The 72,089-nt window shown below is 39.9% G+C and overlaps 2 protein-coding genes and 1 long non-coding RNA gene across 3 annotated transcripts; 1 reads left to right on the forward strand and 2 right to left on the reverse strand.

The window, feature by feature from the left end:
• Window positions 1-16,123: 16,123 nt before the first annotated feature.
• Window positions 16,124-24,743, reverse strand: LOC148876892 (protein HEAT INTOLERANT 4-like). The gene is made up of 14 exons (XM_088976363.1): window positions 24,419-24,743; window positions 23,858-23,896; window positions 23,673-23,726; window positions 23,413-23,476; window positions 23,014-23,072; window positions 21,994-22,118; window positions 21,815-21,874; window positions 19,301-19,359; window positions 18,881-18,960; window positions 18,581-18,619; window positions 18,198-18,260; window positions 18,068-18,115; window positions 17,832-17,960; window positions 16,124-16,712 (listed from the first exon to the last, which is right to left on the reverse strand). The coding sequence occupies exons 1-14, from the start codon at window positions 24,584-24,586 to the stop codon at window positions 16,665-16,667; spliced, it is 1,035 nt and encodes a 344-aa protein (XP_088832489.1). The 5' UTR covers window positions 24,587-24,743; the 3' UTR covers window positions 16,124-16,664.
• A 35,467-nt stretch (window positions 24,744-60,210) lies between these two features.
• On the forward strand, window positions 60,211-60,648 carry LOC148876893 (ethylene-responsive transcription factor ERF112-like). Its single transcript, XM_088968228.1, has one exon. The coding sequence runs from the start codon at window positions 60,211-60,213 to the stop codon at window positions 60,646-60,648; it is 438 nt and encodes a 145-aa protein (XP_088824354.1).
• A 4,759-nt stretch (window positions 60,649-65,407) lies between these two features.
• LOC148876894 (uncharacterized) lies at window positions 65,408-66,224 on the reverse strand. The gene is made up of 2 exons (XR_016104986.1): window positions 65,917-66,224; window positions 65,408-65,770 (listed from the first exon to the last, which is right to left on the reverse strand). It is a non-coding gene; the product is annotated as an uncharacterized LOC148876894 (long non-coding RNA).
• Between the last annotated feature and the right edge of the window lie 5,865 nt (window positions 66,225-72,089).

The following is a 72,089-nucleotide window of genomic DNA, read 5'->3' on the forward strand; positions in this document are numbered from 1 at the left end:
ATAAAACTAAAGGCCCAATCCTTTTACTAACTTTAATCTCAAATTCGCCCCATGGATGGGTGATCATATCAGCCCACCTCGAAATGGGCTTTTGGCCCATTAAGTGTTCAGTGTCTAATTACTTTCCAATCTGCTGCTCAGTTGGGCTTCTTTGTATGGCGTGGGACCCAAGCATTGATCTACACACCAGCCACATGGGTTCGGCCTAACCTTTAATACAAGGCCCAGTCGAATTCACTGAAAAAGTCAATGAACCCCTTGAGTCCATCATATGGACCCTATGGGCCCAACACTTACATTAAGTGGTCCCTGGGTCAAACCATCTTATAAAAACCCAAGGACTGTGGCCAGGTGCAAGATTAGTCCATCAGGTATTATCCTCAATGGTTTTACACTTAACCTCTCAGCCCTTAATGATCAAGCACTGCCCGACAAGAGAGGACCTCTCCCTCGACTGCAAGGAACAGTGCCGCACTCTCCTCTCACATGGATCCCGGGAATTAAAACCATTTGCAAACAATTCGAAACCGAACATATATATATATATAAATATATTAATTTTGCAAAACAAAATTCCAACGATTGAAATCAACTGCCGGCAGTTTGGTTTCCATCAGAGAGAGTGCATTCCCGATCATTACCCTTTGTCCGACAAAGTGGCTGATTCTGTCACTATGATCACCCACTCAGATGAATTCTCAAACTGCCCCAACATACCCAGGTTTTGATCCCCGCTAAGGATCTCACTGATTGGCATATCAAAGGCAGCCTGATCCAACACCTAGTGAAATGTCATAATCGAGTCTAGGGGTCAGGTGTAACTTTCCAGTTTTGCCCATCTATCTCCAAGGTTCAAGGCAATACTGGAAATCTGGTCCGGTTCAAGGATTCAAGTAATCCCATACTGCATGTGCCTCGGGTCTTACCCTGATGGCTGAGACAAGCCATCCCAACACTTGGTGGCACACCAGTATCAGCCTTGGCAGGATAAATCTCCCCAGACTTATCCAACGGCTGTGAACATTTAAAACTAACATGAGTCTCTATAAATGTCCAGTTTTAGGGTTTTACACAGAATTAAACCAAACAACATGAATCAAATATGCACTTTATTTATTTCCACTAAATAACAAAAGTACATCAAATCAGATTGAAGCTAAGGGCATACAAAAACTGTCTAACAGCTCCCACTTGCACTTAGGTCCAATCTGGTACAAGCCGGAGTCCCATACTTTCCACGTGTTTCTCAAACACCTTCTGTGTCAGTGGCTTATCAATGGGTTTACCACATTCTCCGCTGATGCTACCTCTTGCTATCATCCTCCCGTAGGTCCAGTGTCGTCATACAACAATGGAATGGGTGATGTGCTGAATTCCAAATTCATGAATGAACACATTCATTCATAAGGCAGCATCACTTACGGCAATGCGCTCGGCTTGGGTTGTGGACTATTAATTTGCAACTTAGGACCCCTGTTTGCTGACACTCAGGAAACAACACACGATCCTATCGTGAAAATATACCCAGATTCAGACTTTCTATCATCTGGATCCGACTGGAAATTGGCATCGGTATACCCTAGAACTTGCAGTGAACTACCATCGAATACCAGACAAAACTCTTTTGTCCTTCGAAGGTATTTGAGTATGTTCTTCACAGCAGTCCAATGCTCATGCCCTGGGTTTGCCTGGAATCTGCTTACTACACTCACCGCCTGAGCAATGTCAGGGCGAGTGCACAGCATGGCATACATGATGCTCCCTACGGCTGAGGCATAGGAAACGTCTCTCATGCTCTCAATCTCCTCAGAAGTCTTGGGAGACATCTTCTTGGAGAGAGTGACTCCGTGCCTGAAATGAACGTTTCCTTTCTTGGAGTTCTCCATGCTGTACCTCTTGACAATTTTGTCAATATAAGCAGCCTGGGATAATCCAATTATCCGCTTCGATCTATCTCTATAGAGTCGAAGACCCAGTATGTATGAAACTTCTCCAAGATCTTTCATGGAGAACTGCTGTGATAGTCATACCTTGACCGAAATCAACATTCCTACATCATTCCCAATGAGTAGGATATCGTCCATTTACAACACCAAAAAGGTAATCTTATCCCCACTGGACTTCCTGTAAACACATGGCTCATCCGGATTCTGCTCAAAATCAAACATTTTGACTGCAGAATCAAAATGGATGTTCCAACTCCTAGAAGCCTGCTTAAGTCCATATATGGATCTATTAAGTTTACATACCATGTGTTCCTGACCAGCAGCAATGAAGCCTTGCGGCTACTGCATGTAGATATCTTCACTAAGATCTCCATTCAGGAACGCGGTTTTGACATCCATTTGCCAAATCTCATAGTCATGGTACGCTGCTACAGCTAACAGGATCCTAATGGATTTAAGCATGGCCACGGGCGAAAAGGTTTCCTCATAGTCGATGCCTTCTTTCTGAGTATACCCTTTCGCCACCAAGCGAGCTTTAAAGGTCTCAATCCTGCCATCGGGGCCCTTCTTCCTCTTGTAGATCCATTTGCAACCAATTGCTTTTACCCCGGGGGGCGGATCCACTAGAGTCCAGACTCCATTGGTCTCCATTGAGTCCATTTCAGCTCTCATGGCCTCCACCCACTTCTGGGAGTCTATGTTTAACATAGCTTCTGCGTAAGTCACGGGATCCTCTTCACTAGTCAAGGTTTCCACCAGGTAACTATCCTGGTCATAACCATATCGGACTGGTGGTCTGGATACCCGGGTGGTTCTTCTAGGTTGGTAATTACCTAGAATTTGTGGGACATCACCCACTGCTCCTGAGCTCTCCTCATCAAGAACTATTTCCTGATGATGGGTGTCCAGGATGTAATCGGATTCTAAGAACTGGGCGTTTCGACTGCAGAACACTTTCTGCTCACTCGGATCATAGAATAGATAACCCACCGAATCCTTTGGGTAGCCTATAAACAGGCAACGACTGGTCTTAGATTCCAACTTGTCCGCACTTGTTCTTTTAACATGTGCAGGACAACCCCAAATCTTCAAGTGTCTTACACTTGGCTTCCTTCCGGTCCAAAGTTCATATGGAGTTTTAAGAACTGATTTGGTTGGAACCCGATTCAGCACGTAGATAACAGTCTCTAATGCGTATCCCCAAAAGGATGTGGGTAATTGTGAGCGTACGAGAAGTGACCGGACCATGTCCAACAAGGTCCTATTCATCCTCTCTGAAACACCGTTGAGTTGAGGTGTAGCAGGAGGAGCTAATTGTGACACTATCCCATTGGCCTTTAAGTAGTCCCTGAATTCGTCAGAGAGATACTCGCCCACCTCGATCTGATCGAAGGGCCTTAATTTCTCTCCCTAACTGCTTCTCGACTTCCTGTCTGAACTCTTTGAACTTTTCAAATGATTCAGACTTATGTCTCATTAGGTACACGTAACCATATCGTGAAAAATCATCTGTAAAGGTGATGAAGTACACGTGTTGATTCCGTGTCCTAACACTCAGGGGACCGCATACATCAGTATGTATTAGGTCAAGTGTGCCTTCAGATCTTTCAGGCTTACCGTCAAATGGCCGCTTAGAACATCTTACCTTGAAGGCAAGGTTCACAAGTGGGAAGATTTTCTACAGTTAGAAAATCCAAAGGACCATCCTTTACCAACCTTGTGATTCGGTCAATACCGATATGGCCAAGTTTGTAATGCCAGAGGCACGTGGGACTTACTGTATCACGATTCCTTTTTTTGGGATTTTCGACCGACATAATTTCGGTTAAGTTAGTTTCCAGAGAAGGATGTAGAACATAGAGACCGTTCTTTTGTTCCCCGCATGCGATGAATTTATTATTCCGTTTAACAGTAATCACATTACTAAAATAAACAGTATATCCATCAGCACACAGTTTTGAAACAGAAATTAAATTTCTTCTCAAGTTCTGTACATAAAGACAATCTTTAAGTACAAGTATTCCTTCTTTAAAAACTAATTCTACGGTTCCTATTGCCGCTGCTGCAACACTTGCAGTTGTTCCCAAGAATAACGTCACTTCACCTTCACTCAACCTTCTGCTAACTTTGAACCCCTGCAGTAAGTTACACGCATGAGTTGAAGCCCCGGAGTCAACACACCAGGACACAGAAGTAACTAACAAGTTAGTTTCTATGACACAAGTTTCGATGTTACCTTTCTTAGATTCTAGGTAGGCAGGACAATTCCTCTTCCAGTGGCCAGTCTGCTTGCAGAAGTGACAGACATCAGATGCCTTGTTCTTCTTCTGCTTCTTAGGTTTGGTAGTTTTCTTCTGGGGTTTCTTTGCCTTTCTCTTTTTCTTGCCCGATTTGTTAGCTTCAGCAAGCATAACCACAGGCTCATCCTTCTTGAGTAGATCCTCGATTCTCTGCAACATATTGCTGAGTTCCTGGACGCTGACATTCAGCTTATTCATATTGTAGTTCATTGTGAACGCATTGAAGGAAGAGGGCAAAGAATTGAGGATGGCATCCACTTGCGTGCCAAGATCTAGCCCGGATCCAAGAGCTTCAAGTTCATTAATGTAACCCATCATCCGAAGACAATGGTCATGAACTTTCTGCCCTTTGGTCATCTGCGCGGTCATGAACAATTTCAGGACCTTCTGTCGAGTAGAACGGTTATGCTCTTCATACATTGTTCTTAGACTGTCCAATATGTCCTTGGCAAGTTTGATCTGATCGAACTGCCTCTGTATTGAGTTGTCTAATGAGGCAACGACAAAGCAGCGGGCTAGGGAGTTCTTATCCTCCCACTCTTGGTAGTCCCTCCTCCGGGCCTCAGAAGCCCTATCACCCGGACGCTCCGGTGCAGGATTTTTCACCACCTTGTCTAACTTTTCGGAAGTTAGGACCAGTATAAGATTTCTGTACCAGTCGGCATAGTTTGGGCCCTTTGGCTTGTTATCGTCTAGAAGTTTTGCAAATTGACCGTTTGCCATTTTCTGATAAAATAGCAAAATCATTAGTCCACAACCTTAGTTTGATTCATGTTACCTACATAGATATGGCTTTTAATCTATGTTCCATTCCCATTTGTTCATCTCTGAGATTTCCCTCCTTTCTCAGTGACGGAGACGACGAAATGTCTCTGGAAATGTGGGAAATCACATGGGGTGCGTGAAGCCAACTGTTTCAGCTGCATAACCTCACCACCTTTCTGTGACGGATCATATCCACTCATCAAATGAGTTTCCCTTTGGCCTCTGTCAGACAAGGTTCAGAGCCGTTTTCAGGTAAACCTTTCTGTCCAGTGAGTGCTTACCCATCATATTCAGGTTACGCCAAGGTACCGTGAGAGAGTTCCCATTTTCTGGTGAAGCCCCTCCCACATCGGTCTATGACGCCCCTATCATCTTATGAAACACTCTAATAGATCCAACAGCAAATGGATAGCCCAATTTTATGGTGCGTTTCCTCATTACTGAAGGACCCATCATTGTGCTAATGACGGAATGCCTTTAGAGAGTCCATCATATGGGTCTCCCTATCACATGCATTCATATTTGCTGGAGGGAACAAAAACGCCATAGTTTTAATTTAGGTCAAACCAGAGTGGCTCCCACTGACTTTCATAAAGTCAGATTTCTGGTGGGCCTTAATCGGCTAGGGGTTCCGTACGCATCCCTTTTCAGGGTTGTGGGGGCCCACCAAACAAAGAGGGGTCATCCAATGACCTTGAAGGACACCATGGCAATGATGTGCATTCAGCCATGGTGTGCGCAAGAGCCATTAACGAGTCTTCATGGGCCAAGTACTTATGGCCCATGGTCGCAGCACATCAAACATCCAAACATCACATGTAAAGGAGGAATTGATCCAATCAATTAACTGCTGTAAAGCCCATTGAACAGCCCATTTAAAATCTAAGTCATTAACAATTAATGACTACTAGGTGTATGGGCTGAATCGCAGATAGCAGTTCAGCCCATACAGCTTATCTCACAGTAATGGGCCTTTTGCAGTTTTAACCCTTTAAAACTGGGCTTTACAGGTGGGTCGAATTAATCCCTGTAATTGAACATCAGATTTGGAACAGCAAGTGTGAGAAATACAGACTAAAAAACAGTCTTTATCGAACCCCAGATTCGGTCCAAACAGTTTTGGTCCAATCTAGTCCGAGAGGATCCAAAACTGATTTTCAATTCAAGAATTAATTCATGAAAGATCTGAAATTAATAAATTTGATTTCAAACAATCACAAATCAAACTATGGACTGTTCGCACCACCTGCAAAACAGAGGTTAATCACAAGGGTTGCAGTTTCACAAACTGCAAATCGCAGAAAGCGATTTCTCCAACTGCAAGTTTCCAGCGCCGCCTTCTTCTTCCTTCTTCTTTAATCAAGAAAAAAAACAGAAATCCTATTTCTATTAATTACATTCTTGATCAAATCCTATACATTCAGTCTAAAATAAAAAAAAAAAATTATTTACAAACCGAATATAAATAAAAGGAAAGTAAAAGGGTGCGCAGACTATCTGCGCCAAATCTGCACTGTGATCTCCAGGTTCGAACAGTCCATTAAATCAAAAATAAATAAAGAACAATTCTAAATAAATTTTGGATTTAATAAAATTAATTTCAGATCAATCGCCCTTAACAAGAAACAGTTTCTTGAAATAAAGAAAACAATCTGCGCAAATCCTGAAAGAACACCTTCTATCCATCTGCGCAGGGTCAGATCTGATTTTCTTTTGGTTCAAGATTCGAACCTGTGGCTCTGATACCACTGAAAGAATGGTAGGATCCATCTAATGGACGCCATAAAGGTTGCGGAATGGGTGGGCGAATTTCAAAAATTTCCTACCTTCTCTCAACTGGGAATCAAATTCCCTAAATTTAGAATACAGTATTCAAGGATCTTACTTGAACCATAATCAAACCAGATCTGTACCGAAAGATAAATGGGAGGAATATACCTGATCCGGAGAAACAGTATCTCCCAAAGTTGGTGTTCACGCCCAAAGAATGCTCCAAGATCCGTTCCTGCTGAAGATGACACAGCTGTGAATGGAACAGAACCAGCAGGGTGCGTCCTACACACTGGATCCTTCACAAGAATCCTCTGGAAGTACTAAACACTGAATTTTTTTCAGTCTTTCTTGTAAGACTGATGTCAAGAACAGATTTCTTGACTTTCTTCTCTGCAAAGATCTAATCTTGCAAAGGCAGATGGCGGCGACAGGAGGAGATTTCCAAAACAAAAGGCTGAACTGTTTTTCTGTTTTTCTAGAGAGTATGAATCAGATCAGATCTGAATTCGCAGGAGGTATCCTATACCTCTTCAAGGTGGTTCGAAATTTCCTCATTTCTTCTTGATTAAGAAACCTCCTTTTTAGGAGTTATCCCAATCCAAATCAGTATTTGGATAGGGGATAATCTTAATCCTTTTGCAGATAGAGTTAGCTTACTCCTTATCTCATCAGGAGGTTACCAGATTCAAATCTAATTTGAATTTGGTCTCTAAGAGTGGATAAAGCTAAAGGCCCAATCCTTTTACTAACTTTAATCTCAAATTCGCCCCATGGATGGGTGATCATATCAGCCCACCTCGAAATGGGCTTTTGGCCCATTAAGTGTTCAGTGTCTAATTACTTTCCAATCTGCTGCCCAGTTGGGCTTCTTTGTATGGCGTGGGACCCAAGCATTGATCTACACACCAGCCACATGAGTTCGGCCCAGCCTTTAATACAAGGCCCAGTCGAATTCACTGAAAAAGTCAATGAACCCCTTGAGTCCATCATATGGACCCTATGGGCCCAACACTTACATTAAGTGGTCCCTGGGCCAAGCCATCTTATAAAAACCCAGGGACTGTGGCCAGGTGCAAGATTAGTCCATCAGGTATTATCCTCAATGGTTTTTTTACACTTAACCTCTCAGCCCTTAATGATCAAGCACTGCCCGACAAGAGAGGACCTCTCCCTCGGCTGCAAGGAACAGTGCTGCACTCTCCTCTCACATGGATCCCGGGAATTAAAACCATTTGCAAACAATTCGAAACCGAACATATATATATATAAATATATTAATTTTGCAAAACAAAATTTCAACGATTGAAATCAACTGCCGGCAGTTTGGTTTCCATCAGAGAGAGTGCATTCCCGATCATTACCCTTTGTCCGACAAAGTGGCTGATTCTGTCACTATGATCACCCACTCAGATGAATTCTCAAACTGCCCAACATACCCAGGTTTTGATCCCCGTTAAGGATCTCACTGATTGGCATATCAAAGGCAGCCTGATCCAACACCTAGTGAAATGTCATAATCAAGTCTAGGGGTCAGGTGTAACTTTCCAGTTTTGCCCATCTATCTCCAAGGTCCAGGGCAATACTAGAAATCTGGTCCGGTTCAAGGATTCAAGTAATCCCATACTGCATGTGCCTCGGGTCTTACCCTGATGGCTGAGACAGGCCATCCCAACACTTGGTGGCACACCAGTATCAGCCTTGGCAGGATAAATCTCCCCAGACTTATCCAACGGCTGTGAACATTTAAAACTAACATGAGTCTCTATAAATGTCCAGTTTTAGGGTTTTACATAGAATTAAACCAAACAACATAAATCAAATATGCACTTTATTTATTTCCACTAAATAACAAAAGTACATCAAATCAGATTGAAGTTAAGGGCATACAAAAACTGTCTAACAATACCTACTCACATGAACATGCACGTGTACAAACAAGTAAAGGACAACCCAAGGTTCATGTGGAACATCTTTCCACAACCCAATCTCCGAAAAAACCGTCTCATACAGCTATATTTTACCTGTGGCGGAGTGTCCAGCAGTCGCGGCTTAGAAATGAGAGTTGTAAGAACGAATGCCAAGGAGAAATCCTTGGAAACCACGATATAGTGAAAGAGCCAGAAAAGCCTATTGAGGAGAAGCCAAAAATTTGGGCTTCTTTCTTCCTTCGTTTCAAATAAGTTCTTCTAATGATTTTTCCCAAAAATGTCCATTTAAAATTTTGTATACGGCAAAACTATCCTGAAACCAAGGTTAAAAAAATCAACATGTATTGACTCATATCATATCGGGAGCACCCCAAGAAAGTTGAGTTAAGAACTAAGATTGAGAACTTCTATTAGAGTCTGAGGGATGGGAAGAAAATTGGGTTGGGTCCAATCCAAAGCTGGGTTGAAGGTTGGATTGGGTTAGGGTAAGGATTGGCTTCAATTGCAGCCCTGGTATCATGTGTCTTTTTTGGGAGGCATATTTTGAATTAAATATTTTTCCAACCAAACAAGAAAAAACCAAAACACTGGCTACCAAGCTTGTAAACATCCAACAGCCCGCAAAAAAAAAAAAAAAACACCAAACAGGGCCTTAAATTATGAGAGAACGAGGTTTTCCATCTTGCTAAACTTCCACACTCCACTTTTCAAATTGGAGTCCAATTAAAGATGCAAATGGATCAGTTTGGATTGGAATCACGGAAAGAAGAAGGGAATTCTATTTGATCTACCGCCCAAGAGTGCCCTATTAGAGAAGGGCTGCATAACTTGTTCCCTGACTTCCCCTAAAAACTGCGAGATTTACTTTCCTTTCCGAAGCTGCCAGCACCCAGAAGCGAAAGGAGTTTAGTTTATCTAAGAGTCAAAGTCACCCTCTCCCGGAACAGAACAACATGGAAAGGAAATCATTTCTGATCCGCTTGCTATCTTAAAGAGGAAATCTCTCTTCCCATACTGCCATGACCTGAAAACGCTACTGGGAAGCAAAGTAGGATTCAACAAGTGAAAAGCGGTAGAGTAAGAACGAGATTGAACAACGGCATTCCTGGAGTTTGTATGTTTCGGTTTTCCATGGACCTGAAAGACCATGATTGGAAGGAAATATTTGCTTTCGTCTAAGCCAAGAGTCCGTAACCCACTATATTCGAATCCGATTTGACAATGTTTATGTTGGATCTGATCCGATCCAAAGATCTGATTGGATATGATAAGATTCGATTTGAATTTGAATCCTATCGGAAGTCAGATATTCAGATCTGATCCAATCTAACTTGTTTTATTTAAAAATTTAAAAAAATTAAAAGAAAAATAAAATATACTAATTTAAATAAAGTAAAAGCAAAAATACAAGTATTTTTTAATTATTTTCATCATATATATACATATTTTTTATAAAAATAAATAATATAACAAATTTATAAAAATATATTTATAAATAACATATATTATATATTAATATATAGTATATCAAATCTTTTCGGATCAGATAAGGGATGATCCGAATCCGATCTGATCTCTGATTGAACCCTATTATTCGATCCATCCTAATAGAGATGATTTGAATTCGATCAAATGGATTTAATCAGATCATGATCCATTCCATTTGCACCCCTAAGTCCAATATGGTGGTGGTACTCAGGTCCCTCCTTTCCCACTTCTTCTGGACCCAAATCTTACTAAATGGGGTGAACAAGATTCAAAAGCAACCTAGAGAGAGAGAGCTCAAATACTACATTTGGTGTTCTTGGAGTTAATACTAGAAAGGGCTTCTCACATATGTAGCCAAAAGAGGAGCGTTTGAGCTAAAGGAGGCATGGAAGCTAGAATGTCCACTAGCTCTTCCAAAACATAAATAGTGGCATTCCTTGTTGAAAACGAAAGAAAAAAAAATGAAGGAAAAGTGGATAGGGAAGAAGAAAAAGAAAAGAACATGAGGAAAGGGAAGAAGTGACAAGAGAAAGAAAAAGAACAAGTGAAGCAAGGATAGGTAAGGTGGCTGCAAGGGGATATATGTTTTTTTTGTGAGGAGGGGTGTGGGTTAGTATTGGGGCCTACATAAAGATTTTTAGACATGGATAATCTAGGTATTTTGTGAAAGTTCTAGGGTTAGAATGAATTCGGCTTCAGTCAGGGCAAGGCCCATTAGGACAGCTTTTTTTGCCTTGTACTGAAAACATCTCTGTAATTATGTGTTTTATTTTATGGGGAGATATTTCCAATGCAAGGTTGAAAAAGACCGTTAGAATGGTGTGAGCACAGATTTACCCTGATAGAAGCTGATCTGAGTAGAACACTCGTAGGATTCGGAAAAGTAGGAGTTGCTTTGGTAGAGAATTGCTTTGAAGGGCATGCATGTCTTTTTCTTGCAGGTTTAAGGGTAGAAGTATATAAATATGGGTAAATCGGGGGCAACGTGGGACTTGGAACAAATTCACTATTCAGTGTTATCCAAAGTCTTACATTGCGAAATAGATCAAAGGCCGGCCTTACATTGCGAATTAGATCAAGTTTGGACCTAAAACCAAGCCTATTTTGCCCTACTTTGCTCCTATACAATATTTTTTCATATATTATATACATAGTATAATTTAAAATTTTATAAATAATTAAATTTTTACATTTTGATGCTATTGGTCCAATGCTAAAGCTCAGCCCAGATTACATTTTAGGCTCAAGGTCTGGGTCGAGCAAGGGCTATAAGCCTTATAATAAATAATAAGCCCGGCCCAACCTATGGTCACTCCTAGTGTAGGAATGGAAACAAAGCAGGTTCAGGGTGGGGCACCCCCTCCCCATCATTGGTGGCAGGACGGGGCACCCACTCCATCGGGGACAGGGGAATCCCCTATTTTTCCCTACACCAATACAATCACCTAAAAATGCATTTAATTTAAAGGTATTTTAGAAATGGAATTATGGGAATTTGAGGTATTGATTGGTCAAAACTTTTTTCATATTCCATGTCTTTCTCGCATCATAGATTTTCCCTTGGAAATGTGTGAAGATGATTTATTTATCCCGAGGATTGTTACAAAGGCAAATTTAGTGAGTGAAGCTTTCAACAAATGAGAGTGCCTAAAATGGCAGATTGATCAAAAAGGCCAAATGGAGATTTTGGGTAAAAATTCATGGTGGATATTTAAGATGTTTCAGAATTAATGAAAATGGTTGATATTTATTAAGGTGTATAGAGATCTAATGGTACAAAGTATGGTTTTAAAAAATAACCCGGAAACTGAACCATTCTGGCCACTGGTATCCAGGTCGACAATTCGACCATCTGGTTTGAATGAACCTGTTTTGACAAAAAATTAAAAATAATTAAAAAATAAAAAATGGTCGAAACCATTGAATGGTTCAACCATCTGAATCAACGGATCATTGACTGATTCAACTGTCTTTGTCTAAGGACCAAGTTTGAAATAAAACAGAACCAATTGCCTAGACGTTTGTCAGGCCAAACGATCCAACCATCTGAATCAACGGTTTGAAAACCATGGTACAAAGTGGTCAATGCTTGAAAGAGTACGCTAATCAAATTTCTTACGCGAAATTTAATAAGTTGACATATGTTGGTCTCTTAGGCCTGAGGCCTGACATCAAGATTTGAAGGGTATGTGGGTGGGTGGGTAATTTTAGGATCAAGGGATCTCGACTAATCAAAGTTGCTGAACTGGGAATTTAACATCAACATTGGTGCGTGTGAGATCTTTGGAAATTGAAGCTTACTATGTGGGAAGAAGTATTTCAATGTCCTTAACAAGTGATTGGATCCGATCAGGTGACAAGGGTGTAAAAGATGCGGGTTGCTGGATTAGACTTGCACGATTAACCATAAATTTGGCAAATTCTTGTGCCTAGGTTGGTATTGGGTTGATGGTCGCCGGATTAGAAGATGATTGTGAGGTTTGATCTAATAATAGTGGTGATGGTTCTTCTGCTTGTAAGTAGATTTTGGTTTAGTTTCTGGTCTTTTTGGATCTACTGCAAGCAAAAACTCTATTGTATACGGCATCCAGCTGCACATAATAAATTTTTGCTGTACATTTAAATTAAATTCATAGTGAGATGTTCCAATATGGGATTGGATGCACGTAAATTTTTTGCTTACAGGAGATCCTATGGCGGTTTAATGATATCAGATCGACTAGTTGAGGTACAAGGGTATCCGATTTCATGGGTTTAAGGATTGGGAACATAGACGGGCTAGGCTGATCAAATTTGGTCTTGAAAACATTTCAAACACGGGCTCAATCCAGTAAGGAAACTAAAAGATTTTTACGTAGTAAAGGGAACTCAAGATTGATTTCAGGCATAACGTCCACCACGATATTTGGTTTCAACTCTTCTTATACGCAATCCCATATCAGGCGAATTGATAATTTTTTTTTTATTTTCATAAATTTTATTTTAAAATCGGTTCAAGGAGACCAGTTTAAGACTCCACCCCCTAAACTGGTCAAACCCTCAATACACTCGCTATAAAGACATATCAGAAAGGTCCCAAAACAATATGTATCAACTAACACGGGCCAATACATGTGAATACTTTTAACCTTAGTGATGATAATAGTAATAATACCGATGTTAGATTGGACGATAAAACAAATTGGATACTTGGATCTAGAGTTAGTTCCGCCACAACATCCGAATTTGTTGCTCAGACGAATTGGTTCCCAAATCTCCTGAGTTGGCCCATACTCAATTCGGTTAAACATTCAACTCAGATCGTACGTCAGATGTACAAAATTCCGAAACCACATCCGCCCAGGTTTCGATAAGTCCGGACCCGCTATCCTTACATTCAACTTCCATAGTTCCACCAATGATTCGAATTCAGATGTGCTACCAACAAACGCTCAAAAAACCATCGACTTTTAAAACAGACCACCCATTCAGACCCGCTACCATTTTAGCCATTTTTTATTTTAATTTATTTCGACCACCCATTAAATCCGAATGGCTGAATTGCTGACCCAGTGGCCAAAAGTGGTTCCGATTCTGAATCAGCTTTTAAAACACTCATGTTGGATTATGAATCCCATCTTTCTCCGTTGGTGAATTCCGTTTAAATGAGTGCTCCTAATTCCTAAATAGAGATTCTCTCTTTCCAAACTAAAATTCAAAACTTTTGGAGCTAATTGATTTCCTATGGGCAATCAATAAAGGAAATGTATATAAGTATTATAATAGGATGTCTCTCTGTTTCTTCTCCCCCATAACGTAAATCTCTTATATAAACCATTTTATCTAATTGAAAATAGTTAATGATAGGATATCACATGAGCTGATCCCACCAATCTATATGCCAAGAAATGCTTAAGTACAACAAAAGAGAGTTTACTGATGGCTTTCAAGCAACAATGGAAAGGTATTAGGACCCCTTGTTGCATTTGCGGATGAATATTGTTCTATAATATGGGGTAGATGATACATCACAGATAAGCATCCAAAAGGTTTAAAATGATATCTGGCCATGCAATAAAAACACTGCTAACATAAAGTATGGTTGTAAACCAAAGATCAGTTATGAGGTGCAACTTAAGTAGGCCCAGCCTGAGCCCAAACAGGCCCAACCCAAAATTTTACACAGATTAGGCTTGGATTTTTGGACCTCTGGCTGAGCTCAGGCACAAGAAGTCAGGCTTTTTTATTTTTCAAGCCAAGTTAGCCAAAACCCAGCCCGAGCCTGACCCTGACCCGATTATATACATTTATACATATATGTGCATATATGTAAATATTGCATACATATTTATATATATAACATTTATATAGATATATCACATACATATTTACATACATAAATATATGAATATATATTTGCATAAATACATTTATATATGTGCAATTTTTGAGTGGGTTCATTGACCAATCCAAGCCCGGCCTAAGACCGAACCCAACCCAAGTGCATCAAATTACAGGGAGGGTTGGCTCAGGTTGGAAAAATCAGGCTTGACCTTGAACTCGGGCTGGGCTCAGGCCTTAAGCCCAAACTTTAGGGTCAGGCCTGGGTTCACCATAAACCCAACCCAACCCGCCCGACTTGCACCCCTAGATCAGTTCTGTAAGACATTTGACAGTGCTAAATAAGAAAATTTGTTGACTCGCGTACTCAGCTACTTTAATCTTTGACCTCTGATATTAATATTCTTAATCTTAGTAACCAGAAAATCTTTGGGAACTAGTAACAGCAATACCATTGGACAAGGAATTGAATTCAGATCCAGAAGAAAGCTAGGGACTCTTATTGTTGTGCAATTTCTAATGGTATAGAAGAGAGTTACCAACATTCAATGAAAGCCTTTTAAACTCAAAAGTGGCGATGGCTAATGGCTTACAGGTCAAGTTTCTTTTTTTTTTTTTTTTTTTTTTATGAAACATGCCAAGTTTCTGGAACACCAAAATCCAAACTAGATTCATAAGAATTCAGATATAAAGGAAATCTTATCTAAAAGATTTATATTAGATTCAGAGTGGAACCAGATATTGAATAGAATTAATAAAGTAGTCTATATTATCAAAATATTATATATTATTAGTAAAATGGACTCAACAATGACTTTGATGTTGCATAAGGAAAAGAAAGAGACCAGCCTACTGATAACAATGACAGTACCATGCTCTCTGTGTGCTGAAACAAGCAAATCACCTATTCATACAATGAAGATACACCGATTATGGCTAAAATTCCTTCAAACGTTAAGGATGATTTGCAACTACCATCAAAGATCCCTTCTATGGGGTAGGTGCCTTAAAAGTGCCAACTCCTAAGTAAGAGGTAAAGCAATGTTGAATGAATACAACTCCATGATCAGACATAGGATCTTGGATAGTTCTAATCTAATGGCAGAAAGGGGCAGCCCGAATCCTTATCTAGGAATTACTTGATGAATTAAAACACCAACCTAAAAAATGAATAAAGATCATCTTGACTCCACATAAATCATGGTTTTGTATGCACCCTAATGAAAGAGTAACAGGCATACACTCCATGCTCCTAAAAACTACTCAATATGTGTCAGTTGTATTCACATTTGAAGATAGCCATGCAATAGTAAGAACAAAACAAATATATGCCACCTTCATAACTGGTGTACCATAAAGATATTGATTGATTGGTTTCAGCTTCACCAGAGCTCCAAACAAAGTTGTGGAAGATTAGCTGGCATTACCTGGATGCTTCATTCTCTTCCCAGGTTTAATAAGAACATCACATCCACAATCATCGATATCCTATCTCTATCACACATCAAACTTGACAATCCAAAGACTCGTTTTACAGTACAACATGGAACCTCAGAGATAAAGTTCTCATCGTAAATTGTAATATGAACCCAAGCATAAATGCTTCAGTACAAATATCTAACTTTTTTATACCATTATTATCATCATAAGAACCTCATGTTACACCATTAAATATCAATCAAAACAAGAAAAATTTGAAAGTCTGAGTAAATCTAGTCATGCTTGCACCTCTTTCACATATTTCAGTAACTATAAAGAATGTTATGAAAGAAGAGAAAAAAAAAAAAAAAAAAAACAAGTCTACCTGAGGGGGAGAATTTAGAACAGAAGCTCTTAACACTGGAATTCCAGCATATGAAGACACCAAGAGAACTTCCAGGATTAGAAGCTTCCCAAAATTTCCTACAAAATTATCTGATGGAAAGAGATCAGCTTGCGATTCTCATTAAATGAACTATATCATTTATCACACAACACCTAGCTTGATCACTAGAGCATGTGATCAACCAAAGAAAGGTTGCAACCTAATCTTTCTCAAATATCAAATGCATTTATACTGCTGCTCAGTTTTAGAAAGCAAGCAGGCATCCCTTTACTTGAACCATACTCTGAAGTTGATACCGATCCCTCCTCAACAAACCCCATTAGAGAACCTTGTGAGCCTTGCCATAGTACCTATTTATGAAGGGAGACTGCACCACAATATCCAACAAGCAACATGCTCAAAGATCAACATAACATAAAATACAAAGTTGCCACCAAAATTATTGATCAGAAAGCAAAAAAGTTGCAATAAAAACTACAAATAAATGATAGTCCTTCTACTCACAACAAGATGAGTCAACCTCAAGCTTCCTAATGTGCCCATATAATTTCTGTTCCACTAGAAGGGTGATGGGGAGCAGGGGGCAAAAGTAATTTTTCATGGTAGATCTTACCCTCAGGCCTCAACCTCAAGAAACAGGTAATCACACCAAGAAGCAAACAAGTTGCTTTGCATGTGAGGTAATGCAACCAGGGTTAGGAACACTTGGAAGGAGCAAATAATTTATTCAACAATATAGAATCCATCTACGATCAAGTGCAAAGACTTGAGCTACACAATGATCATCTTCATTGAGGGAACATGGCAAGCTAGACTAAAGAATAGGAATTTAAAATGCCATTGCAGAGCACGAGGGTTGGTCACTTGCTTTTCTCACTCAACACATAGGGTCAGAGTTTAAGGATAACACAGTGACAGCTAAAGTTTTGATAATGGCACCATACAAAGGCACAGCTACCAAGGGGAACAGAAAGGAAATAAAACTTGCATACTTATAGTTCAAAAGTGAATTTCAAAATTCAAATACAAATAAACAAAACATGAGTGGGTGCATTGCATGAATGAAAGAAGACTATGAAGGGCATTATCAAACATGAAATGATCATGCATCGAATAACAATTGAACTGCATTCACGACCTCAAAGGACAAGAACAATGAAACAATCCCTAATGATTCAGCAATCAAATAACGCTACTTTGAAGGAAATTTTAATTGAAAAAAAAAAAAGAAAAGTTAAGGACAGAAAGTCATTTTTCTGAAGGCAATATGAATGCCAATATTTGAGTTACATCCGAATTGCATGGATAGCTTTTCGCAACCAAGAACATTGCAAATAGAAAATGCACTGGCTTCAAACTCATTTTGGGCCTAAATGTGTCTGGAAATGATGAAGGGGCAAAACTTTATAAGCTCTCTCATTTATGAATATTATTCTTCCGTCATTTATTTGAGATATGTGTAATGCAGTTGTTGTCAGGACTTTACCTTTACTTGGGATATGTCAGGTATATCTGGAGTTTGCACAGGATAGAACTTGTAAAAGCGCATGCTTTCAAATGCAGCTTTAGTCTCCTCACTCATTTCTTCCAGGGCCTTCTTCCGGGCTTCCCTTGCCTGAGAAGGAATTAAATGTATCAGGAGTGCTCACATTTAAACATACACCTCCACAACTGTTGATCAAGAAAAGGAATAGTTTGAAGCTATAGATATTTGAGAAATACCTCCCGATTAGCTTTCTTTGCTTCTCTGACTTTCTCCTTAACAAAGTCCTGGGAAAATAAAAGCACGTATTATCTTGGTTAAAGAAGAGAATGTTCAAAGCAGTACATGTTCGCCATTCACTAAAAATACCTTGAATGCATCTTTTTGATCCTCAGATAATTCCTCCTCCTTGATTAAATTATCAGTAAATTCCTGCAGATAGTAAAAACAGTATTTAGGACAACAGACAGTATGTCAGATAAACGTGAAAGGCATAGTGGTCCCTCAAGAAGCACCGCTATACCTTGCACCATTCTAATTATTATGGTAATCAATAAGAAAATATCTTTGTTTACATATGGCAAATATTTGTATCTGAAACTTATGATGAATGCCAAGAAAAGATTTTGAAGTGACAATCTAGATGGTTTTTGACCACTCACCCAAACCCTTTTTGGGTTTTAAGGGTGTGTAGTTAGGTTATAGTAGAAAACACACACAAGCCATAGAAAAAAAAAGGACCCTATTTGTACCTCAAGCTCATCAAGCTCCCAATCAAATTCACAAAAGACCTGCAGGGGAAAAGACCAGAACTAAACATTATTTACTTGATATACTAAAAGCTTTTGATACGCACATACCCCCAAGTCATGTAAGTAGAATCCAATAAATTACTTGATATATTAAAAACAAGCATATTAAGAGAATATCAGGGATAAAGAGAAAGGAAGGAGTGGAAGCAAAGTAGCTATGCATATCATCCAGAAAGAGTGGAATTCTAAATCAACTTTGAAGTTTGAATTTAGTATTTTAGTTTGTACTTACTATCTTACCGGTTTTGGTTCTGCTGGAAAAATGATATTAACTTCTGTACACTGCTCAAATTCGTCCTCCTTCAAGGGCTGATAGAAATCTGTAGAAGGTAAATTTCATAAAACAAGTGCTTGTGAAGTTTAACATGCAGAAGTAGGGCATGAATTTATTGGAAGAATCAATTACATACATTTACTGTATCAAGAAGTGAATATCTAAAACACCAACACAATTATTTCCATTATGAAAAAACAACAAATATCTTAGAGCTAAATTATTGCCCAAGCCATGCAACATAGGAAAACAATAGCAGGAATAAAAAGGTACTGCAATTATATAGTAGCCTGATGCACCTTAGGTAATTCAGATGCTTGACACAACCAAGGAAAAACAACAGAATACCACCATCCAACATTAGGTAGAAGATCAGGAAAACTCACAAGGCAGACAATATTCAAATTTCTTGACACGTTCTAATTTCAGGTGACTTAAAGCAGCCCTGCATCAAAGGGGAAAATTTTCAAATAACCCTAAAAAGGAACAAATCTGATTTACATGTATTATAAAATCACATAGTAATTAAACATCAGTGTACCAAAATCAACAAGGATAGTTGGTAATGAATTAGGAATTGTTAGTAAGTTGCCACACAAGGCAATGCCCAGAGATTGATTGATCAACCAAAACTAAAATGCATCTTCTTACCATTTTAAGATAAAATATGTTTCCTAATACCATACAGATTAAGGTAATCAGGTCAGTATCAGAATTAGAAGTTTATTGATTACTTTAAGGAAACATAGATCTTACATATCGAGATATCATAAACTTCTTATTGAAAATATACAAAGTTTATCGAATTGAACCTCAATGTTCCTTCATAAGATGCATGGATTATATTAAAAATGAAACAGACTATGTACATTACATATAGGCATCCCTTGGAGAAGAAGAACTACCACTTGAAACAAATAAAACTTAAGAAAAACTATTCAAAGCCAAACACCATATCAATGGTGTTACATGCTAATCTGGACCACATTGATCAATAGCCTTGTCAAGGTCCCCTTTTTCACTTTGAAATGCTCATGAATAGGTGTTTGCCACTGACTAATTAATTTGACGCTTGTGTTTCCCTAACACTTAAAATAAAACGTATTCAGGTTTTGATGATAGCACTTTAAGACTCATCTCTACTATCTACATAACAAACCCCCATTACAAATTAATAACTTGAATACTACAAAACAACAAAGATCCAAAACCCCATATAATCAGGTAGACCAATAATAGGAATAAACATCAAAAAATGGCATAGGCCAAAACTTCATTTTGTAAGTAAAATAAATTTTATAAAAAGAAAAAGAGTACAAGAACAGTAATAAGAAATCAACCAAAAGGAAAAGAATGAAACAAAACAAAACCAACTCCAAACATTCAAACACTTCGAAAAGAAACTTCCTCCGAAAGACCCCCAAAACCAGACAAAACCAACCCAGCCCCCAGCGCCTAAAACACTCAGCCCAAGAAAACCATCAAGCAGTTGCAACAAAAACACTATACTCCAAAAAACACCACACCAATCAAGACTTGCCTGTTCAATATCTCAAGTAACTTAAACAGTTACCTTTTTACTCCTTTCAAAACCACTTTCTGTTTTCATCACCATTTTGCTAGGCCTACCTCAACTAAACCCCCCTCTTAAGTCTCAGCCTAGCAAAAATTCTTGAAACCTGAATATTTCAATGGTTCTTCTGCTTTCTGAAGCCTCTTTTGGTATAGACCAAAACATTGGACATGTTCAACAGTCAGAGTCTAAAACCTTGGTTGGCATGATAACAGAACATATAGTACAAGGTCATTATCATATGTTTTTTCTGACATTTAATGTTGATACTTGATACAGATGAGTAACAGGATTTCAGACAAGAGTCCTAAATTAATGAATTTCCTATTCAAGATAGGTCCGGCTTGGGACTCGGTGGATCTGTACAAGACAAGCTAAAATGACTATGAGACACCAAAAGGGAGATCTTAACAAATATTTCACTGTCAAGAAATTTCTTCAAGGAGTAAAACCATTTTGCTGCCATTGTAGTACAATATTGCAGAGAGTGAAGGTGATGTACCCTTTGTCTTTTCCTGACAAGTTAAAAAGAAACCAAGAGATTTCCACATGAATCCATTAGAAGCAACTAGGTAAAAGATTTCTTTTCTTTTCTTTTCTTTGTTGGTAGGGGGAAATACTGAATCTGCTCATGATGCAACCAAGCACTTTGTACTCTCTAATCTTTTTCTTCTTTTTTTCATTAAAATTCAGAACAGTTCAAAAAAGAGGCAAAGGACTTCACATATAGATCTTTTCATTCTAGCAGGAGATCATCTCTACTTAGTAGGGAAAAGTGACATGGATGGCAATTGTTGGTCACTAGAACCAAGAAATAAAAGCAAGGTACAAAATTTACTTCCACAAGTAGGCAGAATACAGAACACTTCAAACAAATTCAATAGTTATACACATGTAAGAATATCACAAATTCACAATAGATAGTTGGCCAAGTGCATAATGAACACTGGTATCTAAAATGTACCAGAAACAACTAACTACCTTGAACTGCAAACTCTTGGACATATTAACAATTTATCATCATGATCTATATAGAAAATTAGCATCTAGTTTAGTTAGCAAGATGAAAAATCAATAATTAGACTCTTATATAAATGTTCCACATAAATCTTGCAAGCACAGGATCGGTTGATACATCTAGTAAGTAAAATATAGAAACAAAATCAAGAAGACTGAAGATAAGTATAAGTGGCTAAGCTAGAGAACCAAACAATCATGAAATTTAGTCCAAGTTCAATGCCTCACAACCATATTCCTTAGTTTGATAAAATCTTCAATTGGTATAGCATGAGAAGACTTAAAGAACAACAAAATAATGCACCAGTACCTTCTCTGAGTGCAGCTTAAAATAAAAATCTGAGACTTCAATCTGTCCACTTGGCTATCCCTGTAAAATAACATGACATCATTGATGTTGGATTCACATCAATCAAGGAACATCCCCAAATCACTTCCATAAGAAACAAATAATCCAGAAAATCACTAAAGTAAATGAGAGAACAAAACCTATTTTCTAAAGGGATGTATGGGACCCAATCCATTTTCATTTTCTTCATTGGCACTATTTCCTCAGCTTCCCTTTGGACTGAATTAATGCCAATCTTATCGGAAGGTGGGAAAGGAGAAACAACCTGTTCAAAAGTTGGGGGAAAAAGTAAATAAGGAGCAAGAGGAACTAAAAATCACTAACACAAGCAATAATGCTTATAGATATATAGAATAATATTAGTTAAACACAAATGGCAAAAAAATGCCAATTCACAATAGTACCACAAATGCACTTATTTAGGAAATCAAGGTTATATAGTCTCAAATACAAATGTCCACGTCATAGAACTTGCAGTCAAACATAGATTCAGCTATCTATTAGCACACATGAACACAGATACAGACTGATTTAGCAATGTGTAGCATATACCTATACTGCAACTAACATATATAAATATATGATCTTTTCCAGCTTTAAATAACAATTTCAATGTTGTATAGGAAAAGGAAAAGGAACAAAAATTCCTTCACAACACACAAATTGTTATTTTAAAGAAAATACACACCAGATCTATAGCTTTTCTATTTCTTCAATTCCAGTTGCAAGTATATCTCCATTTAAGTTTGCATAGATTTGGTGAAACTGTACACATGACATTGCCAGGCTTCCAAGTGGGACTGGGTGTATAGCTTTAACACAAGTTCAAATTCAGTATATGCATACAATTCCAAGTAATGGATTCTTCCCAATAAAACAACTTTGAATTAGGGAAGGTTCTTCCAGAAAGCCAATAGCCAGCTTGGTTGGCCAGGACTAAAAGAAAGGCATATGATCATGCATCAAAGTTCATAGTCCATTGTTCAATTGCAGCCTGGACAAGTCTTGGCTTTCATTGTAGGCTTGATTTGGTGGAAGAACATGTAATCTAGTAAAGGAACTTAACCGGACACCAGGCTACTGAAGAAATTTCCATGCAATCAAGACCACTTGGATTAACTAGAGCCAAGAAAAAAGAAATGGAGCTTAAACCAACTTACTGCCACAACAGTGGGGATACAGACTACTTTCCCTTCACCCTTGAAGAATACCATTTGAGCTGGGGGGGAAAAAAGAAAAGATATACATGCCTATGTCAATACTTTGAAGTTTAAAGATCAAAAAATGCATTAAGCGAAGATATACATGAAACCAAGCATGGTGAAAAAAGGTTAAAAAATGAAAGAAGAGGAAGAGGTAATGAAATTAAGAAGTTGGATATCAACTGACAAAAACTGGAGAAAAGACATAAATCAAATGTAACCTTTTAGGTGCTACCCATGCTAACCATCTCTCAGGTGAATATTGGAAACAAGTTGACACTGTATCCAAGTTTGATGAATGGCAAACAGAATCTTTAGCAATGAGAATAAAAAAATAAAGTTATCTCAACCACTTACGTTCTGTAGCACCAAAAAGGTAGACTTTCTTCTCATAAAGATATCCTCCCTCTTCAAAGGCATTCTGGTCACAAAAATGACAACCCATCACTATATATGCTTTGTAGTTTTATTTTCTTCCGTTGATACCCAAGGAGTATGAAATACATCATTTCATGCTATCAACATAGTTTACCAAACAATATAAAAAAAAAAAAAAGGATATCAAGTTAGATTGCATAACATCCAAAAATATGCATAAATACTGCAAGATAACTCACTTCTAAATTTGAAAATTCCCATTTGTACTGATTAAGCAAGTCCAATTGATCCCACTGCAATTAACACATCAATTTTTGTGATAAGTGCGCAGGATAACACTATAACAGTGCAAATTGCCAATTTTCCTTTAGCATCCTACTATCATTGATAAAATTTAAATAAAAATGGAAAGATCAAGCCATACCTCCGTGCCAACTGGGAATGCAGCTTGCCATAGATCTTCCTACAAAACGGAGACCAACATTTGGGTCAACAGAAGAGAAAGCCATCAAGATCTCGAACTGTTCTCTCTTTTGTAGTGAAATGTTTACTTTCATCAATAGTATTTGATAGTCTTAAAGCAGCTTCGAGCTCAACATACAAAAGAAGTAGATAAGAAGTAGAATTACCACTTTGACGCTTTGAATCAAAGAGTGATGATTTGTATAAGACCTCTAAAACATTTTACAAACAAATTCGTTCCCAATAGGGAGAAAGAAAACTACGTTACAATCCTTATATGGACTTCACAAATAAGAAACTGAAAGATCGAAGTCAACAATAACCTAAAGAACTCAAATCAAGCTCGGCATATCTCACTAGAACTTCAGAAATAATCATTTTAATACGGAAAATAGCATAACCATCCAGAAATTGAAAGCTAAAAGCTATAAAAAAAACCCTAAAGAAACCAAATCAAATCAAACCGAATCAAAGAAATACACAAATAGACAGAATCGAAAATCGAAGAAGCAAGATGAGTCACCAGATTTCGCTTCTCGGGGAAGAATTCGGGCTCCTCTTTTTGCTTCGGTGCAGCAGGAGCTTTGACTCGCTTCCCTCTGCTCGATGCTTTGGTTGAATCCTTGGGGAGCTCTTCGGGAGATTTGCTGTCTTCCTTCTGGCTCGCCTTTCTCTTCGAACCTTTCCTCATCGTCTAGATTGAGGCAAAGACAGACAGCAGAACAGACGCGAGGAGAGAGAAATGGACTTGCGGCGTGAAGAGAACGCGGTCGGACCGAATTCGAAGGAAAATAGAGAGAGAGAAAGAGAAAGCTGGGCTGGGCGATGGGTAGAGGTTACTGGAAGAGAGATGTAGAGAGAAGCGTGGGTATTTATAGTGTCTAGGGAGGTTTTGAAATATTTCAAATTTAGCGAGGGTTCAAAAAAACAACGTACGGACGATCCCGGGTTAAAATTTTCTGGGAGATTCCGTTGGAACAGGGTCTACCGTCGAGGCTGTACACCCCGTGAGAGAGCCTCTAATTTATAATTTTTGATGAAGCAAGTAGGGCATCTGCTTATCGCTTAACGTGACCTTCAGACCGTTTAGGAGGGCTTGTGCGTTTGGGATGCGTCGCGTTATCTGAGCTGTGGTGGGTTGAGCTCGTGTGTTCCGGATAAGTAATTCAGAGCTATTGTGTTCCGGAAAGATTATATTAACTTTCAGGATTACGTTTTCCATGTGGGTCCAGCTCGAAACATCAGAACTAGGGGTGCAAATGGATCGGATCCGACATCCGATCTTATTTGATCGAATATATACATTATTTATTTATTATATATTTATAACATATAAATATAAATATATACATTATTTATTTATTCTTATTTGATCTGATATATATTATATTTTTATAAATATAAATATATACATTATTTATTTATTTATAAATATATTTTTATATTATTTTTATAAATTTGTTATATTATTTATTTTTTTACAAAAAAAAAATGTATATATATGAAGAAATCAATTAAAAAATATTTGTATCTTTTTTGTTTTTTTACTTGATTTATATTGGTATATTTTATTTTTCTTTTAATAGTTTATTAATTTTTAAAGAAAACAAGTCGGATCGAATCAGATCCGACTTACCAATAGGATTTGAATTCAAATCGAATCATATCAGATTCGATTGGATCAGATCAAGCATGAATACTATCGAATCATATTCGAATATACCCTAATTTAAATCCGATCCTATCCGTTTGCATCCCTAATCAAAAGTCATATCTCAAAAAGCAATGTTTTCGAACCACCGTTGACCTAGATGGTTAGACCTAGGCAATCAAATCATCTTCAATGTTTTTTGGCCATTTTTATTTTAATTATTCTTTTATTTTATTTTTTTTAGTTGGAACGAGACACCCATCCGAACATGATGATCAAGCCATCAACCTAAAAATCAATGGCTAGAATGGTTCAAGTCCATTTTTAAAACCTTGCTCAAAAGCCCTCTCAATTTGGCATTATCCATGTGGGAAGGCTTTGAGCTTACATGAACTTAGAAATCCAAAAAGCCTTTAAGTCACGTTTGGTAAAAAAGTTAGAAAACTGAAATCGGCCATGGAATCGACCCTATAGTTTTTGCCTAGTCAATCTAAGGGAGGATGCCCACACTCATAACAACAATGAGGTACCGACTTAAATCTGCCATGTGTCAAAGGAAAAAAACAAAAAAAAAAGAGGGTAAAATACAAAAAACTTCCCTTGAAGTTTTCTAACAATTATAAAAACCTCCTTTATAGTTTCATTTTAACAAATGCCTCATACTAAATTTTGAGAAACTCAACAAAAACCTCACTTCCATCGCTGTCCCAAACGGAAAACGTTAGATTGATGCACCAATTTTTTTCCAAATACCCATTCTATCCTTTTATAAATTATTTTACATACAAAATTATTGAAAGAACCACATTTTAACTCAACAAAAACCTCTTTCAATGATCATTCAATAATTTTACATACAAAATTATTGAAATATGTATTTTTGTTGAGTTAAATTTTTTTGTTGAGTTAAAATGGGATTATTTTAGTAATTTTGTATGTAAAATAATTTATAAAAGGGTATAATGGATATTAGGAAAAAACTAGTGCATCATCTAATGTTTTCCGTTGAGACAGTAACAGAAAGGAGGTTTTTGTTGAATTTCTCAAAAGTTCAGGGGAGGTATTTGTCAAAATGAAACTATAAGAAAGATTTTTATGATTGCCAGAAACTTTAGGAGAGGTTTTTTGTATTTTACCCAAAAAAAAAAGACATGATCCATCATTAAATGGGCCTATTGTAAGGGTGCCATGGGCCAAGCCTGGCCAATCTTAGCACATATCATAATTTGGGCTATAGCCCAGGCCCGAGCCCACACGAGTTCAGCAACTCATGCTAGGATTTTGAGCCTGACTGTAATACTGGATGTATACATAATATTTTGTATTATATCACATATAACATATAAAGTATTATTATAATTATACATAAAGTATTATTTATAATATATTATATGTGGGGTATTACTTATATATACTATAATATGATTTAAAAGCATGTAAATATGATATAAATATGTGTTGGGTTGGGCCGAGCCAGGCTTCTAAGCTGGGTTAGAAATGATCACCCTTAGTTTCAGATTAAACAATATTAGCACTATCGGGGTTTTTTAATTTTTTAATTTATACTATAAGATTAAACAAAATAAAATAGATAAAGAACCATATGATTTATTTGCATCACCAAATATATGCTAATTGGAAAAAGTTATCCCAATGTCAAATGCCAAATAACAAATATGAATTTACAAGACCTAGACCTAAAAAAACAAAGAAGTACGTGAAAAAATGGTAAGATCCATCATATGGACGCCAAAAAGATTGTGGAATGGGTGGGCGAATTTAAAAAATTTATTGCCATTCTTCTAACTAAGAATCATATTCCCTAAATTTAGAATACAGTATTCAAGAATCTAACTTGAACCAAAACCAAACCAGTTCTAAACCAAAAGAGAAGGGAAAGGATATACCTGATTCGGAGAAGGAGTATCTCCCAACGTTAGTGTTCACACCGAAAGAAATTCCCAAGAACTGCTCCCACTGAAGATGACACAGCGATGATGGAGCAGAACCAGCAGTGTTCGTCCCACGAACCAGGTTCTTCTGAAGAACTCGATGGAAGCAGAAAGCACCACACAAAATCAATAACTTTTCTTGATCTTCCTTCACAAAGAACTTGAACTGGCAGTAGATGGCGGCAGTTACTGGAGGAGAAAGCTAGAGAAGAAGATGGCAAACTGCTTTTTTTCTTCTCTAGGTTTTTTTAGATCCTATCTCAAGAGTGCAATGTAATTTGCGAAAATCCCTTGGGGTTCGAATTCTTGTTATTCGAATTAGGGTTTTCTCCTCATTTTCTTAGTGATTAAGAAACCTCATAATCTTATTAGGAGTTATCCTAATCCAAATCTGTATTTGGATAAGGAGTCTTCTTAATTCTATCTGTAGATTAGATCAACCCACTCTTGATCTTATCAGGAGATTATTGGATTTTTGTTACAGGGCCCAATGAACCCCCTGAGCCCATCACATGGACTCTATGGGCCCAACACTTACACTAAGTGGTACCTAGGTCAATCCATCTTATAAAAACCCAGAGACTGTGGGCAGATGCATGATTAGCCCATCAGGTATAACCCTAAATGGACTTACATTCAACATCTCAGCCCATAATGATCAAACATTACCCGACAAGAGAGGACCTCTCCCTCGGCTGCAAGGAACAATGTTGCACTCTCTGCTCACATAGATCCTAGGAATTAAAACCATTTGCAAACATTTTGAAACCATACATATCTATATATCTTATATATAAATTTTGCAAAACAAAATTCCAACGATTTAAATCAATTACAGGCAGTTTGGTTTTCATCAGAGAGAGTGCATCCCCGATCATTACCTTTGTTCGACAAAGGAGCTGATCATGCCACTATGATCACCCACTTGGATGAATTCTTAGACTGTCCCAACATACCCAGGTTTTGACCCCACTAAGGATCTCACTGACTGGCATATCAAAGGCATCCCAATCCAACACCTAGTACAGTATCATAATCGAGTCTAGGGGTCAGGTGTAACTTTCTAGTTTTGCCCATTAATCTCCAAGGTCTAGGGAAATACTGGAAATCTTGTCCAGTTCAAAGGTTGAATTAATCCTACACTGCATGTGCTTTGGGTCTCACACTAGCAGTTAAGACAGGCCACCCCAACACTTGGTAGCACACCAGTGTCAGTCTTGACAGGATAAATCTCCCCAGACTTATCCAACGACTGTGAACATTCTAAACTAACACAAGTCTTATTAAATATCTAGTTTAAGGGTCTTACACAAAAACATGACACACAACATGAATCAAAATGCATTTTATTCATTTACACTAAATTTCAAAAGTACATCAAAACCGGTTGGAGAATGACCCGATCCGACCCAACCTGGAAAAAACTAGGTTGGGTTGGGTCATGGGTCAACCTGCTAACCCGATTATCAAGTCTAATTGGGACTATTTATTCATTGTGAGAAGTTTCCACTCTTTAATTTTTTCTATTTAGTCTTTACTCTTTATTGTTTACTCTTTAAATTGTTAAATGTTCAATTTATTTATTTTATATTTGGATTTTAAGGTTAATTCCTTTGATTTTGGCATTTTTCATGTAGTTTTTCTTTATTTTTTTTTAATTTCAGTTATTTTTTGGGATGACCCGAATGGACCCATGGGTTAACCCTAATCCGAATAGTTAGGGTTAGGGTCTAACATTTGATAACCCAACCCGAAAATCATCCCGACCCGAAATCAACTCGAAGTGTCTTGACCCAACCCCGAACCTAACCCACCCAACCTAATTGCCAGGTCTAGGCCCAATGCAGATTTCTGATTTCCACCACAAAGTTATAAACATTCAAAATGTCAAAAACCCCCACTCTATACACCAGTGCCCGCCCGTGAATTGGCATCAATTCTGAGTTGGCACCCACCCTAACTCTACTTTGGGCCTAAAAATTCTGACCCTGGGTTGAACCATCGTTCTCCAGAAAAAATACAACACAAAAAGTAACTAATGATAAGGAGAAAATTAAGCATGCAGTTGTCCATGAGTCCACAATTAATTAAGTCAAATTTAAGACAACCAATAGCTTTAAGACATCTTATGGGGTCTAATTCACCAATATGTATGGTTTTATTTTCCAAAACATAACTATTTCATATTGGCCAATACCCCCTTCTACTGCATTTGTTTTTATTAAATCATATAAAATAAGAAAATTTTCAAGGAATTTTATAAAAATCCTTTACAATCTTTTTTGCTTCTTTCTCATGTTTTTATATTGTAAAAATAGTAAATACAGAGGTAGAATGGAACTTATCTATAATTGCTTTCTAAACCGAAGTTGCAATGGTGTGAAGTTGTTGCAAGAACTTGAAACTGTGAATTGCTAGAAGATGAAAGGTTGAGTCGTGCCACTTGGTCACTCTCCTTAAAACAGTATTTACCCCATACGGTGCAACTGGGTGATCGCAAACCAATCGCCAAGATAAAATAGCCCACAGGCCACTAATAGGTGTGCACCCGCTTACTAGACCTTCGTGAACCACTGAAGATTGATGCTTAGATTTCTTAGAGAAAAGACTATAAAAAATGGTGTGTGTGTAAAGACTAGGTCGGCCAGCACTCTTCTTATAGAGTGCTCTCAGACCCGAATGGACACAGGTGTGTCTTTTCAGATAGGAGCCTCTTCAGAACAGTGCATTTGTTCGAAGAGGCACAAGGAGGAAGAAGAGACACGAAAAAGAAAATAATTTATTTGAAAATTAAATTTGAATTTGAAGAGACACATTTTAAAATTGAAAAGGTGAAATTTGGATAAAAACAAAATGATTCAATGCATCACACGTGCATGTACATGTGCGCGTGTGAAAAGCACACCCAACCCCCCCTCACATGCATAGAATATCTATAGTCATCTCCTCCTATGGGTCAAACTTCATATATAATAATATATAAATATAATAATAATACATATAATAAATTATTTGTTATTATATAATTAAAAATAGTATATATAATATAATCTTAACTAGGTTTCCAAGCCTCGCGAGATAAGCTTCATTAGACTAAACTCATATTGATTAGAAAACGAGCCTATATATTGGGCTTGAGCTTGACTCGAAACTTGATTCAAATCAAACTTTTCACAAGCTGAGCTCAAATAGCTCATGAAAAGCTTAGTTCATGTCCTCCCCTAGTTGAAGCCCTACTCTATTCAATCAAAAGTTTTTTTTTTTTTTTATACTCATTGGTAAATAAACCATGAATCAAGTTAAAAAAGTATCTAATTCTACAAGTTAAAACTCTAATAAAATGAAATATGCATTGCAAATCATGTATTATAAATATCTCAAGGATATTGAAATGTAGTAGCTAAGGGTTGTTTACACAATTAAACAATATTAGCTTTATTTAAGCAGAATGGAATGATGAAATGAGATTCATTTAGCCAATCCCATATAGTTGGAAAAAAGGCTTAGATTATGATAATGGTAATGGTGATGATAATCTCAAATAAAATTATAAAGACACATTCTTTGTGTCCTCACATTACATAAATTTGAAATATATTGCATTCCAACATGGAGCCATTTCTCTAGTAACTAATGATGCAAGTTCAATGGCATGTATTGTCAACTAGGCTTCAACTTAAATGTTTAAGCTGTTAGGTAAGATGTCTAAAAATGGTATTTATTCTCTAACATGTCCTTTTACACTAAAACCCATTAAGCTTGAAATGTGGATAAGCACAAGCTCATTCATACCTTTTTCTGAATTTTAATTAATTATAATGGTGATAGTGAGTATACCAAATCAATTGATCAAATAAATTCCAATACCATGTCAAATAAGTGTTCAACTTAAAAACTTAAGCTATTTGGTAAAGTACCTGAATAGATATCTATTCTCCAACAAAGTAAAAAATCTCCCTTTGAAGAAGTGGAAAAACTTCTCTTACAAACAAGGTAATATTTTCCAATACATTCCATCCAAATCCAATATAGTGTCATCATTTTACTTTGCTATTTTTTCTTCATGCTAGTTTTTTTACAACACATGACCTTATTAGCATGGTTAGTTGTTACTATTATCTTATGGCAATAGACTCCATTACTTTATTTGAGTAGTAAACAAAGTGCCTAAATCATCATCACTCCCACTCAAAACCAATCCAAAGGTGAATCTACCTCTTATAATGATTCTTCTAAGTCTATATTTGATTTGATAAAACATAAGAGAGAAACAAAAGGTTGAGACAAAGTTTTTAATAAAATTTGTGAAATTCCTTAAAAAATGTCTCATAGATTTTTGTTTCTATCTTATTTCCTATAAAATCAAACACAACCTAAAAGGAAGAAAAATAATGAAACTTTGAGAAACTTATCATATGAACAAATAATAGAGAATGGAAAAATGTAAATGCCACCAATAGTAACATTAGGCTATGTTTCTTTGATATAAATCAAGCGAGAAGCAGAAAATTGTGGAAAAACTCTTACGTTGTGTTTGGTTTGAAGGAAAAAGTAGGGAAACCTTTACAAAACTTGTATAGGTTTCCCTACCTTTCCCTACCTTTTCCTTCAAACCAAACACAAACTTAAGAATTTCCAATTACATTTAAGAAAGTGCCAGAGTTTACAGTATAAAGTTTATTTAACAATGGGTATTGTTATAACCATATAAAACTACCTAATTAGAGTTTGAACTAATTATAAGTGGCCCTCTTGCGATCAAGACTGCATTATGGTCGTAGGACAATCCAGTTAGTCAAGTGCAAATACATCAATCCTCGAACGAAAAAAAGAAAACGTCACATCAACTAATGCTTAGTTTAAAACATTGGTATGTTTGTATTTCATTGCAATTTAGATTTCCTACCCACATGATACTATAGATTTATATTGGGAATATCTCCCCATTAATTGTTACATGCAAATACGGTAGTTGTTCTCAATGTACAACTATAGTAAGGTGTAGATAGGAGATTTGAACTGATTTCATTAGGGGTCATATGTGACTATTGTTGCAAAAAAAAATCGTTTCTCATTGGGATCTTAGGGAAGCTTAGAATATCTTTGTTCATTTAGTTTGTGTCAAGTGTTCCATTACATGCATAGCCCTATATGCATAGATATTTACTCAAAGACTAAATGCAAGTGTATGGCAACTTGGCAAATGCAACACACAAAAAAGCACAATAGATCTCAACTCATTCAAAATCCAAAGAAGGAAATTTAAATTTGTGCAATAGGATAACCTTAGATAACTCCAAGACATAATTCATGCACATATGTCCTCTCTCTCTCTCTTCTTAACTTATCTATACTATATATAGAAGTGTGGATGTAGAGTGGAAATTTTCTTGCACTAAAATTATACTTTTTTTTGTTTAAGAAAGGGTATAAAAGTCATTTTATTATACTTTTAATGGTAGCTTTAATGGTTACTAAAACACCAACATTTGTGTATTTAGTCCATCTCTAATTGTAAGGGTTGAAAATGTAACTTCAATTATTACTTTCCACCTCATTTAATCTCCTCTCATTAAGTCTTATACTTAAGATTTTAACTTCCATTTTTCTCTTATTAAATCATATATTTAAGTTATTTTTCACTAGTATATGCTATCAATTAGGTATATGTTAGTATAGTAACAATATAAACCCATATATTTTAAAAATGGCTCAAAAACAAAATAATTCTTTATCAAAATGGTGGCTAAGCAATTCAACCATCCAACTTATGAAGTCATAGTTAGGTAATAAAGTTTTTAAAATAGAAGTAAATACATAAAATTGCAAAAATATAGAAAAAATTGGACACATTTATAATATTTTTATTAATCAAATAAAAAACAAGTGTAATAAACAAGGATTATTTTTATTGATAATGAAAATGAAATACATAATTTAGAACTGATAAAACATGAAATTAATTTACTGTTTAGAAAAGAACAATAGTTCAAGTTTTGGATCAAATTTGTTAACATTTAATGTTATAAATAAATAATAAAGATTAATAAAATATAAAAATACATAAATTCTACAAAAAAAAAATTAATGCACATGTATAATATCATATAATTATCATATTAAACAAAAAGTAAATGTAACATATCAGAATTTGTCTTACACACAAGAATACAAATAAAAAAGAAAAAATTAAACACATTTGTAATTCTATATTACACTATTATTAAAAATATGAATAAGACTATGGAACTTTCTTTTGACTAAAACACTCATTTTTGAATTTAGTCAATATTTAATTGTGAAGTTTAAATTGTAAATTGAACTACTACTTTTCACCTAATTTAGTTCCCTATATTTAAATCTTACATTTCTTTGATAAATCAACAAAAAGAAAAAAGCTACACCGAGAAGATAAAACATTACAAAAAGATGAATCTAAAAAAGTAGGTAGGCCTATCATTGATATTTGAAAGTTTACAACTGAATTTGATTATCACATATTTGGATGATGTGTTTATGTAATCAAATTTGAACTTTGCAATTTGCATCATGTTAATAATAAAAAACAAAAAACAAAATAAAAAATACATATTTTTAGAAATTTTTTGATACATTATTACTATCATTATCATCATCTAGAATTGCCAAGTGCACACTTACTAGTTTCTTTTCATATGTACTTATGTAGTAATTGCTCTTACCACCCTCTACCATCATACAAAATTAGTTTATTCCATGTCAATATTTCTCTCTTAATTTCTATCAAACCAAACACAACTTAAATGGATTCATGACAACAATTTTAAGAAAATACTAATGAGCTTTTTCAATGATTCAAGAAACGAATTCAATTCTAGTGAACCTTTCTAGATGACGAAAAACCAACACCTTATGAATTGATGAATGGGAATAGAGTTAAGGTGTCATATACAAGGGTTTATGGGTATAAATTTGAATAATCTAGTATGTGCAGTAAGTACATTAACAGCTAAATGTGCTAGGTTGCTAGCATTTCATAGCTTTAATGGGCAAATGCCTTAACCCGAATCTTATTTGATTGAGAATTAATTAACTACACTATCTTTTATCTATCTATCTATATAGATACTAAAGTGGAGCTTGTCATATCAAAAATCATCTCCTTGCTCCATTACCCAAACCAAGCAATATTTGAGAGGGGGTGCAAGATTCCCTCTAGAAGCATTAGAGTTGCCACCTAACATGGTTTATCTCCTTTTTTCCTCTCCTTTTTATTAGGAAACTAACTATCCCCCACTTTCTCCTAAATTATCTCTATCTCTCCCTAATTCCTATTTATCTCATAAATTATCTATAGTTCCTATTTATCCTCTCCCCCACTTTTCATTTATATATATCTAAAGAAAGTTTCAATTGAAACATTTAACAATTATTTAAATATTATAATGAAATTATGTTAATAACTTTAAAATATTTATTAAAACATAAAAAAATAATTATAATAGTTTTAATAATATTCATATTATTAGTAATTTTATATTTTTATGAAATTCATAACAAAACTATAATTTTATGGATTATTCAATTAATTTAATAATTAAATAATGTTTTAAAAACAAAAGTAAAACTTATTTAAATAACAAAATATTTAAAATTACTTATATAATAACTTTAAAGAAATAAAATTTAAATAACAAAAAAGATTAATGATTTAATATATATTTTTAAATATTTAACATAACTAAATTTTAAATAGTTAAAATAATGAAATTATGTAAATTAAAAAAAAATCTTAAGAGTAGAATAATAATTATAATATATATTCATAAACTTTGAATTAATAATAATTTTATATTTTACATAACTAATAACGAAATTATGTAATAATAGTGATGGAGGGAGATTTGGCCCGACCCCTTGGCTGCGCGACACGTGGAAGCAGTCGAGAGTGACCTGGCAAGGGCGCTAGGTCGACACGACAGTGTACCTACGACCCGAGCCCCGAGAAAAGGAGCCCCGAGCTCCCCCAAAGGAAAGGATCCCGTGACCCAAGCTCCCCAAGGAGGAGCCCAAGCTCTCCCTTAGATGCCCTGGGCCTCACAAGGAGCACAAAGGGGCAAAAAACCCGAGCTGACCCACCTCGGGGCAGTTCACCGAACTCAAGACTTCACCTCGCACACCACTCCGGCACTTCGGCTCTAGGTTGCCTGACTGAACAACCGTACTTGATGCCAAGGAAGCTCATACGCAGGGGCGGCGTGCTTGACTGATTAGGGGTCCAGCACCTGATAAGGGAGACAGTGGAGGTTATGACACCCGATTTGGCATCTGGCAGAGGAAATGACACTTGATCTGGCGGAGGTGATGATACCCGAACTGGCAGAGGTTTGGGAGTGAGTGTACAGGGTGATTATAAAAGGCCCCCATCTCCCAAAGAAGGAGGTATGTGATTCTTGTGCTTTCTAGTCTTGAAGTCCCTCATTCCCCTTGCCTTCTCAAGAGCACTAACTTGAGTTTCGGAGTGTTCCAACCAGGTTCCTCCTTGGAAGTCTCCAATTTCTTCCTTGTTTCAGGCACCTCCAATTTTGTCAGAGGCGAGATAACCGGCAGCTAGGACCGACCGGATTGCGCATCATCATTTGGCACCGTCAGTGGGAAGACTTCAAAAAAACTCCCCTAACCTTTAACTCTCTTTCTCTCTCAAAGAAACCTTAGCTTCCATGGCTTCCTTCAGCAGCAACAAGCACAACGCCGACTTGAATGTTGTAGGGGAACACCCTCAGCCCGCCACTGTATGTATCGAACAGTTCACCGTCCCCCTCTCAATGGACAGAATCCCTAGCCTCAATACACTGAGTGCGGTGGCACCTGTGAATGTTCCCCTTCCCCACCCCCCCTATTGAGACAACTTTCGCCAAACCAACCGCTGTCCCTCTGGCGACCAACCGGAACCAGCTTGATGACTTGATGCAGTGCATGCGGGCAATGCAAGCCCAAATGCAGCAGTTCTAGCAACATCAACTCCATTAGCGGCAAGTACTGCACCACATTTCTCAGTGTCACTACCAACAGCAGTTCCCTCAACTACCTCTGAACCAACCACAACTCCCACCTCAGCACCCTACTCTGAAGCCGGTCAAGCCTTCCCCTCAAGGCAGGCGCCTTCACCAAGGGGAAGCCTCCCAACTTCAGAACCCCTCTAGGAGTCAGGCCTCATCCCCGGGCAGGAGGGAAAGACTAATTACCCCCACCTCGCAGCTCCCCGACGGATCAGGAACCTCCTGGCCGATCAAGTCAGCACCTCGACACTCTAAGTTCGAGCTCCCGCTCACAGAGAACCAATTCAACGTCCTGGCCGCGGACTACCAATAGTCCAGGCCGATTGAGCTCAGCAACACCGAGGCAAGTAGCGCCAATACCAGGCCTTCTAAGCAGCAGCGAGGACATCGACGAAGTCGCCGAACTACCACCCGCATCCTGCCCGAGCTCCAAGGTAAAGAAGAAACAAGCTCAGATGAGGTGAAAGTTGCCCCTATTCTTTCAGTTCCTTCCCCCTGTCATCAAAACTCCTTGCGGTTCCCATGCCTAAAGATTTCAAACTCCCTCCCCTAGACAAGTATGATGGGTCCTTTGACCCCAATGACCACGTTGATGCTTTCTAGTCCCAAATGCACCTGGCGAGGGCCAGCGAGTCCTGCATGTGTGTGGCCTTCACTAACACCTTCAGGGGAGTGGCCTGCACCTGGTACAGGGACCTGGCCCCCGGGTCAATAAGAAGCTAGACCCAGTTCGTGCAAGTCTTCACCGCGCACTTCGTTACTAGCAAGCCGTGTCCCTGAACCGAGGAGATCCTCCTCAGAATAGTCCAGAGGGAAGGAGAGTCCATCTGGGGCTATGTCAAATGGTTCAATGACGCATGCTTGCAAATACTGCGCCTAGACCCCGCGGTACAGTTCGTGGCAGCCAAGAGGGGCGTGATACACAAGGAGTTCAAGTGGCACTTGGTAGTCAACCAGCCCACAACCATAGCTGAATTCCTCAAGCTCGCGGACAAATTCATAAGAACAGAGGAGGAGATCAATCAAAGGACTGAAAGCAGAATCGAAAAAAGGAAGAGGGAAGGCGAACCCTCCAACCCAGATGATAGGAGAAGAAAAGACTCACCTCGGGGGACGAAGCCAAGCTAGCCGTTCTGAGCTCCCTTAGCAGGTCGGATGGACTACACGCCCTTAAACACGAAGCAAGCCGAGATCTTAATGACGATCAAAGACGTCTCGTATGTGAAATAGCCACCCCTTCTGAAGGGAAACCCAAACGAGAGGAATCAAAACTTGTACTGCAGTTTCCATAGAGACCACAGTCATAGCAACGAACATTGTAATAATCTCCGCGACGAGATAGAATAACTTATCTGTCGCGGGTACCTAAGGAATTCCGTACAGCATAATAATAATAATAATAATAGTAATAAAACAGGTCGACAGGGAGAGCACAACAGAGATGCTCCCAAGTCTAGCAGCTGGATAGCTGAACCGCAAAAGCAACCCTCGGAGGAAAGACCAGTTTGGGGAACAATCCATGTGATCATTGGAGGATCGATCGTATCAGGATACACCTTGGCAGCACCTCAGGGTCCACTACCCCCCAATGATGCACTTGTCATAAAGGTAAAGATCAACGACTTTGAAGTCCGGCGCGTACTCGTTGACTTCGGCGTTCGACAGACATCATTTTTAAAGCAGCCTTTGACAAACTCCAGTTCCGAGAGAATGACTTGAAACCCACGAACACCCCGTTGGTCGGCTTCAGCGGAGAAGATGTCAGACCCATGGGAAAGGTCACAGTACCCATGGAAATCGGCACGTGGTCTAGTACGGTAAGACTAAGTCACGATTTTTTGGTGGTCGCGACCCCCTCCCCTACAATGCCATAGTAGGTCGGCCAATCACCCATGCCTCAAAAGCCGTGGTGTTTACTTACTATTTGGCCATGAAGTTCCCAACAGACTTCGGCATCGGGGTAGTGCAGGGCAACCAGCTCAAGTCCCGTAGGTGCTATGTCACCGCCCTCAAGCAAAAAGCCAAGGTAACTGGCGACCTCGAATTGGAGCGACCAGTGGAACAGAATGAGGAGCGAGCTGCACCAACAGAGGAAATTGTTCCCATCTTTGTCTCGGCAGAAGACCCCACCAGATTACTTCAGGTCGAAGCATCCCTGGAAGAACCTTTGCGGTCCGAACTGGTACGCTTCTTACTCAATAACTAAGATGCTTTCGCTTGGTCAACGGCAGAAATGCCTGGCATAGACCCTAAGCTCATAACTCACAAGCTCAATACTGACCCTGTAGTTAGACTCATTAGACAAAAGAAACACAACTTAGCCCCAGAACGCTGGAGGGCGGTCGATGAAAAGGTCGAGAAGCTCATCGCAGCAGACTTTATAAGGGAAGTTCATTACTCGAGCTGGATAGCCAACCCCGTTCTGGTAGAAAAGACAAACGACAAGTGGCGCATGTGCATCGACTAAACCAACCTGAACTAAACTTGCCCAAAAGATTGCTTCCCCCTCCCCAGGATCGACTGCCTAGTGGACGCGACCTTGGAACATGAGTTGCTAAGCTTCCTGGATGCCTACTCGCGCTACAACCAAATCAGGATGGACCCAACCAATGAGGAAAAAATCACCTTTGTAACTGAGTTCGGCCTATACTACTACAAGGTTATACCCTTCGGATTGAAAAACGTTGGGGCAACCTTTCAAAGGCTTGTGAATAACATGTTTCAACCCTTAATTGGCACAAAGATAGAATGTTATGTAGAAGACATGGTCGTTAAGGCACAGTTTTCGCGTCAATTGGTACAAGATCTGCATTCTGTCTTTCAAAGTCTGTGTCAATTTAACATGAAACTAAACCCAAATAAGTGTGTCACCTCAAGTAAGTTCCTAGGGTATATCGTCAACCGACGTGGTATTGAGGCCAACTCGAACAAGATAAAAGCCATCCTAGATATGAGACCACCCCGAAAAGTGAAAGAAATTCAAAGGCTAAACGACAGAATAACCGCTTTGAGTCGTTTCATGTCTAAGTCAGCAGACCGTTGCATGCCATTCTTCAAGGCAATAAAAGGCAAAGGGTTCGAGTGGAACCCGAAATGATAGTTCGCATTTGACGAGCTCAAGAAATATCTCGCCAGTATCCCAGTGTTGACCCGGCCCGAAGAGGGCGATGTTTTAGAACTATACCTCTTGGCAAGCGGCGAAGTGGTCAATTTGGTACAGGTAAAGGAAACAAATTGGGTCCAACGACCCATCTAATATGTTAGTAAAATATTGCAGGGAGCAGAAGCAAGATATCTGAAGATAGAAAAGCTAGCCTATGCGTTGGTCATTGCGGCCCGCAAACTCCGTCCGTATTTCCAAGCCCATACCATCATCGTCCTCACTGACAAACCCTTGAGGCAAGTATTACTCAGGCCTGAGGTCTCTGGTCGATTGACGAAGTGGGCCATCGAACTCAGTGAGTACGACCTCCAGTACACACCACAAACCGCTATCAAAGCTCAAGCCTTGGAAAATTTTGTTGCAGAATGCACGTTTAGCTCCGAGGTCCTCAGCCCGGTTGAGCACGAGGCTCCCAGTTTGGGTGAGCTCGGTGTTCCTAGGCCGGTTGAGTCCAAGCCCTGTGAGGTTGCACCCAGTTCGGTATCTCTCTTGGTTAGGCCGAGCGCAAACTGGGATGAGGAGCCTTGGATCCTTCACGTAGATGGCTCCTCAAATCAGCAGGGCAGCGGAGCTGGTGTAGTTCTCCACGGTTCGAGTGGCACAAAACTGGAGTATGCACTATGTTTCAAGGTCACAGCATCCAACAATGAGGCAGAATACGAGGCGTTGATAGCCAGGCTAGCCCTAGCGCAAGAGGTAAAGGCAAAATACATAGTCAGAGAATGTTGAGGCCGACGCCATGTCCCGGCTAGCCAGCACCAGTGACAACACCATGAAAACTGTGTACATAGACGACTTACCTCGACCTAGCATTCTTCGAGGGGTAGGTCGCTCCTATCGCCCAAGCAGAATCGAGCTGGATTGATCCACTCATGAGCTTCCTACTACACGAAACCCTCCCCGCAGACCGCAATGCCGCCAGAAGGGTTGAGCACCAGGCAGCCAAGTACGTCATGATAGACGGATGGCTAAACCGAAGATCCTACACGCTCCTCTACCTGCGCTGCTTGCGGCCTCTCGAAGTCGAGCTCGTACTCCATGACATTCATGAAGGCCTATGTGGCGGACACCTGGGGGGCAGGGTCGTCGCTCAGAAAGCACTACGATAGGGGTACTATTGGCCAACAATGAAAGCAGATGCCGTCGGGCTAGTCAGGAAGTTCGAGAAGTTCCAAAAGCACGACAATATTCACCACCAGCCCGCTGCCAACCTCAAGTACCTCACCAGCCCGTAGAACTTTACACAATGGGGTATCGACCTACACAGGCCATTCCCGCCAACAACAAGAGGAAGGAAGTTCCTAGTAGTGGCAATAGACTACTTTACCAAGCGGGTTGAAGCTGAAACTCTCATAACCATCACAGCTCGAAGCGTCTAGAACTTCTTCTGGAAGAACATAGTGTGCCACTTCAGGCTACCTCGGGTGCTGATCTCCGATAATGACAAGCAGTTCGAGGACATCAAATTCCAAGAGTGGTGCCAAGACATGGAGATCCGACAAAACTTTACGTCGGTTGCACACTCACAAGCAAACGGTCAGGCAGAAGTCGCGAACAGAGCTATCCTTCGCGGACTAAAAGCCAGGCTAGACCGAGCTAAAGGGTTATGGGCAGATGAGTTGCCCAACGTTTCCTATGGGCATACCGAACTACGGAGAAGACTGCCACCGGAGAAACTCCCTTCAACCTCACCTATGGCACGGAGGCAGTCATCCCAGCCGAAATCGAAATCCCCTCACTTCGGTTGGAAGCATACATCGGCAATACTAATAACGACGAGTTAAGGACTGCGATGTACCAGCAAAGGGTAGCTCGGTACTACAATGCCTGAGTTAAGAGATGAAACTTCCGCGTCGGTGACCTGATTCTCCGCAAGGTCATGATACTTGAGCTCGGTGTTGGAAAACTCAGGCCGAACTAGGAAGGACCCTACTGAGTAAAGAGAGCACTCAGGGGAGCATACGAGCTCGAGACCCTGGAGGGTAAACAGATACCCCGGGCATGGAACATCGTCAACTTAAGACGAAATTACCTATAAATTATCAAATTAAGTAGGCCATGACCCACTACCAAAGCCTAAGGGCCAGAATGTTGAGCTAAAGATGACCTCAACACCTCATCAACGAAGCAAGCTGCACGAGTATGGATCCCGAGGTGCATAGCCCAGGGCCCAATTCTAAGCCTATGTTAACTAATCAGGGCGGAGAATAGATCGGGCATATAGCCTTACTATGTTAACTTGCCTCGAGCCTATGTCTAGTAGTTCAACAACATAGTCAGCTTGGCGAAAAGAGAAAATGACTGCCCAACACTTAACCAAAAAAGGGGGACTAGTCATTGCAAAATAATCTTGCTTACACTTCATTCCCAAAAAAAAAAACACACACAACAGCAACGAGCTTACAGGCCCGAAGGTACATCTTCCTCGCCTTTAGAAGGGACTTCGATAATACCCCAAGGTCCCGCTTTGTCTTCGGAATCCGCATCATCATCAGTTGCGGCAGCCATTTCCTGAATGATGCGCGAAGTGGTTATAACACTAATGTCGAGCTCGGGGTATGTATTCCTTATCATCCATCGACTCAACTTGAAACCCCTTCTGTACGAGCCCACCATCATGTTGTCAAAGCGCGACGAAGCGATGTAATCATTAACAGCCTTCACCTACCACCTCGATGGCCTGAGAGAAGATCACAGTGTTCTCCCTGATATCATCCTGAAGGTACTTGACCTGATGCTCCACGTCCAATTTCAGGTCCGCCATGTGTTTCACCACCAATCCGAAGGCCTCTTTGTCCCTCCGAGACCTCGTTAGCTTGACTCGCACAGCACAGGAAGCCGCTTCGGCAGCTTGCGATCACTTCAAACCCCTCTCCACCTGGATTGTTAGAGCATGGATAGAGGAGTTCACCTGCCAAAACAAGAACAAATCAGCCCGACAAAAAAAAAAAAAACTACTTCGACTTACCACCATGGCGTGAGAAGTAGCACGCGCGCCTATGAGATTCGAAGGAAAATCGGCCCACATTGCGACCTCCTTAGGGCAAGTAGCCTTCTTACTTTTTCGGAGAGCGTAGCTCAGCGTCAACACGCTCTCCAACCTCATCCTGACTTTCCGAGCATGAAAGTGATAGACCGTTTTGTATACCCTTAGCTTCAATCAAAATTGATGTACTTTATGAGTTTATTGTAAATGAATAAAAGTACATATTTGATTCATGTTCCCTTGATATGTTTCTGTGTAATACCCTTAAACTGGACACTTATTGAGACTCGTGTTAGTTTAGAATGTTCACAGCCAGTGGGTCGGTCTAGGGAGACCTATCCTGACAAGGCTGATTCTGTGGTGCCACCAAGTCGGTTGGGGTGGCTTGTCTCAGCTACCGGGGTGAGACCCTAGGCACATACAGTGTGGGATTAAATGAATCTTTGAACTGGACCAGATTTTCAGTATTGCCCTGGACCTTGGAGATTGATGGGCAAAACTGGAAAGTTACACCCGACCCCTACACTCGATTATGATACTACACTAGGTGTCGGATCGGGGTGTCTTTGATGTACCAATCAGTGAGATCCTTAGCGGGGGTCAAAATCTGGGTATGTTGGGACAATCCGAGAATTCATCTGAGTGGGTGATCATAGTGACAGGATCAGCCCCTTTGTCGGACAAAGGTAATGATCGGGAATGTGCTCTCACTGTTGGAAACCAAGACTGCCGGCAACCAATTTCAAGCGTTGAAATTTGTTTTGCAAAGTATATTTTATATGAGATATAAAAGTATATATATTATGGTTTCTAAAATGTTTGCAAAAAGGTTTTAATTACCGGGATCCATATAAGTGGAGAGTGCAACACTGTTCCTTGCAGCCGAGGGAGAGTCCTCTCTTGTCGGGCAGTGTATGATCATTATGGGCTGAGAGGTTAAGTGTAAGACCATTGAAGATAATACCTGATGGGCTAATCTTGCATCTGCCCACAGTCCCTGGGTGTTATAAGGTGGCTTGGCCCAGGGACCACTTAGGGTAAATGTTGGGCCCATAGAACCCATTTGATGGGTTTCAGGGGGTGCATTGTCTTAACAGTGTATTCGACCAGGCCTTGTAACAAAGGCTGGGCCGAACCCATGTGGCTGATGTGTAGATCAATGCTTGGGTCCCACGCCATACAAGGAAGCCCAACTGGGCAGCAGTTAGGAAGATTAAGTGAGCACATAAGCTTAATGGGCCTAAAGCCCATTTCAAACTGGGCTATTAATTTAGTTAATTAAAGGGGCGAATTCTGAGATGGATTAGCAGTTAAGATAGGGTCTTAATCCTATCCACTCAGAGAGTCCAGATCTAAATGTGATTCAGATCTAGAAACCTCCTAATAAGATTAGGATAAAGCTAATCTAATCTGCAGATAAGATAAGGGTTTATCCTTATCATTAGAAGAGAAGGCTGATCCAAATATGATTTGGATAAGCACCTCCTAATGGGATTAAGAGCTGATTTTTTCAAATTAAAAAAAAGAAGGAGGGGGCGGCAGCCTTGAAAGAGACCAAAAAACACATCAGATCCTCTTTAGTGCTGAAATCAAGAAGAGAGAATTCTGCAGCCTGCGAATACTCTGTTGCCGCCTCCCTACTCTTGCCGCCCTGTTTGCCAGTTCGGTCTCCAGCTGTGGGAGAACTCAAGATTGGATCTTGAGATCAGTTCTTTGAGAAAGGATTGAAAAGGAAGCTGTGCTCACGTTCCATCCTGTTATTTCTTGCAAAGGACAGAGTTCTTGGGGAAGAACACTGCTGATTCTGCTCCATCCTGCATTGTGCCATCTTCAGTGGGAGCAGTCTTTGGATCCTTCCTTGGGCATGAACACCTTCGTTGGGAGATATTGTTTCTCCGTATCAGGTATCAATCTCTCCCATTCCTTTTGGTTCAGATCTGGTTCAGTTTAAGATTCAAGATTGATCCTTGAAAATATGATATTCTAAATAGGGAATGTGATTCCCAGTTGAAGGGAGAGAAAAATTTTTGAAATTCGCCCCTTATTCCACAATCTTTGGGCGTCCATGGGATGGATTTCTCAACCCTTCCGTGGTATTAGAGCCAGGTTCAAATCTTGAACCATTCTGTTTCAGATTTGAACCTGCGCAATTAGGGAGAAGGCGTTCTACCCAATTTGCGCAGATTTGGTTTTGGGAAATTTGTTCCCAAATCAGATGGGCAAATAATCTGAAATTAATTTTAAATAAATCTGATTATTATTTAGAATTGTTCTTTATAATTTTCTTGATTAATGGGCTGTTCGTACAAGAGGAGATCGAATTCTTGGATTGCGCAGGGAACCTGCATTTTTGCAGTTCTTGATTTATTTTGGGTCTGTAAATAATTTTTTTTTTAATTTTCTAGACTCAATGTATAGGTATTCGATCTGATGTAATTATTAATAGAAATAGGATTTTTATTTATTTTATTTTGGATCGAAGTTGGCAGCGCAGAAAAGGAGATTTCGTAGAGAAGGAGATTTCGCAGATGAGAGAAATGCTATCTGCGATTTGCAGTTTGTGAAACTGCATTCTGTGATCTAACCTCTGTTTTGCAGGAAGGATTGTGCGAACAGCCTTGTTTGACTGATTCTTGTTTTTCCTTTTATCAGTATTTAATTTCAGATTATTTTCTTGAATTAAGGATTTAATTAAAAATCAAACACTAGACCCATTCGAACCAAGATTGGTTCAAAACTGTTTGGACCAATTCTAGGGTTTAATCAAGGCTGAATGTCAGCCCTAATTTCCCCTAATGGGCCTAAAGATTGATATTTAATTAAATGGTTAATTCAGCCCAGCCTGTAAAGGCCCAGTTTTAAATAGTTAAAACTACAAAAGCCCATTTTAAAGGATAAAGCTATATGGGCCGAACTGGGTAACCCTAATTCAGCCCATATACCTAGATAATATTAATGGTTAATATTATGGAATTTTAACGGGCTTCCAATGGGCCTTCTAGATAATTAATTGATTGGATCAATTTATCCCTGCATGTGATGTATGAATGTGTGATGTGCTGCGTACATTGGCCATAAGTACTTGGCCTATGCTCATTCGACAGTGGCTCTTGCGCACACCATGGCTGAATGCACATCATTGCCATGGTGTCCCTATTGGTCATTGGATGACTTCCCTCAGTGGTGGGCCCCACACCTCATCAAGAGGTTGCGTGCGGAACCCTAGCCGATTTAAGGCCCACCGAAATCTGGCTTTATGAAAGTCAGTGGGAGCCACTTTGGTTTGACCTAAATCAAACTAGGGCATAATTTTGTTTCCTCCAGCTAATATGAGTGCGTGTGATAGGGAGATTCATATGATGATCTCTCTAAAGGCCTTCCATCATTAGCATGAGGATGGGTCCTTCAGTAAAGAGGAAACGCACCAGAAAATGGGCTATCCATTTGCTGTTGGGCTTGTCTGAGTGTTTCATAAGATGATAGGGGCATCATAGACCGATGTGGGAGGGGCTTCACCAGAAAATGGGAACTCTCTCACGGTACCTTGGCGTTCACGAATATGATGGGTAAGCCCTCACTGGACAGAAAGGTTTACCTGAAAATAGCTTTGAACCTTGTCTGGCAGAGGCCAAAGGGAAAACTCATATGATGAGTGGATGTGATCCTTCACAGAAAGGTGGTGGGGTTATGCAGCTAAAACAATTGGCTCCATGCACCCTATGTGATTTCCTACATTTCCAGAGACAACCCATAGTCTCCATCATTGAGAGAGGAGGGAAATCTCAGAGATGAATAAATGGAAATGGATCATAGATTAAAATCCATAGATTAAAATCCCTATCCACTCAGAGAGTCCAGATCTGAATGTGATTCAGATCTAGAAACCTCTTAATAAGATTAGGATAAAGCTAATCTAATCTGTAGATAAGATAAGGGTTTAACCTTATCATTAGAAGAGAAGGCTGGTCCAAATATGATTTGGATAAGCACCTCCTAATGGGATTAGGAGCTGATCTTTTCATGTTAACAAAAAGAAGGAGGGGGTGGCAGCCTTGAGAGAGACCAAGAAACACATCAGATCCTCTTTAGTGCTGAAATCAAGAAGGGAGAATTCTGCATTCTGCGAATACTCTTTTGCCGCCTCCCTGCTCTTGCCGCCCTGTTTGCCAGTTCGATCTCCAGCTATGGGAGAACTCAAGATTGGATCTTGAGATCAATTCTTTGAGAAAGGATTGAAAAGGAAGCTGTGTTCACGTTCCATCCTGTTGTTTCTTACGTAGGATAGAGTTCTTGGGGAAGAACACTGCTGTTTCTTACGTAGGACAGAGTTCAGTGGGAGCAGTCTTTGGATTCCTTGGGCGTGAACACCTTCGTTGGGAGATATTCGTTCTCCGTATCAGGTATCATTCTCTCCCATTCCTTTTGGTTCAGATTGAAAGAATGGTAGGATCCATCTAATGGACGCCATAAAGGTTGCGGAATGGGTGGGTGAATTTAAAAAATTTCCTACCTTCTCTCAACTGGGAATCATATTCCCTAAATTTAGAATACAATATTCAAGGATCCTACTTGAACCATAATCAAACCAGATCTGTACCAAAAGATAAATGGGAGGAATATACCTGATCCGGAGAAGCAGTATCTCCCAAAGTTGGTGTTCACGCCCAAAGAATGCTCCAAGATCCGTTCCTGCTGAAGATGACACAGCTGTGGATGGAACAGAACCAGCAGGGTGCGTCCTACACACTGGATCCTTCACAAGAATCCTCTGGAGTATTAAACACTGAATCCTTTCAGTCTTTTTTGCAAAACTGATGTCAAGAACAGATTTCTTGACTTTCTTCTCTGCAAAGATCTAATCTTGCAATGGCAGATGGCGGCGGCAGGAGGAGATTTCCAAAACGAAAAAGGTTGAACTGCTTTTTCTGTTTTTCTTGAGAGTATGAAATCAGATCAGATCTAAATTCGCAGGAGATATCCTATACCTCTTCAAGGTGGTTCGAAATCTCCTCCTTTCTTCTTGATTAAGAAACCTCCTTTTTAGGAGTTATCCCAATCCAAATCAGTATTTGGATAGGGGATAATCTTAATCCTTTTCTGCAGATAGAGTTAGTTTACTCCTGATCTTATCAGAAGGTTACCAGATTCAAATCTAATTTGAATTTGATCTCTTAGAGTGGATAAGGCTAAAAGGCCCAATCCTTTTACTAACTTTAATTTCAAATTCGCCCCATGGATGGGTGATCATATCAGCCCACCTCGAAATGGGCTTTTGGCCCATTAAGTGTTCAGTGTCTAATTACTTTCCAATCTGCTGCCCAGTTGGGCTTCTTTGTATGGCGTGGGACTCAAGCATTGATCTACACACCAGCCACATGGGTTCGGCCCAGCCTTTAATACAAGGCCCAACCGAATTCACTGAAAAACTCAATGAACCCCTTGAGTCCATCATATAGACCCTATGGGCCCAACACTTACATTAAGTGGTCCCTGGGCCAAGCCATCTTATAAAAACCCAGGGACTGTGGGCAGGTGCAAGATTAGCCCATCAGGTATTATCTTCAATGGTCTTACACTTAACCTCTCAGCCCTTAATGATCAAGCACTGCCCGACAAGAGAGGACATCTCCCTTGGCTGCAAGGAACAGTGCCGCACTCTCCTCTCACATGGATCCCGGGAATTAAAACCATTTGCAAACAATTCGAAACCGTACATATATATATAAATATATTAATTTTGCAAACAAAATTCCAACGATTGAAATCAACTGCCGGCAGTTTGGTTTCCATCAGAGAGAGTGCATTCCCGATCATTACCCTTTGTCCGACAAAGTGGCTGATTCTGTCACTATGATCACCCACTCAGATGAATTCTCAAACTACCCCAACATACCCAGGTTTTGATCCCCGCTAAGGATCTCACTGATTGGCATATCAAAGGCAGCCTGATCCAACACCTAGTGAAATGTCATAATCGAGTCTAGGGGTCAGGTGTAACTTTCCAATTTTGCCCATCTATCTCCAAGGTCCAGGGCAATACTGGAAATCTGGTCCGGTTCAAGGATTCAAGTAATCCCATACTGCATGTGCCTCGGGTCTTACCCTGATGGCTGAGACAGGCCATCCCAACACTTGGTGGCACACCAGTATTAGCCTTGGCAGGATAAATCTCCCCAGACTTATCCAACGGCTGTGAACATTTAAAACTAACATGAGTCTCTATAAATGTCCAGTTTTAGGGTTTTACACAGAATTAAACCAAACAACATGAATCAAACATGCACTTTATTTATTTCCACTAAATAACAAAAGTACATCAAATCAGATTGAAGCTAAGGGCATACAAAACTGTCTAACACAGATCTGGTTCAGTTTAAGGTTCAAGATTGATCTTTGAAAATATGATTTTCTAAATAGGGAATGTGATTCCCAGTTGAAGGGAGAGAAAATTTTTTGAAATTCACCCCTTATTCCGCAATCTTTGGGCGTCCATGGGATGGATCTCTCAACCCTTCAGAAGGCACATCCCGGGTATCAGTAGTATCGGCATAGGGGACCCCTACCGCTTCCTGAACTGGAGGGGCCACCGTGGTCTCCCTAGGAGGCTCCATTCTCGGTGCCTCAGGCTCCGCAACTCGGGAAGGATCGGAACGGACACGCTTAGTAGTTCGCTTCCTCCTTTTCATACCATCGAACAAATTCACACCTTGAGTCTTCTCTGCCTCCATAACACTTGCAAAAAGGAGCTCGGTGTTAAAAGACGGGAATAGAAACAAAGCAAAAGAAAGCCTATGAGCAAGAAACCTACCCGAACTCAGACCGACTTGAATAAGCTGGCCTCCATCAGTAGACTTGGCATTCGAGCCCAAGCTGGGCCCAGTCCTGGAGACCCTTCGTCGTATCTTCATCTAACGTGGCACCGGGGTCAGGAACGACCAATCCCTACTCGGTAGGAAATGACCATCCCATAGAACTTCGAACGACGAAGTAGTCCCGCTTCCATGTCGGGACCTTATTCGGAAGATCGTGCAAAAGCTTGAACCTCGGATGAGGAGACAAGTAGTAGGCCCGCCTATGCCCGGGCAGGGGACCCGCTTGCTTCTTGAGCATAAGAATGGCAGAAAAGATTTCCAGATCCAATGTAAGGTAGTTTTCACAACAAAGGGAGATGGTCCCAACAAGGTTATGAATGGAGTTCAGGTGGAGCTAACCGACGGTAATGTCAAAGTGATTCATGACCTCGACGATAAGGGGATGGAATGGAAGCCGCAGCCCGACATCGAGCTGCTCCCAGAATATCACGATCTCGTCCAGACCGTGCTCCCAAGGGAAGTCGCCCGAGGGTAAAATGTAAGTATACTCCCCGGGAAGACTATACTGGGCAATAAGGGACCAAAGTCTCTTAGGCATCATAGTAGAAGGCCCGAACTTATCTGGCATTCGACCTCGATGGGAGGTGGACGCCAAGCTACCCGAGGTGACTCGGCCTACAGGCTCGAACTCGAGCTCTACCTCGGGCCCCGCCTCAGACTCGTTAAGGTTGTCAGGGGCAGTAGCTCAGTTCGTGGACCCAGCATCTGAACCCTCTAGAAGACTATCTAAACTACTCGAGCTGGACATTGAATCGGAAAGAAGGTTGGGGACTCACCGGGGAAATGCTATCGGACTACGAAGAATGCGAGCTGACAGCCTTGGACGCGAGCTCAAGGAATGAATGCTGAAGAATGACGAAGGAAAGTGATTAGGGAACCCCCACTATTTATAGCCACTATACTCGTGCATCAACGACCAAGATCAAAACCATCCAACGGCTCCCAGCAAAACCGGCTGCTTGCCCCCTAAGGCAAAAATAGTTTAGCATGAAATCTTGATGTCCGAAAATGTATAGATCATTTGACGTCTACGCGTGAGTAGCACGCGACCCGGTATTGACCCCTGGTTGAACCGAGCCGACCCCGATCGAGCCGGAGGCACCAGCAGGTCAGACCGGGGAAGCTCCAAACCAAAGCCAAAGCGTCACGACGCAAATCCACCCGTCATCCCATGAACTCCCCATGCCGGGCCAGGACCCCGGGCACGGGGAGTGGGGGGCAATTGATGGAGGGAGCCACGCGACACATGGAAGCAACCGAGAATGACTTGGCAGGGGCGCCAGGTCGGCACGACAGCGTACCTACGGCTCGAGCCCCGAGCTCCCCCAAAGGAAAGGAGCCTGTGACCCAAGCTCTCCAATGAGGAGCCCGAGCTCTCCCTTAGAGGCCTTGGGCCTCACAAGGAGCGCAAAGGGGCAAAAAACCAGAGCTGACCCACCTCGGGGCAGTTCGGGCCACACTTCTATCCGAACTCAAGATTTCACCTCACACACCACTCCGACACTTTGGCTCTAGGTCGCCTAATTGAACAACTGTACCTGACGCCAAGGAAGCCCGTACGTGGGGGCGACGCGTTTGATTGGTTAGGGGTCCGACACCTGACAGTCGTCTTCCAACGGCCACCTGCCACCGCCATCTCAAACGTGGCAGAGATGGCCCTAACAAGGGAGACAGTGGAGGTTATGACACCCGATCTAGCATTTGGCAGAGGAAATGACACCCGATCTGGCATCTGATAGAGGAAATGACACCCGACTTGGTGGAGGTGATGATACCCGAACTGGCAGAGGTATGGGAGTGAATGTACAGGGTGATTATAAAAAGGCCCCCATCTCCCAAAGAAGGGGGTATGTCATTCTTGTGCTTTTTGGTCTTAAGTCCCTCATTCCCCTTGCCTTATCAAGAGCACTAACTTGAGCTTCAGAGTGTTCCAACCGGGTTCCTCCCCAGAAGTCTCTAATTTCTTCCTTGTTTCAGGCACCTCCAATTCTGTCAGAGGCAAGATAACCGACAACTAGGACCGACCGGATTGCGCATCATCAAATAGTATAAATTATAATTTCATGGATTATTAAATTTAATAAATAATTAATATTTAAAAATTTTAAATAATGGTATTGTTTAAATTATTAAATAATATTATAAATAACTATTTTTCAAATAATCTAAATATCAAAATATTAATAAATAAATCATATCTTATATATTATCTCAAAAACAAAAAATAGATTAAATGATAAAATTATGTTCCAGCTTAAAAAAATATCAAAATCACAAAAGTAATTATAACTATTGGGGCCCCATGCGATGCATGGGATGGGACACCCCTCCTTATCCCTTGCCTCTATATTCAAGTCACTTTAACCCATCCCAGCCCCGTGCCCGATGGCGGGGTGGGTTGGAGGTGAGGCACCGATTCCCCATCAGGGATATGGAATCCCCAAATTTTATCCACCTGAGGCAATCACTTGAAAATAATTTAATTTGTGGATATTTTACAAATAAGATTATGGGAATTTGGGGTATTTTAGGAATTGGATTATGACAATTTTGGAATATTTTATAAATGGAATTGTGGGATCCTAGGATTATAAGAATTTGAGGAAAAACTTAGAGATATCTTAAAAGTCAATATTAAATCTACTAATATTTTACTAATTTACCATCGAGTGTGGGGAATTATATTAATAAAATAAACAATTGTTTTCGATTTTATTATACTAATTTATATAATTATTGTATATATAAGGAATTTTGTACATCAAAATTCATATAAAATTAAAATTTTAAGTTTTTTTCAAATTTTTAAATAAATAGGCAAAAATAACTTTGGCCCAGTCCATGGCTCGGCTTGGGCCAAGGCTTGGCCCATGGGCCAGCTCGGCTCGTGGCACGACACAACATGGACACGCATGGGCTTGGGCCGTGGGTCGTTCTGGGCTAACCCCAAAACTATTCACTAGGGAGGGCGGCACAACTTGTGACGGCTTGCAAGCCAACACGACACTGTTAGACAGTCTTGTATGCCCTTAGCTTCAATCGGATTTGATGTACTTTTTTTATTTAGTGGAAATAAATTAAAGTGCATGTTTGATTCATGTTGTTTGGTATAATTCTGTGTAAGACCCTAAAACTGGACACTTATAGAAATTTGTGTTAGTTTTAAATGTTCACAGCCATTGGATAAGTCTGGGGAGATTTATCCGGCCGAGGCTGATACTGATGTGCCACCAAGTGTTGGGATGGCTTGTTTCGGCCATCAGGGTAAGACCCAAGGCACATGCAGTATGGGATTGCTTGAACCCTTGAATCGGACCAGATTTCTAGTGTTGCCCTAGACCTTGGAGACAGATGGGCAAAACTGAAAAGTTACACATGACTCCTAGACTCGATTATGACACATCACTAGGTGTCGGATCGGGCTGTCTTTGATGTGTTAATCAGTGAGATCCTTAGTGGGGGTCAAAACCTGGACATGTTGGGGCAGTTTGAGAATTCATCTGAGTGAGTGGTCATAGTGATAGGATCAGCCCCTTTGTCGGACAATGGTAATGATCGGGAATGCATTCTCTCTGATGGAAACCAAACTACCGGCAGTTGATTTCAATCGTTGGAATTTTGTTTTGCAAAATTAATATATATATATATATATATATATATATATATATATATATATATATATATTCAAAAAGATTTGCAAAAGGTTTTAATTCCCGGGATCCATGTGAGTAGAGAGTGCGACACTGTTCCTTGTAGCCGAGAGAGAGGTCTTCTCTTGTCGGGCAGTGCTTGATCATTAAGGGCTAAGAGGTTAAGTGTAAGACCATTTAGGATAATACCTGATGGACTAATCTTGCACCTGCCCACAGTCCCTGGGTTTTTATAAGATGGCTTGGCCCAGGGACCACTTAATGTAAGTGTTGGGCCCATAGAGTCCATGTGATGGGCTCAAGGGGGTCACTGAGTCTTTTAGTGAATTTGGCTGGGCCTTGTAATAAAGGCTGGGCCGAACCGATGTGGTTGGTGTATAGATCAATGCTTGGGTCCCATGCCATACAAAGAAGCCCAACTGGGCAGCAGATTGGAAACTGGTTAAACATTGAACACTTAATGGGCCAAAAGCTCATTTCGAATTGGGCTGATATGATCACCTGCTCATGGGGCGAATCTGAGATTAATGTTAGTAAAAGGATTGGGTCTTTAACCCTATCCACTCTAAGAGACCAAATTCAAATTATATTTGAATTTGGTAACCTCCTGATAAGATTAGGAGTTAACTAACTTAATCTACAGATAGGATTAAGATTAACCCCTATCCAAATACTGATTTGGATTGGGATAACTCCCAAAATATTGGGAGGTTTTTTAATCAAGAAGAAAGAGGAGAAAACCCTAGCAGAAATATCAGGTTTCGAACTAGGGGTTTGAATAAGCAAGAAAAACATCATGCGAATTGAGATCTCTCACAGACTCTAGAGAGAAGAGACAGTTCTGCCCTCTTCATCCCTGGATTTCTCCTCCTCCAGCCGGCGCCACTCCCTGTTGGAAGATTGGATCGTTGCAGCAACAGGAAGTCAAGAAGTTAGTTCTTGACAACAGTCTTGCAAGAAAGACAAAAGGATTCGGTGTTCAAGGTTTCCAGAGGGTTCTTGCGAAGAATCCAGTGTGTAGGACACACCCTGCTGGTTCCGTTCCATCCACAGCTATGTCATCTTCAGTAGGAGCGGATCTTCGTCTATTCTTTGGGCGTGAACACCAACTTTGGGAGATATTGTTTCTCCGGATCAGGTATAATCATTCCTGTTTCCTTTTGGTTCAGATCTAGTTTGATTATGGTTCAAATAGAATCATTGAATAATGTATTTTAAATATAGGGAATATGATTCCCAGTTGGAAGAAGGTAGGAAATTTTTGAAATTTGATCATCCATTCTGCTCCGCCCGTGGGTCATGCTTTGCCGGCCGACATGGCCCACTTTACACCTCTAAATATAACTAATTATTAATTATTTAAAAGATTAAAATATAAAATAATTCTATACTCTTATGTGCTTTTATTGTTTAGCTTTCGCTTAATAGCTTGTGCATCACATGGGTCCCTGCTAGTTGCAACTTAAGTGGGTTGGGTTGGGTTGGGTTGAGGGTCAATCCAATCCTAAGTCTCAAACCTCAAGCTCAAGCTTGGTTCAATTCAAGGTTAAGCTTGAGTTTACCAATCTAGGCCCAACTCAACCTCAACTAAGCATCTTGGGCTTAGGGATGGTAATTTTACCCTAATCAGTGGGTATCCAACCCTACCCACCTCAATTAGGCAGGTTTTTTTGTTTGAATGATGGGTTTTGGGATTATACAACTTGTACATTATGGGTAGGGTACAACATTAGGTCAAACTCAACCCCTCAACCTGCATATTGTTGGAAATCATACAAACTTTATGTACTAGGTGTTGAATTTAATAATATTTTGAATTAGATGTAAAGGATAATTGATGATTTATGTGTTGTTTTACATCTTAATCAAATAATTGAAAATTTTGTTGTTTATTTATGTTATTTTACTTATTTATTGCTTTTTAATAACAAGAAATAATAGGAAATTAGATGCGGGTTTCAAACCCAACCAATCCCAACTCTTGAATACGGGGAGGGTTTTGCATTTTCATGTGCAGAGAGGGTTTGAATTCTCAAAATCCAACCCACTAGGTGGGTAAAATTTTGAATTTACAAAACCCTCCCCGAACCCACCCTATTGCCATCCCTGCTTGGCATATTGAACTTTGTAACTCAATTTCCATATATATATATATATATATATATATATATATATATATATATATATATATCAATACTCGAGGCCTCAACCTAAGCCCAATCTGAGCTTAGTTTAGGCTTGAGTTTTTTTTTTTTTTTGTTTTTTTTTTCAAGCCCATCTCAAAGCTAAAAAAACTCAAACCCAACCTATGCAAAAGTTTTGATTGAATCGGGTTAGGCTTGAATTGGATACACCCAACTTACACCTCTAGCTCTATTGCTTGGAACTGTTTTAATAAAGATCGTGCATTGTAGATAATAATAATATTAAAATAATAATAATGAAAAGATTCCAATACAATAATAATAATAAAAAATTTCCAATACAATGGCATTGTAGATATTTCATTTATGCCTAATCTGTAATTTCATGTATGCTAAGTCTTACATTGCTTTGGGCTCGGGTCTTTAGGCTGGGCCCATGTTAGATTTTGGCAAAAGTCCAATCCAGGTTTGCCTAAGTTGTACCCCTAGCACATTACCGCCACTCTGGCAAGTACTTAGTGTCCAGTTTAGAGGGCTTTCATGTATGGGCTTCTGGCTTTGCAAGGTGGGATTCATGCAAAAATATTAAAAGTTATTTTTGGTGAAAAATCTAAAAACCAGAATATGCTTTAATTGAATTAATAAATCGTCTTTTGAAACTAATTTTAGTGATTTCTTCATTGCAGTTAAATCAAAGATAAAACTCTCCCAAACAAGCTCTTAAAATCACATAGCGAAACAGCAAAGGAATTGAAATCAGATTCAGTCAGTGCAAGTCCCATTCGAACAGTCTTTATAGCCTTTTATTGGAAATATCTCCCCATGAAATAAAGCATAGAAATCCCAATACAAGGCTGTAAAGGCTATTCAAACGATGTTCAATTGGAGTTTACACTGACTGAAGCCGATCTCGGAGAAATTGCCCAATCATAATCATCATCTTCATCACTATAGGTAATGTTTTTAAAAACTGAACCAGTTCAGTTCAGGAGATTGGGCTAGGCCGACCAGAAAAGGACATGTTCTTGCTCCAAGATCGACTGAGCTAAACTGTTTAGATCGGTGGTTGAATATGAATTTCTGATTTTTGTTGATCTAGTTTTTGGAGCTCCGCCATGGTCAAAGAAAATATTCGGCAAATTGTCTTTAGATACCATTGCTATTTTTTACTTGAAATGTCTTACGTTAGTCAATATAAATTGGTGATAGATCTGTGTTGATCAATCCATTTCACCCCATTAACACAATTAATGTTCAACCATAAACGTGAATGATCAATTACACACATGCATTTTTAAGATATAACTATTTCAATTATAAAAAGCTTCAAATAACAGTTTTAAGTCAATTGATATTGATCAACCATATTTTCAAGTACAAGAAAATGGTACGAAGTACAACTCTAATTAGTGGGTTAGTATGATTGGTGACAACTGACAAGGTGCACAGGAAGCCCATTTACACACAATGTGAAGAGCCTGTTTTTCTAGTTTGAACTCGTACTTCCTCAACAGGGATTCTTTACGACTAGACCTGTTTTATGGGCCGAATTTGGGCTTGGCCAAATTTTGAATGGGCCCTACCCAATGCCTAAGCCCGGCCCATGAACAGGTCTATTTATGACTAACTTGATACCGATTGAATTGGCCACATGTAATGAGGAGGTATGGGTTAAAACAGAAGATAGAAGAGTCTCATGGTGGGCCAGTGGGCCCATTTGCACCCTCTTTCTCAGTTTACATTTACATGTACATCTCAGCGTGTATTAAAAATATCTTCCATACTTATAATTGGAAAATTAATGTTCCCGATACATGATTGGGATGTGATGTGGAACGCGCTGTGTGGGGCACCCATGTGATCTCCCTCTTTCTTTAAATCCTGTAGGACCTCTACTGCAGGCTTTTGCAAATAGCAAGTATTGAGGATTCAAGCTCTTCAAATGTTTGGCCCGGTCCAATTTCAAACAACCGCTTAATGATAATAAGAAATACACTTCATTTACTCTTAATTCATTATAGAGTTGCTCATGGTGCTGAAAAACAGAAAAAACAAATAAAGAAGAGAACCCAATTAGAACTTCAGAACAGAGAAAAATAACGGTTTAATTTTAGAGTTTTTAATTGCAATATAAGTGGTTTTATTGTTCTTGATTGCAACATACAGCTTCAAAAGTGAGCACACATCTTTGTCGAGTATTGTTTACTCCACTTCCTCTATCATGTCTTTTTACACATACATTATGTCTACTACATAAAATACGCATATTAGGGCCCACTCATACTAATATTTGAAACTAGTAGTAATCAGAGCGAGAGAGAGATCGCAGGAAAAATAAACAAATACGGAAGCATTGTTTTCGATTTTAAGGGAACCTGTCTTACTTGTATTCTAAATGGGAAGCAAAGGCTTCATTAGAAAAACAGCAATTTGGGTTATTCTTTACTCGATAATTGATATACTCAATTCATTTTCCAGGTCTACTTTTTCTAAAAATTCTCTGTGATGAATTGAAAACAAATAATGAGAAACCCATAATCTTGATCCAAAAAATGCATATATCCAAGAAGGGTGGGAGTGGGTCGTATTGGTTCCAATTGGAAAATAATCAACCTGATTCCTCCAAAAGTCTGTAAAGTGTAAACCCTGAATCATAGAGTTTGGATAGTTGTGGTGCCATAAATAGTGGGTTGTGTTGGTTGGACATAGCCAATCGCCATAACCTTGAAAGTTCCACTTGGGTTATTTTAATCCAATTCTTGAAACCCAATATATACAAACTAGAGAAAAAAATAGATTGTTCATATTGGACTGTCTCTGCTGTTTATTGGGTTTTATACATATATAACACGTTAATCCATGCAGTCATGCTTTCGGTACTGTTACTGTTACATATGAAGCTCATATAAAACGGTGATAAGTAGGTAGAGAGTTGTGGGCAGCAGAGGCTGATGATATCAAACATAGGCAGTCAATTTTTTTCCCAAACAACAACCAACGTTGACAGACTTTAAAGGGAGACCAAAGCCCCGTTCACTCTTTGGTAAGTTACTTACCCAGGTAAATACAATTAACTAGATAGTTATTCACCTGGGAAATAGTTATCACTTTCTTGGGTAAGTGATACACAAGAAAATAAACTTTCTCTGGTTCCCACATAAAACATAAAAAAGAACATGAGATTTTTGGTTAATGGAACTAAAATCCCATTGACCAACTTTTCCCCCTCTCCAAATCCAAAAAAGAACGCCCCCCAACAGTTAAACCGGTGACTTGGTGACCTAGCGAGCTTTTCCAGTTATTTGATGGATCTTATGGGCTGAGCAATTTTAATTTACCAAATATATAGGAATATGGCACAAGATATAGTAGAATCATTTGGCCAAGTTAGCCTTTTTTTTAACCATGTGGTTGAGTTGGAAAAGCTATTTTTCATAGTGTTAGTGTCTAAAAAAATAGGGATTTTGCTTGTTTTGGAACCATGATTTGTTGGTTCAACAATTAGGGGTGTCACGGTTTGGTTAACTGAATCATGAACCTGTTTTCCAAACTGAACCGGTACCATTGACATTGGAAAACCGTGAATTGAAATGTAATTGAGTTGAAACCGATTTATTAATTGGTTGATTGGTTCGGTTCTTTGTTTTTTTTTTTATTTTTTATATCTATAATATATATTATAAACAAATAAAAAAATAAATATATAATGTATTATATTATAAATAATAAATAATAAATTGTATATTATGAATGTATATTTATTTATAATATATAGTATATAGATAATATAAAATACATATGATAAATATATATAATATACATGTATCGATCGGTTTGTCAATTATGCTGGTTTTTCATATTGGTCAACTGAAACCGGACCTGGCAATTTGGCTTAGGGCTGTAATTGGATTGGATTCTGATCAAATTCACCAAAATCCGAATATGATCCAATTACTGAAAAATTTCATATGAATCCGATCAGATTTGAAAACCTTGAATTTGAATTTGAATCCTGACAGAGCTGGCTTGGATTTGGATTTAATCCAACTATGCTTTACCTTTTCAAAATACTAAAAAAATTACTTTTCAAATTTATGTATAATAAATTAATGCAAATATAACATACTGAATTTATTATATATAAATTCAGATATAATATAATATATAAAATATATATTTATTATTTTAAATATAATTATATAAAATTTATATATATTAAAATCAATAAATATTATAATATAATCATGTTCGGATTTTAATAGGATTGATGGATGGAGCCAAATCCGAATCTGATCAGATTATTAATCGGATACAAATTGCAAATATTCAATTAGATTGGATCGTAAATTTTTGGATATCATTGATAGGCCTACTTTAATTAACTAGAATTTTTTATTTGGTTTCGTGAGTATATTTCTGTTATTGATGAGCACCCCTACAATATTAACAAAATAAAAATAAGAGAGAGAGAGAGCATGCGTCATCAGTCATCACTTACAGGGATTCGTGCAAAATGCCCAGTCATGGCGTATCATGGGGAGGAAAACATGGAAGAGATATATATATTACTAATTACTTAACTCTATCGTGGGCTGTGCTTCACACCTGCTCCACTTGATCTTTTGGTTTTGATTAATAAGACAATTTCGCTGCAGTCCTGATGATTTCATTGAGCAACTTTGTTAAATGCCTCACCTTGCTGATTAAAATACCATTTACGCTCTTATTTTTCTCTAATACTTTACTAACAAAAGCCTCTCAGTGTTTCAAACTCTCTGTTCTCTATCTATATATATGATGAAGAAGCTTTCCCATTTTCCAGTACTTGGCCAGCTTCAACTTAATAACAACCACCCCAGATGGAAGATCAACCGCAGCTGATACCCAGGAATCTGAAGCGTCGCTCTAGACAATCCACCATCTACCTCGGCGTCCGACGCAGGCCGTGGGGGCGCTATGCTGCTGAGATTCGAAATCCATACACCAAGGACAGACACTGGCTGGGAACCTTCGACACAGCGGAGGAAGCGGCATTGGCTTATGATCTTTCGTCAATCTCCTTCAGTGGCATCGAAAGAGCTCGCACCAATTTTTACTACCCTTTCTTGACTCCTCCACCTCCGCCTCCGCCACCGCCACCTCCACCTCCCACTCCACCACCACCACCTCCGACGCCGGAGTTGGAAGAGGTTGACCACCAGTACCCGGAGCTCGGTTACATTGACGACGATGAGTCGATGACTATTGCTGCCATTTTACAGAGTTTCAGTCATCCTAATACCTTCTCATCTTGTTGAGTTATGTAGATGGAAGTCGCCTTGATGAGTTGAAAATGGATTGAGGAGAAAGAACTGTTTGATGCTTTACGTTTATCCCCTTACGATTTACATGATTACATCTTTTATTGGTAGATCAAATCATCAAATGTAGTGTTACGCAGAGTCACTGAGATGAGAATATGAGATAATGAGTTTGGATTTTGGATGTCTGCCTATGGGTTCCGTGGGCTGGGCCTTTTTATTAAACAATACAGCCCAAAAGAATGATCGGGCATGCCAAGCTAGCTTCAATCTTGGGCTGAAGGTCGCCAACTCATAAATTTCACTGTTGAAGCTCAATTACCTGTATCGATCCTAAGAGGATTGGTCTTGTGGAGTTCCATAACAAAGGCCTGACTGTGCTGGGCCTACGCATTGCCCAGCCCATTATGTCAATATTGGTTGGATCTCATTGATCATTTGGCCCTCCCCCACCCCACCTAGTCTACACACAGGGGCAGCGTATTTAGATTTTAAGATAATGGTGCGGATGATTTCTCAGTCAAAAATATATTTTTCTTCAATTTTCTGCAGAAAGTTCTTTAGGCTGTTTAGTTTGCAGGAATGGGGTCTGGAATTGGAATTGGAATGGGTCATTCTGATTCCAACTGTTTGGTTGGGTGAAATTGAAATCTCATTTCCATTTCTAGTAGAATAGCATTCCCCCATTTGAGGAAATGATCATTTCCTCTCCCCCTTGAGAATGGATTTTCATTCCAGTTGATTTTAATTCTCATTTCAATTCTTGTTTGAACCAAACTTACTATAAGAATAGATCATTCCGATTCCGATAAATTTTGATTCCAATTCTGATTACAACTGTGAACCGAAAGGACCCTTAGTTGACTTATGTCTTTAAAGGAAATTTCTTGATTGGAAGACTTCTCATGGATTTCAGAAAGGGAGCATTGGATTTCCAACAAGACAACGTTGTGTTTTCTGAATTTATTTTGCTAATAGTTTGGATCCTTATTAGCTGCATTAATATCCTTGTATTCATTTTCCTTTACCAAACTTTTTTCAGGCACTTGCAAAGAATTAGGTTGGTCTTATATTGGGGCCCATTTGGATTGCAGGAATAGAGGTATGGAATTAGAATTAGAATGATCGATTTTGATTCCAACCGTTTTCATTAGGTGAATTCAAAATGTGATTCCCATTCGTGATGGAACAGCAGGAATGACATCCATTTTGAAGGAATGGCCATTCCTTCCCCCTCCGTTGGCAATGAGAATCTTATTACAGTTTTTCAACTGAATCAAGCAAGCATGGGAATAGACTTTCATTAGGTGAATTCAAAATGTGATTCCCGTTCGTGATGGAACAGAAGGAATGACATCCATTTTGAAGGAATGGCCATTCCTTCCCCCTCCTTTGGCAATGAGAATCCTATTACAGTTTTTCAACTGAATCAAGCAAGCATGGGAATAGACTTTCATTAGGTGAATTCAAAATGTGATTCCCGTTCGTGATGGAACAGCAGGAATGACATCCATTTTGAAGGAATGGCCATTCCTTCCCTTCCTTTGGCAATGAGAATCCTATTACAGTTTTTCAACTGAATCAAGTATAATGAATTAGATTTATTTTCAAAAACAAATTTATATTACCACCCTGGGAGTTGGACAGTTGACCCTGCACGGGCACATATCATTGGGTTGGATTAGAAATAAGGTTATTGAGGCCTCTACTTTCTCTCTTATTTTCTATCAAACCAAATATAATCTAAGTTGACTAAAAACAATACCAGTGGTCCTTATGTAAATCATAACCAGTACATGTGGGGTTCTCATAGTGGAGTAATGGAATCCGTGTTTTGGATTTTGAGAGGGGGAAGGTTGGTCAATGGGAACTAAATGGGTTTTTAGTTCCCATTTACCAAGATACTTATGTTCTTTTCTCATATTTATGTGAGGTCCATGGAAAATTTATTTTTCATAGGTGCCACTTGCACGGGTAAGTGATATCCATCTATCAGGTGGATAAATAAGACCCTATTTGGCATTGTTCCTACATGTTCTTGTTCTTTTAGAAATTCCTGTTCCAGAACAAGAATTTTGTTTCTTGTTCTTTAGGAGTAATAAATACATTTGGCAAATTGTTCTTTGAGAACGAGGTTTTGTTCTACAAGAATAGAAATAACGTTTGGATAATGAAACTATTTCTTTACATCGGTTTTGCAAATGTTCATAACACATAACAAAGGACAATCTTCATTATATTTAATATATAACAAAAGACATAACAAAACACAACGATGGGATTAGAGAAGAAACCCCACCCATTTGGCATACCATATAACCATTGATGGGATTAGAGAAGAAACTATACCCATTCAGCATAACATATAACAAATGCAAACAAAATAATATAAGAAAAATGATTTCATTATCGCATCGGTTAGAGATGGTTTGAAACTCATCTTTGCAATGGGAACAAAAATAAATTCATGTAAATCTAGTTAGAGAAAAGGTGAGTTTTAAATAGAGCATGATACAAAACTAGGTACAGTGACAAGACAACATACCTACTGATGCGTTCCTAGCCGGAAATGTCACCATCTGGTTAGAGCCAAGGGAGTCCCTCCTTCCTCTGAGATTTGCAATGACAAGTTGAAGGAGTTCACTGTCGAATGAAAATGTTTGGTAGGGCTTCTTTCTATCATTTAATGCAAAATACCAAAATTCCCTTTCTCTCATCCGAGAATTGTTAACACGTGTTTGTTAATAGGGGTTAATGTCGTGGGAACCACGCGTTCCTTAAAAACACATTCTTTGGGAGTGCTGATTTTTCACACCCAAAAAACACATTTTTTGGATGCTATTCTTATGCGAGAACACCTATTTTTTTTGTTTTTCTTGTACCAAGTATGTTTTTTCTCTACTAAAACACCGGGAACACACAAAACATTTTTACAAAACATTGTTAAATAGGGCCTAACTTTCTTACATAAGAAAAAAATTGCCAACACTTGAATAATATAGATGCCGTTAAATGCATTTACACCGGTAATTAACTTTTCAAAAAGCGAGCGGGGATATCATTTTCTAGAGACCATAAAATATCTATCACTTTCAGCTCAACCATTCTCCATTTTCTATATGTAATCATAAGCATCTCCAAGTCCCCACTTTGTTTTGGTAGACAGAAGTATATTGATAGATAGATATGCACTTCTATTTGGTCTCTGACTGATGTGCCATTATGTAGAGGAATCTTCATTCATCCCCACCTTAGTAAATTTTTACTTCATCTTACAGTTGGGAAATAGTGACAGTGGGGGTACTGCTATTATAATTGGGGGTGTTAGAGGTTTTAACTTGTTGTGACTTGTGAGTGTATCCCTGAAGTTAAAATTTGTGGATGGATTTCACTGAGACTTCCCTTGTTAGATACCAAATGCCGGACACTTATCACAGGCTAAATGACAGTGTATTGAAGTGCAGGAAAAATTTGCAGCGGTCTGGACTCCGTCGGTAGAAGAAAGTAGGATACCATTTGCCTTGATTGTTCGTAGATATATGATGATTTCTCTATTAATGCTACTAAGCCATTGAGCTGACACCTCTCACCCAACGCTGGCATTTTTCGAACCCAAGAAAAAGCTTGGAATCATTAAATACCACAATTACACTCATGGCAGGGAGTCATCTGCTTGCTGCAATTCTGCAACTTTTTACCTGCTCTCTATTTAAGACGTCACCCACCCAAACCCAACCCCTAACTCACTCAGATCCACTGGTCACGGCCTTCTGTTGTCATTCATTTCTTTGTTTCTCTCTACATACCTTTTCTCTTGAATAATTTTCTTTAAATAAAATGATTAGTTAGGGATTAGAGAACTTATGGCTCATAAGATTGATTTATGATGAGAATCTGTTCTGAGGATAAAAGACAGACACAAGGATACCGGGATAGGTGAAAGAATCAAATAAAGATAACTCATCCTCCCTGGTTACTGGTCCTACTAAGCTTTCGACATGCGTCCAAATAAAAGGATCGACATCTGTGAATCAATAAGCTATTACTTTATCCATGCCAAGAATCACTATTCTCATTTTGTGTTTCTGTTTTAGTTTGATACTGAGAACTGTAACTTCATGTGGGCAGTAGTAGAAGATTTTGATAGAAACAAAGCTTGCCAACAGATTTGTTAGGAATCTGAAATCATGTCTCAACTTTTCTTGATTGATCGACCCTCATCATAGGCTCCTTCTGTGCATAGGCTCCTTCTGTGCACCTTGGGGACCCTCTACAGATAACTTATCCCAAATAGTGAACCACCTCATTTCCTTGCCTCCTAGCGAAGATGAAAGAGCCAGGAATTGACCGCAGGCACTCAGGATCACGGGATAAGAACTGTTCCAAAGCTTACAGACCAGAGTTGCTACTGTTTGGGCTAGCTTGTTTTGGCACCGAATGAAGAGCAAGATCCAACTGAAACAAGGTCTTTAAGCTCTTGATAACAGCCCGCCAGCACCATTAACCCATCGCAAAAGCAAGAAACGCAGAGATCAGACACCCAATAGGCCATCCCATCAACTTGATAATGTTTTGGCTTTTGGGTTCTCCTGAGAATCACACTCAAAAGCCGCTTTGATACTCAAGAAGCCTATAAGCAACACTGAAGCTGCTCTAAAAGCCTTCTAACTTTCATGGGGGCTAAGAGATCGATTAGTTTTATGAAAATCAAATAATACACATCAAGTAGGTTGAGAAAAGATGATGAAACTGAAGCTTGTATAAAATAGATTTTGTATTTATCTGCTTAGCTCTTCCATCTCCAATAATACCACATATCCATACATATATACTTACACACTTCTTATAGTCTTAAACTAATGTACATGTGGTAATAGCTCTCTCTGTTCTCTGCGCACCCGCACCCCTAGAACCAGGTGCCAGATCGAGAGAGACATAAACATACACATAGAAGGATGCTACGAGTCTAGATTTACTGAAGTTGTTTCCTTACAGAGCTAAGATGAGCAGAAAAAAGAAAATCTGGTTGGTTCTACTAGTTGATCTGGCCACCTCTCCCACGGTTTATTTTTGGCGATTTAGCTTTCCGTCTCCTTGTGGACGTGGATGTTAGATCTCGCTGTTTGAAAAGATGAGAAAATTAACTAAAGATCTGTTCGACTCAACTCCTAACAGCAAAGAGAGAGAGAGAGAGAGAGAGAGAGAGAGAGAGAGAGAGAGAGAGAGAGAGAGAGAGAGAGAGAGAGAAGAAAGAGAGAGACTTACATCAATTTGTTCTGTTGTTGGAGGATCCAATACTGTTTGATCATCAGATTGCTTTCCTTGTTGTGGAGGAGAGTCGTCAGAGGAAGAGTCCAAACCCAGGCACTTAAGAAATGCGGCTAAAGCTTGTACAAGGCAATTGCAAGGGAAATAAGAATAATAAGTTACTATGGTGCTCTCAGTCGTCACCACCACCTTCGCAGAAGACACCTCCATTCCTTCAATCTCCTGATCTCTTCTTCTTCTTCTTCTTATTATTATTATGCTTTTATATAGTGGGTCGGTGCGGGACACTGGTATTAATTATCCTCAAAGGCTTAAACCCAATGCCTGGCTACTATTGCTCTTACCTGCTCAAGATCCAAACTGCCTTCACAACTGGTCATCAACACGTGAAATATGACCTTATTGTTAGAGAGTGTATATCTTTAGCTCCAATTAGATTGATGTCCAAATATATTTATTGTAAATGAATAAAAGTACATTATTGTTTCATAATTATATTGGTATGGTTTTGTATAATACTTTGGGCCATTTTTGAATCAGTCAAATTCATTGTCTAGAACGTCCAATCATTTTAATTTGGTTTCAATTTAGATTTGTTTCGATCCAAACCTGGTATATTGATATCTTGATTCTTATTTTCTATCAATGGACTTGGATATTGGTGAAATCTGACCCAATCCAATATAAATCCAGAATGAATGGACCAAGTCCAATCCAATCCAATAAATACTTTGGATTGGTCCAATTCAATATGTCTTATTGGTCCAACTAATCCATCCAAATTGATTTTGATTTGAATGGGGTTTGACCCAAAATTGGTCCATTGATACTCCTACTTACAACATTTTAATCGTTTTAGGGGTAGATAGGCCTAAAATATACCTTTACCTATTTTTGGAAAAGAAAGTATAACTATAAGAAAAGATATATTGTACAAGACCAATGCACATATTGGGGTATATCTTGTTTGGGTGATGGTTGACCTAGCCAAGGATGCCATGTGGCAATCTCCGTGGCCGCCCTCTTCTCAGGCCATGTCGATGCCACACATAATGGAAGACCATGACTAAGGAGTATCCTACACAAACAAGGAAGCGAACTCCGTCGAGGAAGAAGAAACCTCCCAAAGACCTTGGTAGATGCCCTCATCTCGACAACCCCGGAAGCCCTATCCTTCTAGAACACATACCCTAACTATAAATAGGTATTTCTTGCTCGAGGTAAGGGGCTTTTGGATTGACACTCTTTGATTACCTACTTGCATTATCTCTTCGGCCTTGACTAGCGCTATTTCAACCTGCTCGGTTGGGCGACATCCTTCTCGATCCTACTGACTTGAGCATTGGCGCACCTACTTGGGGAACAACTCCTCGACCCTCTAACTTTTCTCCTAGTTGTAGATCTCGATGTGTGGCTTCGTCCTTCCACCTCGGCCTTGTCTAGTTGGCAAGACTATCAGACCGTGTCCTTGGTTCGGAACACCTCGGATCGGACAACATCAAATTGGCGCTATCTGTGAGAAGCATACAAAAATTCATTTCCCAAACCAATTTCTGTGCATTAAAAGCAACCATGCCTAAGAACACATCCGACCGCTCTAGAACCTGTTCCCCATCTCGGGGATCCCACTCACTTCGCAACTCTCTGCCATGAGAGCCCCAACATCAGACGACAGTTGACACCCACACAGTTTCTTGCCATGCAATAGAAAGTTGACTATATCCTCATCATGATGGAGATGTTGGGACAACCGATGCACGCACCCCAAGCCACTCATCCTATTGCATAGGTGCTTGCGACGGTCGATCCTTGCACCGAGGACTCCAAAAGGCGCTACACAGGTTGGCACGAGGCCTAGTCCGACCATGAGTGTTCGCAACTATCTCGGAGGTTTGACCCCTAGCTTGACCTTGTGTGTGCGACGCTCGTGGTGAATCACATCAATCCCACACAAGGATTCTAGTGTGAGAATGACTTGGCCAGCATGTGCAGTAGCCCCCAATATCGATATTCGAGTCCAACTCAGTCCTAGATCAACAGGTAGCTCTGAAAGTAGAGAAGTCCATCAACGCGGTGCTGGCAGAAAGGGATGCCAAAATCAGGAACCTACGACAATGATTGGCCAAGTTGGAACACAACCAAGTGGATCATAGCGCGGTCCCTTCGATGGCCCAACCAACAGAGAAACATCACTGTCAACAACCCGCAAAAGATCCCATCTTCATCCGAGAGATTGTCGACAACTTCCCCCATCTGGATGGTGACCTCCTTAGTTTGAAAAGTATGATGGAGCCTCGGACCCCAACGATCACGTTGAGGGATTCAAGGCGATAATGATGCTGTACAGCTCCTCCGAGGGTCTCATGTGCAAGGTCTTCATCGCAACCCTCCATTGAGTTGCTAGGACCTAGTACGCCTCCCTTCCACCACGGTCCATTTCCTCCTGGGAGTAGTTGGAGACATAGTTCCTGGCTCAGTTCACCGCTAGACAAAGGCACTGGAAGACCTCGACTAGCCTCATGCAAGTGTATCAGAGGAAAGGAGAGACCCTGAGGGAATAATTGGCGAGGTTCAATGCCAAAACCCTTCAAATCCGAACTCTAAACTAGTCGATGGCCATGACCACCATCATGAGCGGGCTGCACTCCTCAATGTTTAGCTTTTCTTTGCAAAAGAACCATTCGCCCAACCTGACCGCGCTCATGAAGCACACGCAAAAGTATATGAATGTCGAAGATGCCCAATCGTTGCATAGGGAGGAGGAAGATCAGCATGGCCAGAAGTACAGAGACCACGATGGCCAAAGACTAGACCGAGACGTCAAGAGCTAGGATCGTCGACCTAACTGCAGACCAAGAACTTCATCACCGACGTATCACAACTTCACTCCACTCAACGCTCAGTGGGCTAAGATATTGATGCAAATCTATGACCATGGCTTCGTTAAGTGGCTCAAGAAGATGAAAACCCAATGCAACAAGAGAAATTGAGACAAGTATTGTGATTTCCACCAAGACTGAAAACTGCCACGACCTCCACCACCACCTGGAAGACCTCATATGATGCGGATACCTCCATGGCTTCATCAACATAAAAGAGCATAAACCCAGAGAAGAGCCACACCTCATCGATAAGCCCCCATTCCGAGTTCCACTCATTGGGGTCATTGCCGTCATATCGGGTGGGAAGGCCATCAGAGAGGAACAACTAAGCATAGAAGACCCACACCAAAGAACTATAGTGCTAGAAATTTAAATGTAGTGACGACAATTGATGCTGAGCACAAATGGCGACTGGGCTGTACAACTCAATGAATAAAGAATGTTCCTTCAAGGGAAAACGACCAAACGCCTGCACACAATCTGGCCAATCTCCAACTGCCGAACTCCATGTTGACCAATGGTCGTAGCATGATGGAAACCTCGTCAAGGATAATGGTCGAGGCCTGACAACCATTATGAGATCCGACCAACTACAAATGGTTTGAGGCCAGGACAAACCATTAATGGGTACCGCGGGAATGGCGTCCCTGCCACAGAATGGAAAGAGGATGGTCATCACAAACTCCGTGCACCCTCCCGACTTGTAGTCGGAGCAGAGCTAACTGAAGACCACGACTAGCCCAGTTAAAGAGCGTGAAACTCTCCAAGCCTAGGTGCCACCGTACTCCCCGACAACGTTGAGAGCTTGGAAGTACCTCGACTAGTCTAAGACTGAGGCCACTAGGCCAAAGACCTTGGCTAGCGCAAGACCGAGGCTACGAAGCTGAAGACCTCAGCCGATAAGCATCAAGCCAAGCACCTTAGCCAGCCTAAGATTGAGGCCACTAAGCCAAAGGCCTCGGCCAGTGCTAGACCGAGGTAGTCGAAGACCCTGGCCATTTGGCATCAAGCCCAAGACCTGGCCAACATGAGACCGAAGCCACAAAGCCAAAGACCTCAGCAAGCCCAAGATCCTAGCCAGAACGAGATTGGGGCCATAATGGCAAAGACCCCGGCCACAACATCAAGGTTGAGACCTTGACTAGCCTGGGAAAAAGCATAAGAGCATGGTGTATGAACCCTACTGACCAACCTAATTCTGAAGCAGAGCAACTTAGAGAGAAGAGAGAAGCAACAAAGAACGTGCTTGGCAAAAAGACTAAATTTCCATTAATCAATAAATTGATACAATGATTATAGGCCTGACATACTGGGTTGAATACAACAATCCTAAAAAAAAGGGAAGAGACAACACATCAACTTTCTGTTAGGGGTCCTTGGGATGCTCCGAGGAATTGAACGACACCGACCACCTCCTGGAATTAATGCATCACCTGCCACTGATAGAGAGTGAATCCCTCTTTCCAAGAGTTGATAGTGTAGTTGGCGACATCCTCCTCCTTTGCCCGAGCTATTTTTGTTTCGACCTCCTTGAGCCCCTTCTTCAGCACCTTTCACGCCTCTTTGAGATCATGGATGTGATCCTTCAGCTTGTGGACGATGTCGTCCCTCTCCTCGATGCTACACTTTAGCTCGACCAACTCCGCCTTTAGCTGGGCATTCTCGATCTCTCTCGACTCATAAAATCGTTGTAGCTCGTGAAGGCAATCGACAAGGCTGACGATTGAACAAACCGACTATAGGGCACTGAATAGTTAGTACAAAAGAAAATAAGAGAAACAAGGAAGAACAAGTAAAGCCAAACTTACCACCATGATCTGATGGAGAGCAACGCTCTCAAGGAAGCTACTAGTGTGGCTATTGGCTTCCTTCCTAATACCGGGGAGCATCACACCCCGGGCAAGCTGCTCGGCCACCCCCTCTGTCTCGAGGGTGTCCTCCGGCCGAGCCCTCAGTCGAAACATATTTCGGAGTGTCCCCCCTCTGTGATGACCACCCGAGCTAAGTCGTGGCCTCCTCAGAACCAACCACCATGACTTCCTCCGTCGACCTCAGCCTTTTCCCCTATCAAGGTCATAGCCGTCTGTGCCTTCCTTGTGGGCGCGACTTGCATATGTTGAGCTATCTCCTTAGCACTAGACACATTTGAATTTGCACAAATCACCACAAAGTTAGAACCAAGTGAAGACAGGTCCATCGAAAAAAAGGAAACCATGCAGTCCACAGACTAGATTGGGATTATTCGATTGAAGAGCACATCAGCTTAGCCAAGGTCAGCAATCGGGATGATGTGTACTCCCCGATGTGCATCCGCACTATCGTCCTCACAGCAGCTATCTCCTCCTTCGATAGCTCGGCGTAGGAAGGACCCTTAACCTTGGTCCTCGGAATGGATAGTGTGAGGGAGAAGGACCAACCTTCTTAGCACTTCACAAAGAAGAAACCCTCTTTCTAGTGCTTAATGGAATAGGGAGCCCAATGAGCACCTTGGTGTTCAGCCTGGCCGACAAATAGTAGTCTCCCTGCTTGTGCTTCTTCAGGTGGAGAAAGTATCTAAACATTGGCAGGGTAATCTCAATATCCTTGAGAGTGCAGTAGTAGAGCAACTTGACCAGGTACCAAAACGAGTTCGACATCAACTAAATAGGTGGGACCTGATACCACCTGAGGATGACCACTACCCTAGGATCTAAAGGTAACCTAATGCTGACAATCAAACTATGGACGTACACACAAATCTCCTCGGGACAGGCTGAAGTGGCCCTCTCCTTGATCCCAGGACACATTAGTTCGTACTCCTTGGGAATGCGATACACTTCTTGAATTTGAGCCAGGTCAGTCGGAGAAAGGATATACAGTGCTAAGGCAAACCGCTCCCCAAATCACCTCTCGAGGGCTTGCTCTTCTGACTCCACATTGGCTTTAGCCGCTTCATCGACACCAATCTCACAGGCACCAATCTCTCAGACCTCAGTGTCACCCTCGTCACCGACCTTGACCGTATTGGCATCGGTCTTTGGTACCCTAACTTCAGTCACCTTGTGCCAAGGACTACATTGATTCTCATCCCTCGAAGTATACATAGTAAAAAGGGAAGATAGGGAAGATGTAGTGGAAGACATCTTACCAAAGAAAAAAGAAGCTTAGGACACCTAAGATATCAAGCAAGGGACGTCAGTCGAACTCCAAGGCATAGACTCTTCCCAAATGACAAAGTAAAATGGCTTGCCTACCCCCTTTTTATAATGGAAGCCGATGGTCCAGATCGAATAAGATCAACGACACCAA

Source organism: Nelumbo lutea, chromosome 1, assembly GCF_056320005.1.
Source record: "Nelumbo lutea isolate HS-2025 chromosome 1, American lotus-T2T, whole genome shotgun sequence".
In the NCBI taxonomy this organism is placed as follows: domain Eukaryota; kingdom Viridiplantae; phylum Streptophyta; class Magnoliopsida; order Proteales; family Nelumbonaceae; genus Nelumbo; species Nelumbo lutea.

Excerpts from the sequence above, each read along its gene's own strand:
- LOC148876893 (XM_088968228.1), top strand. The coding sequence starts at position 60,211 with ATGGAAGATCAACCGCAGCTGATACCCAGGAATCTGAAGCGTCGCTCT.
- LOC148876892 (XM_088976363.1), bottom strand. The coding sequence starts at position 24,586 with ATGAGGAAAGGTTCGAAGAGAAAGGCGAGCCAGAAGGAAGACAGCAAA. Across the intron at positions 18,620-18,880 it reads TTCCAGCAGAACCAAAACCG|GTCTTTTGTGAATTTGATTG; the intron begins GTAAGATAGTAA and ends TTTCCCCTGCAG. Across the intron at positions 18,261-18,580 it reads GGGAGCTTGATGAGCTTGAG|GAATTTACTGATAATTTAAT; the intron begins GTACAAATAGGG and ends TACTATCTGCAG.